Here is a 72,089-nt window from a genome sequence, read left to right as displayed (position 1 = left end):
AGCAAATCATACAGGAAACAATTGTGTGTGCTTACCACCATCTCTTTGGAAATCCCTATGGAGGTATTTAGGATTCTTCTGTTTGAGGAACATTTGAATAGCAGGCTATAAAATGTTATTCAAGATTTATATGGTACCTGCTATCCTCTAATGGTCTAACATGGATTTTTAGGGATGCAGTTTTACAAATACATACTATAGTGACAAATATCTATCAGTCATTTAAACAAATTATGTTTCGTTTCATGTTTGTATGGAAAAGAATATTCATTTTCTCACATAATATATCATTATTACGGGTTCTTTTCCCTCTACTCTTCCCAGTTCCTCTTTACCTTCTCTCCCATACAGATTCACCCATCTTCAGTCTCTCATTAAAAAAAAAGTAGTTTTCTAAGGGATTATAATAAAATAAAACAAAGACTAACAGACTGGAATAGGATAAAACAATACAATAGAAGGAAATTAGTTGATGAAAAGACAAAAGAAATAGATACAGATGCAGAGACTCGCTCATTTGTACACTTAGATATCCCATTAAAAACACTAAACTGAAAGCCTTCAAATATAGGGAAAAATGTAACATCAAAAGAGAGAATATATGTATATATGTGTGTACACACACACACACATAATTAAAAACAGGATAATTTTTTTTTAAAGAAAGAAAAGAAAATTGCTGGCACAGCATTATGAGAGAAGAAAGCTTCAAAGATGCCATTGAGTTTTTTTTCTTTTACTTGATATCTACAGCTCAACATGCAGCCAATTCTTAGGAGTACTTTGAAGGGGAAACAATTCTTTAATCTTCCTTACTCTTCATAGTTTTGTACAGTAAATGCCAGTAATGTTGCAGAACATTTTTCAGTTTTATGTTCTCTTAAGCTATTAAATAATTATACTTAGGCATAATTAGGTTATATGTTTTGGCAAGAATAGCACAGTTGTGTTGTGTTGTCTATGGAGCACAACATATGAGGATTTGTGTGCCATTACTTTTTCTCAGTACTAGTGATATTCACTTTGGGCAATTGTACAAGAGGTGGTTAAGAAGGTGCTTGTGTCATGATACAGTGTGATAGCTCATTAATTCATTTATTTCTCAGCCAAAATAAATAAATTGCTGAGGACCAGCCTCAGTTGTTACGAGGGTCTCAAGAATGGGAGGATTATATCTGTGCAAAATCAGAGTTTCAGGCAAGAATGCAGGTGAAGGCTGACAGGTTAGTCATTGCTGTTCTGAAGCTTAACTTGGAGACAGCTTTCAGGTTCTCTTTCTTTCTGTCTCTGTCTCTCTCTTTCTTCATGTTCGCCTCAATCTTTTATTGGTCACAGACTTCCTTGTATACAATAATACATAATCAAAAGCCTTTTTGTTATTTTCCCCAAGGCCATTATTTTCCTAAAAAAAACCCATGCAACTATGTCATCAACAAGCACAATGCACACATAAAGTCACAGTTCAGTGTCTGCAAAGGCAAGTTATATATTAACTTTTAACTCTCAGAGAAACCTCAAAATCACAGGTCATCTGGGCATGAACTTGTGGCTACAGCATTAGCATGAAAACAGAGAGGTGCTAAATAGGTCAGGGTAATGTTAATATTTTTAGCTTGTCTAAATTTACAGAATCTCTTTCTCCAATCTATTAAGCTCATCTGAATATCTATTTCTGCAGTGCTTTCTAAAATCTTTCCCATATGTGATATTAATTCCTCTTGCAGCTTCCCCCAGGGCTTCTTCACAAGCCTTAATTCTATCTCAGAGAAATTGTACTCTAGTTTCCTTAGGCAGGCAATGTCAGTGAGTCAATTCAGTATGTTCCAATATTTTCAGGAAGGTCAGTTCACTAATCCAATGGCTCCCTCATAGGGTCCAAATTCTTCTATTTTTTTTTATCATGTATAAGTATATATGTAATGTGTGTGTGTGTGTGTGTGTGTGTATCTTCCAGTTTTCCCCAATATTTCTGGATCAAACTTTCTATTATTAGAGATCCCCATTTGTGGGGGCTCTTACCATTTCTCAGTAATCCAATAGACCCAACTATTTCTTCTCTATCATGTCTCTTGTATTTTCTATGGACATGTTTGTCCTTAATGACCCAGGTTCAGTTCCTTTTCTTTGGTGTCTTCAATTTTCTTAACTACTAAAACTTCAGGTTTCTCAAAAACATGTCTTGCTTCAAATATTTCCTGATACAACTCAATTATTATGAGTTTGTTAAAATTTCCCAGAAAACAATTAAGGCAGTTAGCCTCCACATCAAGTATCCATTGTCCTGTTAGGCCTGGGTTGATTACTTGATTGACCAGGGCCAGAGCACTTTGTTCTTAATAAACATCAGACTACTATTGCCCTTGATCCCTTTCCCAGATTTTTTTTTTTATACCAGAGTTGTATTGGAGGACAAATATGGTATAGAAAAAGACAAAACAGATAAGCATACAAAAAAGAACAAAATCATCTGTATACTAGAAAGCCAGAGATGCACTCATTATTCAGGTTGACAGTGCTCCTGCAGTCAAAACTGTGGAATGTTCACAACCATGTCACACCTAACAATAAATAAATAAATCGATAAATAAATATTGTATTGAATTAGGTATTTGTTTCTATCACTTGTAAGACGAATTGTTCAAATTAAATCTATGGAACAAAAATATTTCTGCCCCATGTCATAGCAAAATTACCATAGAAAGTAAATATAAACCAAAAGAAGTATAGTCTAATATTCTGCTGCAAGTATTTGCTACATTATTATGGATAGTGGTAAGAATACAAACAATCTAAAATAAATAATTATATAACAGTATTTTAATAACAGGACCTAATTTTCAAGTAATTTAGAAGTTATTTAACAGCTACAATAATGCTAAATGAGCATTTCTTCCCCTCAGTGCCCATCAGTTTGAACTCAGCACCCTTCCAATAACAATGGGCAACAATATCCAGACTCTATTTCTCATCAACTTTCATTGTCCTGAACCATAGACTCTTCATGGTTTTCTTCACTTCTGCATTTCTCAGGGAGTAGATGAGAGGATTGAGGAGGGGAGTTATCACTGTGTAGAACACAGCAATCATCTTGTTTACAGGCAGGGTAGCAGAAGGCCTCAAATAGATGAAGACACATGGACCAAAGAACAATATAACCACAGTGACATGGGATCCACAGGTGGAGAGAGCTTTGCACCGTCCTTCAGCACTTTGAGTTCTTAAATGGAACAAGATGACGACATAGGATGCTAAAAGGACCACAAAACTTATCAAAGACAGTGTTCCCCCACTGGAAACAATCAGCAGACCAATGAGGAAGGTGTCTGAGCAGGCAAGTTTAAGCACAGGAAGCAAATCACAGAAATAATGGTCAATGATATTGGGGCCACAGAAGAGCAAATGAAAGATGAGAAGTATTTGGGCAAAGGAATGCACAAAGCCTCCTATCCATGCTGTTCCCACAAGGACAGAACACACCTTTTGATTCTTGATGCTGGTGTAGTGCAGGGGCTTGCAGATGGCCACATAATGGTCATAGGCCGTCACTGTGAGCAGGAAAATCTCAGCACCACCAAAGAAGTGCATGAAGAACAGTTGTGTCATGTAGCCCCATACAGATGTGGATTTCTTTTCAGCTAGGAGATCCAAGATGAGTTTGGGGACTGTTGTAGAGGAGTAGCAGATCTCCACAAAGGAGAGATAGCCGAGGAAGTAGTACACTGGAGATCCAAGACTTCTGCTGGCTACCACAGTGACCATCATGAGCAGATTCCCGAGCACAATGGCCATGTACAAGAACAGAAATATCACAAGGCAAATGTTCTCCACCTCTTTATTAGAAGAGAGTCTCAGAAAGAAGAACTCAGTCACATTGTGTATGTCAGCCATTAGGTGACACTTTGAAAGGAATGATCTGAAATTAAACAAAAGACTTCATGAAATAAGTAATTTAAATAAAACCTTTCACAGAAAACCTTGAACTAAGTATTAAAAGATAAGAAGGAGTTAGTAATTAAAATAAATATTTGCCAAAAAGACAGAGAAAATGTGAGCACATTGTGTATGACTGTAATTGAGCAGAAAATAACTAAATGAAAAGCAAAAATCCAAGAATACCCTTGGTATATGAAGGGGTCTTAGGAAGTTTGAACTTTACCTACAATCAATGAGGAATCATCAAGAATGTCTCCCAAAGTGAGGGACAGAAACTGAAGGAGGGGCCGTTTCAAGACCACTCCACCTGAGTATCTATCCCATGTGCAATCACCAAAGCTAGAGGCTGATGTGGAAGTCAGGAAGTGCATGCTGATAAGAGCCTGATATGGATATCTCCTCAGAGGTCTTCAAGAGTCTGACATACTCAGAGGCAGATGCTCACAACTAGCCATTGAACTGATCATGAGGTTCTCAATGGAGGAGTTAGAGTGAAGACTGAAGGAGAGCTGAAAGGGTTTGTGGCACCATGAGGAGAGCAACAATACCAACCAACCACAGCTCCCAGGGTCTAAACCACCAGCCTGGGAGCACTTAGGGAGGGATCCAGTGCTTCAGTTGAATATCCTTCTCCAAACAAGACTTCATTTGAGATTCTTGATGAGAAAGAAAGTCCTTGGTAGAGACATCCACCTTTCCAGACTTCTCTGCCCCTGAAATTCAATATGGAAAGCAAATGGTATCAGCCCACAGAACAGATCTGTTGTACTATTGTGAGGTCTGGTTCTAGCCTGATGATCTGAAGCATTTATTTAAATGTAAATGCTAAAGGTCAGGCTCAACCAAAATCAAGTGATGTTTGACACCAACTGTTCCTCAAAAAAAAAAAAAAAAGAAAGAAAGAAAAGAAAAGAAAAAAAAAAGAATGTCTCCACCTATGATCAAATGACCTTGCTTGTAGAGAGTTTAGTCAAAGAGGGATGATCAATCTTAAACTCATTAAATCTACTCATTTGGCAATATTGGGCAGCCAGGAGATTATTGTCATGACCAAGTTAGATGCTTTTCTAGTACTTTTGACATCTTAACTGTGCTTTCTACTACAAATTTCCTTGTTTTCCTTTCTACTGGCTCATTTCCATATCTTGGTTTAGATGGGGTGACATTTAACCTCTCTCATATGTATTAGTGCCTTCAGAAGACATGTAATTGATAAACTTCCCTGGACATTCAACATCCCTTAAGAGGACCAGAAGCCTGTGCAAGTCATATTCTGTGACCTTTATCCTGTTTCTTCTCATACATCACTGTCTATAGTTGTCTACTTGATGAAACCATTAAAGTTCAGACCATGGGCAGTTTTCTTTTTTTGCTGACATGCTCTTTCCTCCAAATATATATGCACCCAGTGTCAGTAGTCTGTCATTCTTTTAAAGTGCCCACTTATGCTCCAGGTCACTCTTTCCTAGAGTCATGCATATCTGGGTGTTCATATGTTTGTGCACTTGTACATGCATGTGTATATAGAAGCCAGAGGTTGACAGCACACATCTATAATTCCAACATTAGGTAATAAATAGTTAAAGCCCTGGAGCTCACTGTACAGTCAGTCTTGTGAAAGCTAGCAGCTCCAGGTTCAGTGAAATAACCTGACATGACAACATAAAACTGAGGACGATTTCTAACACTGACATTTGCTTTCCATAGACACAGATATATGTATATGTATATATCTCATCCATGCACAATTATCAAAGAGATTATTTTGTTAGTTTATAATATAAGAACAAATATAAAATTTGAGTTTAGCAAACCTGAAAGACTTCACTAAGGTATTTTTTCCCTTTTACTGAAGGTTTGAAATTATCTGAAGTTCCAGTTGTAATTTTGAACTCCTACTATAAGAGCAGTTCCCAACATGTTTTCTGTTCCAATCACCACAGTCTCATCACACACACGTGTAGGATGCCCTACTTCCTGGCCCCTTCTTTTCTGGCTGTCTTTAGTCAGAAGTAAGAAGACAATTAGAATAGATGACTGTTCTTCCTACCTAAAGATCACAGTTCCAACACCACAATGTGTGAGTTCTTGGATGAAGTCACTTATAAGTTGACTAACCTGAATAAGAATATCATCAGTCTATTTTTCTTATTGTTCTATAAACCAGACTCAGTTGAAAGTGTTTTCCATGGGTATCTGAAATGAAGACTCCACTCTTAAAGGATCGCAATCTCTTCCAACTCCCAGGCTGGAGGAAGTTATACTGAACCAGTAATTTAAACACCACAGTCTCTGAGGCCCTGTCTTGCCCATAGCCCAGGTGTGATAATACAGAGAGGTAGATAAAGTCTGGAACAACTGTGACCCCAGATTTCTCAGTTTTGCAAGTCACATTTTGCCATTCATGTAAAAATTCAATACCCACCTCAGTTGCCTTTGGATTTACTCTCACCCAGATCTATGTTTCCACTTTTTCTCTCCAGGCAAACAATTCAACCTGCATCTTTGTATCATGAAGCATATATCTAATCTTCTGGAGCCCTCCCTTTGAGCTGTCCAAAGAGTAACAAATAAATGTTTGTGTTTTTGATATTTCAAACTAGTATTTTTGTTGTAGAATCTCAGGTAACCTAAGAACATGTATTGTACATATACTCTAAACTGCCAAAAGCAGTCATCATACGTGTGTTGGTAAGGATGTACAGAAATAGTATCTCTCTAATCCTTGCTAGTTGGAGTGAATAGTTGTTCAGTCACTTTTTAAAGCAATTAAGCATGCCCTTCAGTAACAATTTTAAATGGAACTGCATATGCCAGAGAAACCTTTCCTCATGTAAGATAATCCTTACATGAGCACCTATATATGAAAAAAATATAGAAACAGCCAACACACATAAAATGGTAAAATAATTTTAATATATTCACTAGACAAGTTATTCATATTGGTAAATTGTGAAATATATGTATGGCTCTTTAAAATGTTAAGTGAAAATTCCAAGTCATAAGACTGTATGTCAATGGCATTATTTAGTAAAATCAGGACCATGAAAAACCAATATTTTAGTTACATATATTTATGTTACATTTAAAAAATATTTTGTTGACTTATTTATTAAGTGTGTGTGTGTGTGTAGAAGTTAGGAAGCTAGTATGGGACCATGTATGAAGAAAGCAGGTAAAACCATGTAGTATAATTGGAGAAAGGATAACAATGGAACAAGAATGGTTAAATAAGATGGGAGATGGGAGGACAGAATAGAGGAGACAATATGGGGAGGGAAAACTTAAAGACATTTGAAAATGCCATAATGAAACCTATCACTGTAGAAGCATCTTAAAATACATACATTATATACATACACAGAACATACATTACATAATACATATAGATACATACAGGAATACATACATACATGTACTTTTAAAAGCTTAAAAGGAGTCACACTATAAAGAGGTGACAATGCCTATCACAGCCATTACCAGCTACCAAATTAAAAGCCAATTGTTGGATATGGGTAACCTCTTTGTGAATTGCTGTTAGTAAGGTGCCATTGGTGCCACCCAAACATTACAAGTCATTGTCATTGCATTAGTTATTTTCCAGGCTAGATAGTAAAACTCTATTGCTGAAGACACCAAATACTTGTGTCATGGAATGTGGAGAATTTGTCCTGACTTGGAGTCTTTACCCCTGCAAGCTAGCTTTTACAGGTACTATGCACTCTAACTGGGGTAACAGGAATGAAAGGAAGAGTAATGGTCTTACTCATTGTGACCCCAGAAAGCTACAATAACAACTAGCCTTCCAAGATTAGTTCATTGGTACAATCAAATCCAAGAAAACATCAAAGACTTCGTCCACCATGATCAAGTAGGTTTTATTTCAGAGATGCAGTGATGGTTCAATATATGAAAATCTATCAATGGTCCTTCCAGTCTTCGTCCTAGAGCTCAGAAAATCTTGGGCTTCAGCTATGCACCCAATCCCATAAAACCCAGAGGAGGTGGGGATCCCAAGAGCTCTAACCCTGGCAGTATCTTAGGTAAGGAGACAGCAACACCTACCCCAAACAGAGAGTAACTGGGACCCAATAGGACCCAGGAATTCATCCCTGGCTAGGGGCACTGGATCCCTCTGGTCTGGGCCGAGCACTGAGAGATCTTGGGCTACAGTTCTAACCCCAGCAGCAAGACCCAACACAAACAGTTCTGACACAACCAAGATAATAGGAAAGACAGACTCCAGTCAGAGACAGCACAGGTAGCACTAAAGATAACCAGATGGTGAAAGCCAAGCACAAGAACATAAACATCAGCAACCCAGGGTATTTGGCATCATCAGAACCTAGTTCTCTGACAACAGAAAGTCCTAAATATCCAATCACACCAGGAAAGCAAGATTCAGATTTAAAATCACTTCTAATGATGATGATAGAGGACATTAAGAAGGACATAAATAACAATCTCAAAGAAACTGAAACAGGTAGAAGCCCTTAAAGGGGAAACACAAAATTCCCTTAAAGAATTACAAGAAAACACAACCAAATAGGTGATGAAATTGAACAAAACCATCAAGGACATAAAAATGTAAGTAGAAGCAATAAAGAAATCACAAAGGGAGACTACCCTGGAGATAGAAAACCTAGGAAAGAGATCAGGAGTCATAGATGCAAGCATCACCAACAGAATACAAGAGATAGAAGAGAGAATCTCAGGTGCAGAACATACCATAGAAAACATTGACACAACTGTCAAAGAAAATGCAAAGTACAAAAAGTTCCTAACCCAAAACATCCAGGAAATCTAGGACACAATAAGACTAAACCGAAGGATAATAGGTATAGAAGAGAGTGAAGATTCCCAACTTAAAGGACCAATAAATATCTTCAACAAAATTATAGAAGAAAACTTCCCTAGCCTAAAGAATGAGATGCCCATAAACAAACAAGAAGCCTACAGAACTCTAAATAGATTATACCAGAAAAGAAAACCTCCCATCACACAATAATCAAAACATCAAATGCACAAAACAAAGAAAGCATATTAAAAACAATATGGGAAAAAGGCTAAGTAACATATAAAGGCAGACCTATCAGAATTACACCAGACTTCTCACCAGATACTATAAAAGCCAGAAGATCCTGGCCTAATGTCATACAGACCCTAAGAGAACACAAATGCCAGCCCATGCTATTATACCCAGTAAAACTCAATTACCATAGATGGAGAAACAAAGATATTTCATGACAAAACAAAATTTACACAATATATTTCCACAAACCCAGCACTACAAAGAATAATAGAGGGAAAACTCCAAAACAAGGAGGGAAATTATACCTTAGAAAGCACAAGAAAGTAATCTTCTTCCAACAAATCCAAAAGAAGATAACAACACAAACATAATGCCACCACTAATAACAAAAATAACAGGAAGCAACAATTTCCTTTCCTTAATATCTCTTAACATCAATAGACTCAATCCCCCAAAAGAAAGACATAGACTAATGGACTGGATATGTAAACAAGACCCAGCATTTTGCTGCATACAGGAAACATACCTCAGTGACAAAGACAGACACTACCTTAGAGTAAAAGGCTGGAAAACATTTTTTTTTCAAGTAAATGGTCCTAAAAAACAAGCTGGAGTAGCCATTCTAATATCGAATAAAATCAACTTTCAACCTAAAGCTATCAAAAAAGATAAGGAAGGACATTTCATGCTTTTCAAAAGAAAAGTCAGCCAAGATGAACTCTCAACTCTGAACATATATGCACCAAATACAAGAGCATTCACTTTCATAAAAGAAACCTTACTAAAGCTCAGAGCACACATTGCACCTTAGACAATAATAGTGGGAAACTTAAACCCCCCACTCTCAGCAATGGACAGATCATGGAAACAGAAACTAAACAAATATACAGTGAAACTAACAGAAGTTATGAACCAAATGAATTTAACAGATATCTACAGAACATTTCATTCTAAAACAAAAGAATATACCTTTTTCTAAGCATCCCATGGTACTTTTTCCAAAATAGACCATATAATTGGTCCCAAAACAGACCTCAACAGATACAAGAAAATTGAAAAAAATCCCATGCATCCTATCAGATCACCATAGACTAAGGCTGGTCTTCACTAATGACAAAAACAATGGAAAGCCCACATACACGTGGAAACTAAACAACACTCTTCTCAACGATAGTGTGGTCAGGGAAGAAATAAAGAAAGAAATTAAAGACTTTTTAGAATTTAATGAAAATGAAGACACATCATACCAAAACTTATGGGACACAATGAAAGCAGTGCTAAGAGGAAAACTCATAGCTCTAAATGCCTACAAAAAGAAATTGGAGAGAGCATACTCTAGCAGCTTAACAACACACCTGAAAGCTCTAGAACAAAAAGAAGTAAACACACCAAAAAGGAGTACATAGCAGGAAATAAACTCAGGGCTGAAATCAACCAAGTAGAAACAAATAGAACTATACAAAGTATCAACAAAACCAGGAGCTGGTTCTTTGAGAAAATCAACAAGACAGATAAAGCCTTAGCCAGACTAACCAGAGGGCACAGAGATAGTATCCAAATTAATAAAATTAGAACTGAAAAGGGAGATATAGCAACAGAAACTGAAGAAATTCAAAAAAATCATCAGATACTACTACAAAAGCCAATACTCAACAAAATTGGAAAATCTGGACAAAATGGACAATTTTCTAGACAAATACCAGTTACTGAAGTCAAATCAGGCCCAGATAAACCATCTAAATAGTCCCATAACCCTGAAAGAAGTAGAAGCAGCCATTAAAAGTGTCCCCACCAAAAAAAGTCCGGACCAGATGGTTTTAGTGCAGAGTTCTACCAGATGATCAAAGAAAATCTAATACCAATTCTCTATAAACTGTTCCACTAAATAGAAGCAGAAGGAACACTACGCAATTCATTCTATGAAACCACAATTATACTCATACATAAACCACACATAGACTCAACAAAGAAAAAGCACTTCAGACCAATCTCCCTTATGAATATTGATACAAAAATCTCTCACAAACCGAATCCAAGAACACATCAAAACAATCATCTATCATGATCAAGTAGGCTTTATTCCAGGAATGCGGTAATGGTTCAATATACGGAAATCCATCAATATAATCCACTATATAAACAAACTCAGAGGGAAAAAAACACATGACCATATCACTAGATGCTAAGAAAGCATTTGAAAAAATTCAACACCCTTTTATGGTAAAAGTATTGGAAAGATCAGGAATCCAAGGCCCATTCCTAGACATAGGAAAAAGAATATATAGCAAACCAGTAGCTAACATCAAACTAAATGGAGAGAAACTTGGAGCAATCCCAGTAAAATCAGGGACTAGACAAGGCTGTCAACTCTCTCCCTACCTATTGAGTATAGTACTGGAAGTCTTAGCCAGAGCAATTAGGCAACAAAAGGAGGTCAAATGGATATTAATTGGAAAGGAAGAAGTCAAAATTTCACTATTTGGAGATGATATAATAGTATACTTATATAACCTGAAAACTTCCACCAGAGAATTCCTAAACCTGATAACTTCAGCAAAGTGGCTGGATATAAAATTAACTCAAGCAAATCAGTAGCCTTCCTCTACTCAAAAGATAAACAGAATGAGAAAGAAATTAGGAAAAAAGATACCCTTCACAATAGTCAAAAACAATATAAAATACTTTGGTGTGAATCTAACCAAGCAAGTAAAAGATCTATATGACAAGAACTTCAAGTTCCTGAAGAAAGAAATCAAAGTAGATCTCAGAAGATGGAAAGATCTTCCATGCTTATGGATTGGAAGGATTAATATAGTAAAAATGGCTATCTTGCCAAGAGCAATCTACAGATTTAATGCAATCCTCATCAAAATTCCCACTCAATTCTTCACAGAGATAGAAAGAGCAATCTTCAATTTCATTTGGAATAAGAAAAAATCCAGGATAGTGAAAACTATTCTCAGCAATAAAAGAACTTCTGGGGGAATCACCATCACTGATCTTAAACTGCACTACAGAGCAGTAGTGATAAAAACTACATGGAATCGATACAGAGACAGGCAGGAAGATCAATGGAATAGAATACAATACCCAGAAATGAACCCCCATACCTATGGTCACTTGATCTTTGACAAAAGAGCTAAAACCATCCAGTGGAATAAGGACAGCATTTTCAACAAATGGTGCTGGTTCAACTGGAGGTTTTCATGTAGAAGAATACAAATTGATTCATACTTATCTCCTTGTACAAAGCTCAAGTCCAAGTGGGTCAAGGACCTCCACGTAAAACCAGATACACTGAAACTAATAGAAGAGAAAAGGGGAAAAGCCTGGAACACATAGGCACAGGGGAAAAGTTCCTGAGCAGAACACAAATGGCTTATGCTCTAAGATCAAGAATTGACAAATGTGACCTCATAAAACTGCAAAGCTTCTGTAAAGCAAAGGACACTGTAAATAGGGCAAAGTGGCAACACACAGATTGGGAAAAGATCTTTACCAATCCTACATCTGATAGGTTCCTAATATCTGAGGTATACAATGAACTGAAGAAATTAGACTCTAGACAATCAAATAACTTGATTAAAAAATAGAGTCCAGAGCTAAACAAAGAATTCTCAACTGAGGAAACTTGAATGGCTGAGAAGTAACTAAAGAAGTGTTCAACATCCTTAGTCATCAGGGAAATGCAAACCAAAACAACCCTGAGATTCCATCTCACACCAGTCAGAATGGCAAAAATTAAAAATTCAGGTGACAGCGGATGCTGGCAAGGATGTGGAGAAAGAGGAACACTCCTCCATTGATGGTAGAATTGTAAGCTGGTACAACCACTATGGAAAGCAGTCTGGCAGTTCTTCATAAAATTGAACATAGTCAATTACCTGAGGGCCCCGCTATACAACTCCTGGGCATATGCCCAAAAGATGCTCCAACATACAACAGGGACACATGCTCCACTATGTTCATAGCAGCCTTATATAAAATAGCAAGAAGCTGGAAAGAACCCAGATATCCTTCAAGAGAGGAATGAATACAGAAAATGTGGTACATTTACACAGTGGAGTACTACACAGTTATTAAAAACAATGACTTCAGGAAATTCTTAGGCAAATGGGTAGAACTGGAAAATATCATCCCAAGTGAGATAACCCAACACAAAAGAACACACATGATACATACTCACTGATATGTGAATATTATCCCAAAAGCTCACAATACCTAAGATACAACATGTAGACCACACAAAGCTCAAGAATAAGGAAGACCAAAGTGTGGGGGCTTTGGTCCTCCTTAGAAGGAGTAACAAAATACTCAGCAAGAGCTCCCAGGGTCTAAACCTCAAGCCTGGGATCACAAAGGGCTTCACCTGTATAGGTGGTTGAGGATGGCCTTGTCCAGCATCAGTGGAAGAGTAAGACCTTGGTCCCTGAATGTCTGGATGCTCTAGTGTTCAGCAATTCGAGAGCAGGGAGGTGAGAATGGATGGATGGGTGGGGGCACACCCTCATAGAAGTAGGAGAAGTGGGGATAGGATAAGGGGTATTGGGAATGAGAGCGTGGATAACTTTTGAAAGATAAATAAATAAAATATCCAGTAAAAAAATCAGATAATGGATCTGGCAATTGTAGGCGAGCAGTTGAGACTTTTTGTCAACAATTTATTACAGGGATTTCTTATAGTACTCAAGGACAAGGTACTGTGGAAAGGGCCCATGGAACTTTAAAACAATATCTTCATAAAATAAAAAAGGGGGAGGTATATAGTCGAACATCACAAATTTATTTAAATCATGCTCTTTTTATTTTAAATTAAAATATTGGATGCCAAGGAACTTTTGGTTGAGTGTCTATGGCACCCTTCAACTAGGCATACTTATGCCTAGGTGAAAAGGAAGGATCCACTTTCAGGCATATGGCATGATCCTGACCAGGTATGTAATATAGGGAAGAGGACATGTTCGTGTTTTTTTCTGCAGGATGCTACAGGAACATGGTGGCTGCCAGAATGATTGGTGAGACCTGCTGTTGCTAAGACAAAGAATGATGCTGACCTGTGTGCTTGCTGAGTGCCCTGACAAGAGTGACTGGGAAGCTGTATTGGACATATGCTCCTGACCCACCTTTGCTTGCCTATATCCAAGATGGGACAAGCTGCCTTGCCTCAAGTTTTTAGAACTTATGGGGCAGGGAATCAAAAAGAGAAATTATAATGTCTCTTATATTTTTCTTAAAGGTGACCAGCTATTAGGACTCAATCATGTACTGGTTTAGAAATCAATCCAATATTGGAAATAATAGTTTTACTTTTGGAAGGCTGGATTTGGACATTTTCAGAGACATATTTGGGAGTTAGCTGCAGTTCCCTATGATGTTAGGATAGCAAGAGGTAAAGTTGGGACAGGATCTGGATTTCAAACAATGGTTAGTGCCTGTCTTAAGGCTCTTTTAATTGTCAAGCTAAAATTGGTTTTGTCTCTTCTACAGTATTTATTGAAAGTTGCATTGATTGTATAATTTCTAATTGTGTTAGTGTATTGAAACCTGGCATGTCTGTTACGTGGGTCTATCAACCCGCTTTTGTCTTACTGCCCTGTGTATTAGAAAACCTTGATTCTCTGAAAAAAGCTTGAAAGTGATGGAAGAAATGAGTTAGGCTTTAAGCAGAAGCAAGAGTGTAGCAGGCTTGATTATTTCTGGTACAACAGCTTCATTAGTTGCTAGTACCACTACTTCTGCAATAGCAGTGACACAAGGAGTTAAGACAGCTATTTTTGTTAAACATCTAGCAAAATAATTTTACTAATGTATTGAGTATACAAAAGGATTTATATAGGTATCTGGAACAATTGATTGATGCTCTATAACCTATTTAAATTACCTAAAGGAGGTTCAAGAGTCAGGAGCCATCTCAAGTGTCATGACAAATATCTTTAGAGTGGTGTTACTTCTAAAATTTACAATGATTGTCATTATAGCTAGAAAAAAGTTTAAAGACACCTGTAGGGTAATCCTAACACCTTTCTGGGTGTGTTAACTTTGCATAGTGAGATTATGAATTTAAAGAATGTTGCTCTGTTGAGTTTTCATGCTGCAGCTAATGCCAGTAAAAGTATCCACGGCCTGAGGTCAGTATTTCCATTTTAGTCAAACCTCAGGAATGGCATATATAGCTTGATCAGGCTAGCCCTTCTTTTCCTGGGAATAATTTTATTCCTGCCCCATCCTGTTAAAACTTGTCTCTAACTACATCAACAGGCTGGCACCCAAAGTATATGACTTGAAACTGATAATGAACCCCCAGACAGAGTTATTAATTTAACAGACTGGCAAGCCAAGGACAGATAAGATTCTGCACAGAGTCTTACCAACCTAAGACATAAGTGCATTGCTTATGATAATGCATATTCCACAACGGGTAAGGAAGGCTGTCTTGTCAGAATGACCTAAGACAGGCTCAGTCTGATTTATGCAATAAAAAGGGAGAACTTTTAGGGCTGCCTGGAAGGAATCTGACATTGACTAAAGAGAAGGATATAGGCTACTTGGAAGGAATCTGACATAGGCCAAGGACAAGGAAGTAGATGGCAGGCAGGAATCTGACATTGGGCTAGAACAAAGAAGAAATTTCAGGCAGGAATCTAAGTCTTAGGCTAGAACAAAGAAGTAATTGTAGGTAGAAACTTAAATTGTAAGCTAGAACAAAGAAGTAGGCTCCAGGCATGAAAATGAATTTGGGCTAGGTCAGGGAAGTAGGCTCAGATATTTTGGTCATCATGATAAGCTCTTAGAACTAGTGATCACAGGAGTGATCACAGGACTCTGTTAATTGTCTTACATGTTCTTGGAATGTCTGGGCTTATTGTCTTGCTTGTTCCTTGACTATTTGCATCTACTGTATTGCTAGTTCCTCAACCTAGAACTGACCTTAATACTTTCATGTAATTTAACAGTTTAAAGGCAAAAAAGGAGGAGGAGGGATGAGATAGGGGATTAATGGGTGGGGGGGAATGGTGAAGGGGGATGGCATCTGAAATGTAAGTAAATACATAAAGTATTGAATAATAAAAAAAGAAAATCCATCAATGTAATCCACAATATAAAAAATTGAAACAAAAAATGCATGGCAATCTTACTAGATGTCAAAAGGTGTTTGATAAAATCTGATACTGCTTCATGATTAAAGTCTTGGAGAGAGAAGAGATACAAGGGGCACACATAACATAGCAAAGGCAAGGAAGCCAGTAGCCAACATCAAATTAACTGGAAGAACCTTAAAGCATTTCTACTAAAATCAAGGAGAAGAAAATTCTGTTTATTCCCTCCACATTGCTTCAATATAGTACTTGAAGTACTAGCTAGAGCAATAAGACAGAGATCTAGGGGATATGAATTGGAAAAGAAGAAGTCAAAGTATTGATATTTGTGAATGATATGATTGTATACATAGGAGACACAAACAATGTCACCAGAGAACTCCTACAGCTGATAAACAGCTTCAGCAAAGTGGCTGGATAAAAAAATTAACTCAAAAAATCAGTATCCCTCCTTCCTTTCATAGATATGATGAAAAAGAAGTTAGGGAAACAACACCCTTTCCAATATAATACCATATTTTATAGTAATATAAAATATGTTGGTGTAACTCTAACAAAATAAGTGAAAGATATGTATGACAAGACCTTCAAGTCCCTGAAGAAAGAAATTAAAGAAGATATTAGAAGATGGAAAATCTCCCATGCTCTTGGTTAGGAAGGATTCACATAATGAAAATGGCCACCTTTCAAAAAAGCAATCTACAGATTTATTGCAATCCCTATCAAAGTTCTAACACAATTTTTTTGTAGACCTTGAAAGAGTAATTCTCAAATTCATATGGAAAAACAAAAAATCCAGAATAGTGACAACAATCCTAAACAATAATAGAACTTTAGGAGGAATCACCATTCTTGAACTTGAGATGTACTACAGAGCAATAATGATAAAATTTGCATGATATTGGTACAGAAACAGACACATTGATCAATGGAATAGAATCAAAGACCCAGTAATAAGCCCAAACACCTATGGATACTAGATTTTGACAAAGAAGTCAAAGCCATACAATGGAAAAAAGAAAGCATCTTCAACAAATGCTGCTGGTCTAATTGAGTGTCTATATATAGAAGAGTAAAAATAGATCCATTTTTTAATGTTGTACATAATTCAAGTCCAAGTGGATTAAGGACCTCAACATGAAACTAGATACACTAAATATCATAGAAGAGAAAGTGAGAAATATCCTTGAATACATTTCTACATGTACAATTTCCTAAACAGAACACCAATGGCTCAGATTCTAAAATCAACAATTGACAAATGTGACCTCACGAAACTACAAAGCTTCTGTAAGGCAAAGGACACTGTCAATAGTACAAAATGGAAACCTACAGATTGGGAAAGGATTTTCACCCGCCTTACATCTCATAGAGGCCTAATATCTAAAATTTACAAAGAACTCAGGAAGTTAGACACCAATAACCCGAATAACTCAATTAAAAATGAGATACAGAGGTAAACAAAATTCTTGACAGAGGAATCTCAAATGGCTGAAAAGCACTTAAAGAAATGTTCAAATGTCCTCCTGTAGCCAATCAAGAACCTCAAATGGAATGATAGGGACACCAACACACCCACAAAACTTTTGATCTCCAAGTTATCCTGTCAACAAGAAGTGTAGGTATGGGGATGGAGCAGAGACTAAAGTCATCAGGAAAATGCAAATCAAAACAACTCTGAGATTCCATCTTACACCCATCAGAACGGCTAATATCAAAAATTCAAGTAACAACACATGCTGTCAAAGATGTGGAGCAAGGAGAACATGCTGAGAACATTGCTGATGGAAGTGAAAACTTGTACAACCATGTTTGAAATCAATTGGGCAGTTTTTCAGTGTCGGGCACCGCCTATGTGCTGGTCACGGGCGACTGCTTGGGCTCGAGCAGGAGCGAAGCAAGAGCAGGCGGAGACGTCCCAGGGGAGTGGCAGGCGGCAGTCCCAGGGCGTGCTGTTCAGTTGTGCTGGACAGAGCCGACCTCAGAGAGAAAGGCTTCTCATCCCCCTGTCCTGCGAGCTGGCGCAGCAGCTGGGGACACAAGACAGGAGCCAGCCCGGGCAGCCATGCAGCTAGCTAGAGTCCCTCCCCTGCCCCGCGTGGACAGGGGCGCGCAGGAGTCTTGACTTACACGAATCCGAAATTCAGGAGACATGTGGAGATTTAAGATGTGTTGATTTATTAACAGACGGCGGGTTTGGGTGGTGTGGAGCTTTCCCAAAACATGTCAGAAGGGGTTATCTTATATATCAGAAGGGCGGGGCCAGGAAATCTTGAGACAGAGACTTGTTCTCCCTGCCTTCTACTTGGGACATGGAGACCTCATGGCAGGGCTCTGGGGGCGTGGCCGAACACCTAGCCCCACATTTCAGAAAATTGGGAATAGATCTACTTCAATACCCAGATATACCACTCCTGAGCATAGACCCAAAAGATACTCTACATACCACAAAGATACTTGCTCATGGCATGTTCATGGTAGCTTTATTCCTAGTAGCCAGAAACTTGAAACAATCTAGATATCCCTCAAGTAAAGAATGAATAAAGAAATGTATTATATCTACACAATAGAATAAAATTCAGCTATTAAAAACAAAGACATCATGAAGTTTTCAGGCAAATGGTTGGATCTTGAGAATATCATCCTGGGTATATCAACATATAATAATAATATAATAATAATTATATAATGATTAGAATTATAATAATTATATAATATATAATAAAATATCAATCCAGTCCCAAAAGGACATGCATGATATGTACTCATTGATAAGTGGATATTAACTATAAAATACAGTATACCCATTCTACACTCCACAGACATAAAGAAGTTAAACAAGAAGGAAGGCACAAGTGAGGATGCTAGAATTCTACTTAGAAGGGGAAATAAAATAGTCATAAGAGGCAGATGGATGGAGGGGACTGGGTGGGAGAGGAAATGTGGGGGTTCAGGATCAAGGATAAGGAGGGACAGGCAGGATGGCCAGATTTCCATGACAGTGAATGGATATCTGCAACTAATGGGAGTCGGGAGGTAGATGTCATCTCCAGGAGGAGACAGAGTCCTGGGATAAGAGAGGCATCCAAGAACCAATGAGGTTGACCAGGTCTGTGACTTACAGCAGTGGAGATATGGAACCTGAAGAGGCCACCTCCTCTAGCCAATCAGGAACCCCAAATGGAGTGATAGGGCACCAACATATCCACAAAACTTTTGATCCTCAAATTATCCTCCCAATAAGAAATGCAGGCATGGGGATGGAGCAGAGACTAAAGGAATGGCCAAGCAATAACCAGCCCAACTTGAAACCCATTCCATGGGCAAGCACCAATCTCTGACACTATTAATGATACTTTGCTTCGCTTATAAGCCAAAGTGTAGCATGGCTATCCTCTGAAAAGCTCCATCCAGCAGCTAACTCAGATAGATACAGACACCCACGGCCAAACATTGGATGGAGCTTGGGGACTCTTATGGAAGTATTGGAGGAAATAGTGCAGGCCCCAAAGAGGATAAGAACTCCACAGGAAGACAAACTGTCAACTAACTGCGACACTTGGGGCTCTCAGAGACTGAACCACCAACCAAAGAACATACATGGACTGGTCCTAGGCCTCCCTGTACATGTGTAGCAGATGTGCAGATGGCCTTCATTTGGGTCCTGAACAACTAGAGCAGGGAGTATCCCAAAAGCTGTTGCCTGTACATGGGATATATTCTTGCTGGAATGCCTTTTCTGGCCTCAAGGGAGAGGATGTGTCTATTCTCTCAGAGACTTGATATGCTGGGATTAGGGTATACTCAGTGGGCCCACTACTCAGTGGAGAAGGGAAGGGGGGATAGAGAGTAAGATTTTGGGAGGAGTTGATAGGGAGGAGGTTAGTGAGTGTGATATAAAGTTAAGTATAATTAGCTAATTAATTAAAATAAAATACAACAACCAAATCAACAAACTAACAAAGCAATTCCCCAAACAAAAAACCATCATTCACCATGATCAAGTAAGCTTTATACCAGGGATGCAGGGATGGTTCAATACCAGAAAGTCCATGAAAGTATTCCACCATATTAAAAAACTGAAAGAAAATATCACATGATCATCTCATTGGACACTGAAAAACGCCTGTGACAAAATCCAACACCTACTTATATTAAAAGTCTTGGAGAGAGCAGGAGTGCAAGGCATATACCTAAACACAATAAAAGCAATATAGAGCAAGTCAATAGCCAATATCAAATTAAATGAAGAGAAACTTAAAGCAATCCTACTAAAATCAGTGGCAAGGCTGCCCACTCTCTTCCCATCTATTTCATATAGTAAGTGTCTATCAATAAAACAAGAAAAGGAGATCAAGTGGGTACAAATAGGAAAGTAAGAAGTCAAAGTACTTCTATTTGTGGGTGATATGATATTATACATAAGCGACCCCCAAAATTCTATCAGAGTACTCCTACATTTTATAAAGAACTTCTGTACAGTGGCTGGAAACAAAATGAACTCAAAGGAATCAGTCCATCCTTTATACAAATGGTAAACAGGCTGAGAAAAAAACTAGGGAAATAACATCCTTCATAATACCCACAAGTCATGTAAAATATCTTGGTGTAATTCTAACCAAGCAAGTGAAAGACCAGTAACTCTAATCATATTATAAACAGGATAACATACTGCTCCCACAAGAAATTTACACGCTTTTCTCTAAAAGAAAACAGTTGTGAATTGAAGCAGAGTTGCCTAACTGAAATTGAGCTAGAATCTATGGGAAGAGCTTCCTTGACTTTACATCAGATTCTGTCTAAACCCACTGCGCTTCACAGCTTGTTGGTTTTCTTCTATTGCTTTATTTTGTCCACATCTCTCTTGTTAAGTTTCCTTTCATTAACAGCTTCCTAGTCTCTAATAGATACTTGTCCAATTTTTAAAAATGATAGATTTTATATTTAACTATGTGTCTTTTTGTGCCCATGCCTGGGTAAGTACATGTATGTGCAGATGCCTGTGGAAGTCAGGAAGTGCTCAATCCTCTGGAGCTGAAGTTACAGTGGTTGGAAGTATCCAACATGGGTGCCTGGAACAGAACTCAGGGCCTCTGGAAGAATAGCATATGCACTTAACTGCTGAGCCATCTCTACAGCCTGCATGTGTAACCACATGCAAATCCAACCCCATTATCAAAGATATCATCTAATCTCCCTGATGCATTTGCCAAAATACTAGTCCTAGTCACTTGCCATTTTAAATAATCTTTGTCTGCACTCTGAGTGTCTCATTCTGACTTGGGCCATTTGCGTTCTCTCATCAGGATCCCACATATGGTGCTTGAAGACTGAATTTAGTTGATAGTCAATGGGCAAGGATGTTGGTTTATTTTTTATTTGTTTGTTTGTTTGTTTGTTTTATGTTCCTTTGTGGAGGTAAATAACACAGTTAAAGTGAAAAACCTTATTAGATGAAGCAATCTTTCCTGTGTACTCTTATTATATACCTTTCCTGGTTTTATTAACTATATGTAAGGACAGTAACATGCATTCATTTGCAATTTTATTTTCTGTTGTACAGTAACTTTAACAACCTACTCAAAACAAGATACTTATGTCAATTTGCTATAATAGAGTGTTAACATTGTGTTGAGATTAAAAACATGTTAAAACAACATATTTACCAGTGATGGAAAAATTTGCCCATTATTATATATGTATCTAGGTATAACTAACTATATGTTTACATGTATCAAATAGTAGCAGTTCTTGACTCTGTGATTGGGTTCTATTTTACTGGGTGATTTTAAAAATTAATATATATGTCATATATTATATCCCAACCACATTTTCCCCTTTTTTGTCTCCTCTCAGTCCCTGCCCCTACCTCCCCTCTCCTCCAGATCCACTTCTTCTCCCCCTTTTTCCCTTCAGAAATGGGCAAGTCTCCCAGGGATACCAACCAAATATGGCATATCAAATCACAATAACACTAGGCACCTCCCCTCATATTAAGGCAGGACAAGGAAATCCAGTAGAAGGAAAGGGGTCCCAAATTCAGGCAGGCAAAAGAGTAAGAGACAGCTCCTGCTTCCAGTGTCAGGAGGCCCACTAGAAGACCAAGGACACAACCATCACATTTATGCAGAGTGCTTAGGTCATATCCATCATCTTGATTGTCATTTAAGTCTCTGTGAGCCTCTACAGACCCAAGTTAGTTGATTCTGTGGGTTTTCTTATGGAATCTTTAGGTATTTCTTCTAAGTCTTTCCATATACTCTCTTGTTCTTCTTCATCTGTATAGCTTCGTTTTTAGAATTATTACTTACTTATTATTAATTATTTACTAATTATTATTTAATGCATATATGTTCCTGAATGTGGGGCTGGAAAGCTTTTTCTCTCTGCACTCAAGTCAACAAAGATCTTGTGAACCTACCTGTCAGGATAAACATTGTTCATTTCATTCTGGTCTGGTGAGCAATAGTGCCTGAATACCCGGGCAGAAGTGGAACCAAGGTGGTATCTAAATATGTATGTTCAGTCATATAATGACAGCTATGTATGTTTTTAGGTTAGACTACTTAGCACCAGACAACCAGTCATGTGCTCTTTCCTAGGGAGGACTGTCTCTCTTGCTCTCAGCTTTCCTGACACCCAGGATGCTGGCCTTGAACTCTCAAGCACAATCTTGCCCCAGCCTCTCAAGCTACTGGGACTACGGCCAGCTTTTCTTAGCTTTCTTAAATTGCCTCTAGTTATTGCTATAGGGTTGAGGTCTCATGGGCTTTACCCTGTCCATTTTGGCATGTCTATTTATGTTTTCCTTGTTTGACTTATGTTTAGGCAGTCATTTTGGTGAGACTTTATGAATAAAGCTTCTGATGTTACTAGGAGACACAATCTCCCAGCAAACTTCCTGATCCTCTGATCAATCTGCCCCCCTCTTTTGCATGTTCCCTGAGACTTAAGTATTAGAACTCTTTGTAGATGTATCCAGTGGGACTGTGCTCCACGACTCTGCGTTTTGATTAGCTATGGTTTTCTGCAGTGTTCACTATCTGCTGCAAAAAGTTTTCTTGATGAGAGGTGAGGAATGCTTTCATTTCTGGTATATGGACAAATGTTTATGGATTGTTGTGAAGGATTATGTTGGTTTAGTACATTAGTGATTTAGATTCTTCTCCAGTAATCATTATTTCACTAGCATTGAGCATTTAGCAAGATTTTCAGTACCAGAAATGTTTTCTCTCTTATTGAGCATGACTTATAGAACTTAAAGACCTTCTCATTTCTTCCATTTCCCGTATTAGATCACTCAAATGTTTTCTTCTCCTTTACCCCCTTCCACCTTCTTCTGTATTTACCTTCCCCCCTCCTTAAAAAGCTGTCCTTTCCAATTTCACTGATCCAATTGCTTATTCTCTGGTATTCTCTTCTCTATTTTCTCCTAATCCTTTTTACCCCATTAATGGTCTCATTTTACTTTACTAGTTTTTGTACTTACAAGAGGCTATATACTCATATCTGAAGATTTCGACCTATGCTCCTCCAATGAGCGAGGACACTCTGTCTCTCTGGGCTGGAGTTACGTCACTCAAAATGATTTTTTTTTCTAGTTCTATCTATTTACCTACAAAGTTCATGATTTCCTTTTTCTTTATAACTGAATAGTAGTCCATAGTTTATGTGTACTCTATTTTCATTATTCATTCATTGGCTGTAGGATATTTAGGTTGTTTGCATTTTCTAGCTATTGTTAATAGAGCAGCAGTGAACATGGCTGAGCAAATTTCTATACTGTAGTATGTTGAATCTTTTGGGCACATATCAAAGAGTGGTATATTTAGGCATATCATATCATGTCATATCATGTCATACGGTAGGTTTATTTTCAGCTTTTTGAGAATTTTCTACACTGATTTCCATAGTGACTACACTAGTTTGGAGTTTCACCAACAATTCTCTTTTTTTCTCATCCCCTCCAGCTTTGATTCTCAGTTGTTTTGTTGATCTTTGCCATTCTGACTGGAGTAAGATGAAATCTCAAAGTTGTTTTGATTTGCATTACCATGCTAGAAACAATAAACATTTTTGATATATCTCTTTGTTATTATTATTATTTCTACTATTACTCATTGTTATTAATTATTGTTTTGAGAACTCTCTGTTCAGGTTCCAGTCTTATTTTTTGTATTAGTTATTAAAAAAACTTTGTTTTTTGAGTTCTTTATATATTCTGGATATTAATCCTCTGTCAGATATATAGCTCACAGAGTCTCTCTCATTGCGTGGGTTGCCCCTTTACCTACTTGATTATTTCTTAACTTTATAGTTTTATGAAGTTCTACTTGTTAATTGTTGGACTTAGTTCATGGGTAAGTGGAGTCCTACTCACTTACACTTAAATCATGAAGGGTACTGCCTATGTTTTCTTCAAGATGTTTCAGGCTTCTTTTTTTGATCCATTTAGTGTTGGTTTTTGTTTAAGGTAGCAGATACCATCTGATTTCATTCTTCTGCATGTGGACATCCCATTTTTCCAGTATCATTTGTAAAAGATTATTTTTGTTATCTAGTCCCAGTCACAATAGAGTAAAGCAATGTTGCATTCCAACAAATGCTAGTGCAAAAGGACTTTTCATTGTTTTAATCATTGAATTTTTAAAGAATTATCTAAGTTTCTCATAGTTGTTGCATTTTCCCATCAACATATGGTGTAGGAGGAATGATTTTCATGGCCTGTGTAAAAAATACTTGAATGGTAAATTGAAATGCCAAGATATTCATTCATGAATGAAGTTAAGATGTAGTAGAATCTTAGTCACTTCAAGACCCACCTCTTTTTGTCTCTAAAACCCAACACTGCCTATAGGACACTATGACAAAATTCCTTTTCTTTGTGCTTTTATATATTTAAATTTTAAGATAAGTAATAATATGACATGTTGTCTTTGATGCCTGCTTATTTAGGCCCAGCACTGGGCTTGCAAAATGTACTCAGCTTATATGCACCTATAATTCATTTATTTTATTGCTCTATTCATTATTTGCAAATATTATATAAGATTTTGATAGATCCCGGGTTATTTCCTGGAGGATGAAAGTGGTGGAGGTGTAACTCCAATTCAGGTTATTCTGATTTTATTTCCCTTAGTCTTTTAGCATAACTTGGAGTAGAGATGTAGGTATCTGGCAGTGACTTTTGTCTCTTAGCGGTGCAGAGTGGGGATGGAAAAGCTGACACCTGCAGGGGTCTGGTCCCTGTATCCAGAACAGGCTGTTCAACAAATGATGTTGATTTTGTTCCTTCTCTTTTGCTGATTCCCTAAAATTTCTGATCACTAATATCAGAATTTGAAATATCCTAACTTTCTTTCCTTCCTGGCAATTTGTGAACTCTCTCTCTAGACACTAAAATGTAAGATGTAAGAGATCTTAAGAGACAAACTGAAATTTCTTCCTTAGGAGAGCAAAGGGTATTCACAGGGATTAAACCATGGCGTTCACACTGTCCCATCTTGTGACCAGAAACTGCTTTTAATCTGGCTCCAGGAGTTGATCCTGTGGGTTGGGGTGATCGTCCTCAGGGAGGCAGAGAGCACAGGAGCTAATAATCCCTGTCATGTTTCCACCTTATAAATAACCCCTTTCAGTAGAAGGGGAAAGGTTTTTCTCTGAGATTCTGTGCATGGAAATTCTTTGCATAAAGCAGACTGATCAAGCCACTTAACCCTTCTGTGAAATGTCTCCCTGGTCATTAGCAGTAGTATAGTCTGACTTGCCAAAGCCAGATGAAGCAGAAAGCTGAAGGTTGTGTTTATGTGGACAGGGCACAGCATGGTGTGAGGAAAGATCTAGAATCCAGTCATGCTTCTGATTCAAATCTACCCAACTTTGAAACAATTGCTGTCCTGAATCTCAAATCCATCAGGATGGAATGAGATTTTGTAAGTTATGCTCTTCAGCAAATGAAAGGGAGTGGCAATGCAGTAGATTCTTAGTCTTTTGTGAATGAACGATTTACCTTTTGGACTTCACATTTACTTTACTAATAGCAGGAAGTTGTCAGCTCAGACAAATGTTGTTACTTGGTAACAACTGTAATGTGCTTTGCATAAGTGTAAAAATTGTTTAACTCTTATCTAAGATTAAAGCAGATAGGAAACTGTAAATTTGAGATCATATGTTGAGGCTAGCCTTAATGACCCTTTATGAACTTTTCCAGGTTCACTAGTCCATGATGTGGGGATGTGAGAAAACTGTGGAGCTCCTGTGGTGTGTGCAGACTCAGTCAATGTAAGTTTTATATATTTAGAGACAGGATCTTGTTATGTTGTCACGATGGCTTGGTGCTACTCATCATATAGCTCAGACTGACCTTGAACTCACAGCAAGGTCCTGTCCTAACATTTCAAATACCATGGTATAGGCATGTATCGCTAAGCCTGGCTTATAATCTATTTTTAAAACAAAAGACAAGAACATCCAGAATAAAAATGTCCTGGGGAAGTTTTAGTAGAATTCTCATGCTATATAGAATAGTTGTGTGGATAATCCAAACAGGAGAGTTTTTTTAGAAATAATTTTAAATAAATATTTTTTCTACAGTCACAAATATGAATCAGAGAAACAGGTCATCATATCATTTTTATCTTGGGGCATATTAACTTACCATTTAGCTATATTTTATAATATTCATGGTGATTTTATTTTCTCTATTTTTTTCAATATGAGAATAAAGATTAGGACATTTTTCACATTTCATGTTTATAAATTTGAAATGCCAGTCTTCAGTCTGTCTTAGTTCCTTAAACCACACGAAGAATTGTCCAAGATATAGATGATAGTGATAATCACAGATATTAATTATTAAATATTTATCACTTCTAGATCTTTATATACACACAACATACCCTGCTTTCATGTCCTTACTGCTACATTAGGTTGTTCTAGAACTCTTTTATTTAAAATGTTAGCCCAGTTTTGAACATGGACATAATAATTGCAAGCATGCTTGTTCTTATTTTATAGATAAAACATTAAGGCTTTGAGAAATTGTACAATATCCATTGTAACATTGAGAATGATTGCCAATGACAGGGATCAAATATAGAAGTATTAACTGACAATATCATATATCCCAGCCCACAGACACTGTGGCAAGACTACCCAGAGGCAAGGCTCAGATCTGCTACCAATTTGCTATTTGTATTTCTCAAATGAAAAATAAAAAGGAAACATAAAATGCAATAAAAATACTCAAGACGAGCCCAAAGTTGTTGAATGTAGTGTCTCATTTTCTCTTAATCTGTGTGGATGATGTGAAAGTTAAACAAGCTGTGTTTTACACACACACACACACACACACACACACACACACACACACACACATGACTATAGCTATATATATTATAACTATAACTATAAGTATGTATGTATTGGAAAGTGTTTGGGAAGGGTCATGAAGGTTTGATCTGCACTGCTATCTAGGCTTCTGGCTATAAAGGTTTGCCACATCAAACTTGTCACTTATAGAAACTATAGTTATGTTCTTGCAATAAAGCATAGACATCAAAGAGAGATGATTCCTGATTAGCACATATTTTTTTTCCTTGCAGGATTTCTTATAGCTGGCAGTCTCTTTCTGACACTATATGGTTCTCCCTTAATTCTTGTATTAAATATTGTATATCTTAAGCAGGTAGTGAGTTTTAACTATTCAAAAAGACTTGTACTTCTAGGTAAGAGAGTTGTGAAGGTCTATTGACAGGTTTCTCAAAACAAAAGCTTCAGTGGTGTAATATTCTCAGGAGCATAGGAAGTATGTAGGCATGTTCTGCTGCAGTAGACTGTAGTTTACAGCCTGCTTAGCATCTGAGCTGGGTAATGTAGTTCCTATCTGCAATCTCAACTCTAGTAAGGCTGAGACAAGAGGATTGTATATAGCCCGGGCTGTGTTATAAGACCTTATCCCAGAAAACGAAAACAAAGAAAAAAGCAGAGCATCATAGATCACTGGATGTTTCTGTCCTTATAGTTTGTTTTATGTTATTAATAGAGATGGTTGTGTAATAGATTGAGACTTCCCAACAAATTTAATTTACCTTTTTAAATGCCAAGGCTGTCTTGTAGTCAGTAGAGGATGTTGCAGCCTTTAGCTAGGTAGATTTTAGAGAGATCAAGGACAAGCAAAACAGAAGAATGTAAACCACGTAAAGCAGTGTGTGAGTGTGTGGGAGATGGTAAATTAGGTTGTCTTCCTGGGCGTGATCTTGTCTAAAGCCTGGGGTCGAGGAGCACAGGAGTAAATGAAAAGAAGAGAAGAGGAAAACATGCAAGTCTCTAATTGCAACTTCTTCTGGTTTCTCCTAACCTACTTCAGTTCCTCCTCTTCTTCCTCTTTTTCTTTCTCCTCCTCCCCTTCCTCATCCCTTTCCCTTCACCTTCCTCCTCTTTCTCTTCCTCATGTCTTCTTATTTTCCTCAAATTCCATTATATTGACCCTGAAAATGTTAAAAAGTACATCTCATTTGGAATTAGAAAAATCACTGACTATTAAAGGTTCAATCACAGCTGTAAGCAAAGAAGCTGAGATCATGATTTATTTGCAGCTAATAACTAGTACTCAGTGAAGTAAGGGAGTATGATGATATTTAAGAGATAGCAGAATAAATTAGTATAAGATTTTTGGAAAAAAACATGCTAAGAGGAGAGTGAGATAGTCAAAAGAAACCTTGCAACATTCCCTTATTCCTGGAGTTAATTTTCTTATATATTTTCTTTTTCATTTTATAGGCGACACTACACCTACACACTAAGTATCCCTGGAGTCTATGGAAATACCACACAATACTACAGAGTTTTTTATGCTGGGACTTTCCCAGAGGCCAGAGATCCAGAGAATTCTCTTTGTGGTCTTCTTGGTTATCTATACAGTCACGGTTTGTGGCAACATGCTCATTGTGGTCACTATCACCTTCAGCTCCAGTCTGGCTTCCCCCATGTATTTCTTCCTTTCCAATCTATCCTTTATTGACACCTGCTATTCTTCTTCTTTGGCACCTAAACTCATTGCTGATTCCTTGTACGAGGGGACAACTCTTTCTTATGAGGGATGCATGGCCCAGCTCTTTGGAGCTCATTTCCTGGGAGGTGTTGAGATCATTCTACTCACAGTGATGGCCTATGACCGTTATGTAGCCATCTGCAAGCCCCTGCACTATACCACCACGATGACCAGGCAACTTTGTGTTGTGCTGGTGGGAGTGGCTTGGCTAGGTGGCCTCCTGCATTCATTGGTTCAGATCCTTTTGATTTTTCAGTTGCCTTTCTGTGGACCCAATGTTATCAATCACTTTGTGTGTGACTTGTATCCTTTACTGGAGCTGGCCTGCACCAACACATATGCCATTGGCCTGCTGGTGGTGGCCAATAGTGGTGTGATCTGCCTGCTAAATTTCCTCATGCTGGCTGCCTCTTATGTTGTCATCCTGCACTCCTTGCGGTCCCATAGTGCAGAGGGGAGACGAAAAGCTCTGTCTACCTGTGGGGCTCACTTCACTGTTGTTATTATGTTCTTTGTGCCCTGTATATTTAGTTATATGCGTCCATCAACTTCTTTACCTATAGACAAGAACTTGGCAGTGTTTTATGGTATTCTAACACCCATGTTGAATCCACTCATTTATACTCTGAGAAACGAAGAGGTAAAAGATGCCATGAGAAAGCTCTTCACACGCCCAGAAGTTGTAGGTACCTGAGTGCTAAAAAAGGTAACAATGGTGACTCTGTTTCTCCAAGTGAAACAACTGAAGCTTGTCATTTTCACTACCAAACGTCATGGTACTCCATGTATCGTCCTCCATCCTCCTACGCTTTTCTTGTTTACTGCGTTTTTTACTTAAATTATATTGTTTTATTCTAGACTAGCTGTACAAAATATATATGACCTGAATTATCATTATCCCTTGTTTAGAAATGAAGGAGCTCTGTTGTCTGATGTGGTTAATTGACTTACCAAAGTTATTTAGTTTCATAAATCAAAATCAGTTATTTTTGACCCATTATTACCCATTATGACAGGATTCTCTACTTTTTAAAGCTATTAATTATATATATCAATAAATGGGAAATTTGAAGACAATTTATGTTTTAAAGTATTATTTCACTAAATGATATAGATAAGGCTTTTAATGAAGTTTCAAAACATTGGAAATCGTTGCTCTTATCTTTAAATTGCAAGACAAGTTGGGTCTATGTGATAATTAAGTGAACTATAGAAAAGTGAGGAACAATACATCTGAAAACCCTTCATGCATTGAAACGGGAGATATTTAGAAAAGGGCGCTCTGTCAGGCTTGTTTCCGGGCAGTCGTCATGTTCCTGCTGTTCCTGCTCTGACCAAGGCTTTTGGCTAGCTTGAAACACAGGCCCTGGCACCCACCACGTTACTGTGACAGTTGGTTCTGCCGATAAGCTCCATAGAGACTATGTCCCAAAGCATGGATCTTGGGCCAACCCCATTACCCTCATGGCTCACTGTTAAGCCCCAGACAATACCACCATCCTTGCTGGATCAGGTAGAATGAAGACTCTTAATGCTTAAAGATTATCCAATGGATTTATATATTTGAAAAAGCTCAATTAACAAGATGCCCACACAACTAGAATTGTTACCCAATATCTAACCTTTTGATAGAAATTGCTACCCAGGACTGCTTTTGACCCATTCATCTTCCTCCATGGTTGATAGCCTCTCTCTCCCCTCCTTCCTCTTCCTTCTCTCCTCCCCTTCCTCCTTCTTTTTCCCAGCTCCACCTCCTCTTCTATTGCCCAATCACCAAACTCCACTGCAAATACAATGTAGCAGAATAAATATCTTGCTATAATGCATAGTCATATATGTGTGCCTACAAGATAGTGTGCATCATCATCCTTTGTGACACTGGCAGCATGGCTTCCATACTAGCTTAGACAGGCCAAAAGCCCGGGCTTTGGAGAAAGACCAGTCTCAGTCTTAGTTCTTATGTTTATTACTGGGATGACCTTGGGTAACTGATTCAAAGCTCATAAGTCCTTGATACATTCCTAAGATATTTTACGTTTGCATGTCAGATCATGTTGTATTTTTTAAAAATATGTCTGGTTTATTTCATTTAGAATTATCTCTTCCATATCTACTTGTGTTATAGTGAGTGGCAGGATTCTCTAGGTTTTAAAAGTATTAACTGTGTATTTCAATAAACTCAGGGAATTATGGAGACAATTTATGCTTCAAAGTGCTATTTTACTAAGTGATCTAGATGAAGCTTTTAATTCAGTTTCCAAACACAGGGGACTCCTAATATATTTTATATTATTGTCAAAGTGGTGCTTTTGACAATTAAGCTAGATAATCTAAATCATGTTTTTAACAGTTTCCTGTACATAAGAAACTATTAACATGTTTGATACTATGTCTACTTAGTCCCCCTCAGAAATAGATTGCTGCCTTGTTTTCACTAGCATAAAAATATATCCTGACTTTAGAGCAGATTTTTTTTTTTGGTGAGAAATAGAGTGGCATTTCAATTTATTTATTATTATTTATTTATTTACAATGTCTTACTTACATCTACATAATGTATTCTGGTGATTCTCATCCCTTTCTTTCTTGCTTCCCTCTGATTCTTTCTCCTCTCCTCATACATCCCTTTCATAGACTAAGAACTTTTGCTTTTTGACTTATAATTATTCTTATACATTCTTGGAATTATACATTCCAAGGGGTTATTGTGTCCTGAAACCTTTTGCTGAAAAAGATTTAGTTGTTTTACTTTTGAATTATGTGTGTATGAACACGAGTATGTGTAAGTGGAGCTGCCTACTGAAGAGGCTTGAGGTGTTGGATCTTTCTAGGGCTACAGGTGGCTATGAGCTGCCTAACATGAAAGCTGGGAACTGGGTCAGTCCTATGTAAGAGCAGTATAAGCTCTGAACTGCTGCACCATCTCTCTAGTCCCTGTATCTTTGAAATTTAAAGGCAGACCCATGCTTATTCCATCATTTTCTTGTTTGACAAAGTTTGATTATATGCCTTTCAAATTTTCACATTTTCAGATTGTGTAGGTTCCATACCTTACAATAAATTTATCCTTTGTTTGATGCATAATCTGTGGCTCAGTATATTGTAACATATAGGGCTTTCTCTTTTGGTATATATGCTAGGTAAAATTTCTCCACTAACCTCAAGTCTCACAATAGAGAACAATGTCATAAATTAATAAAAATGTACTCCATTATCAGGAAAAATATAAAATATTTGGCTCCAAGAATTAATAAAAGCAGTACTGTAGAATTGTCATTGATTTACTCTCAAACTTATATATCTAATAAACTAGCAGTTGAAGAGCTTTAAGGCCAAATACATGCTGTGACTTTTTCCCATTTTGATAATAACTATATGATGTGAAATATATATTTCACATATGATATGAATCAATTGTATATGTTGTACTCTCACATATTTTCAAGTATACTGATTATATACAGTTAATTTTATATTATAAATTAATGTCATAAGTGGGGTTTTGCATTCTATGAGAGTTCATGTAAAATTGTATACAACTGGAAATTTAGATTTAGCCCTATAAGAGAATGTGGAGCCACTTGGGGGAGGTAAAAATTGTTTTATGCAACCATAAAGATAAATTCCAGATTAGAATATATTGGAAGATTATAAGATAATGTTCGAGAATATATTCATGGTCTAGGCTAGAGAAAAATTTCTGAGTTGAGATAAAAAGGGATTAAGAAATGTGACTACTTAATATATGAAATATTTTCAATGATAACACACAAAATAAGGTTATGATACTCACAGTCGATTTTGCAACCAACAAATGAATAATTTCCAACATAAAGAATAATTATCCAAGGAAAAAAGTGAAGTTAACCAGTAATCAGTCAAATATAGAAAGAAGAACTTACAGTTTATATATACATTGGCAAAGATGCCCAATCTCAGCTTAAGACTAGACACATGACAGTGTCAATGCTACTGAACACTCTGCTAGTCTCATAGTCTGTACAGAAAGCCATTTGGTGCTATTTATTAAGCATAGAAGTTACACTGTTTTATTTATTCACAGGTATTTATTTTATTTAGAAAACCTCCTCATGTATCTACTCACCACAGAATTGTCTTTTTATAATAAATAGTAGATGTATTTGTTAAAGAAAGAAAAAATATCAATAGGGGAATGTTTAGACTTCCCTAGGTTACATAACCAGAACCAAAAAACACAAATAAAATGAGCAAAGAAGACTGAGCAGATCCCGGGTGGCAGCTCTCCACCCAGAGGAAGCAGGCCTCCCAGTAGCTCTAACCTGGGCAGTATCTTAGGTAAGGAGACAGCAACACCTGCCCAAGCAGGGAGTAACTGGGACCCACTGGAACCCAGGAATTCACTCCTGGCCCAGAGCACTGGTTCCTTCTGGTCTGCGCCCGAGCACTCAGCAGATCATGGGCCTCAGCTCTAACCCCAGTAGTAACACCGGCCTGACACAGTTCTGACACAACCAAGATAATAGCGAAGACAGGCTCCAGTCAGAGACAGCACAGGTAGCGCTAAGGTGATCCAGATGGCGAAAGGCAAGTGTAAGAACATAAACATCAGCAACCCAGGGTACTTGGCATCATTAGAATCTAGTTCTCCCACAATAGAAAGTCCTGAATTCCCCATATCACTAGGAAAGCAAGATTCAGATTTAAAATCACTTCAAATCATGATGAGAGAGGACTTTAAGAAGGACATAGATAGCACTCTCAAAGAATTTGAGAACACAGGTAAACAGGTAGAAGCCCTTAAAGAGGGAACACAAAATTCCGTTAAAGAATTACAAGAGAACACAAACAAACAGGTGAAGGAATTCAACAAAACCATCCAGGACATAAAAATGGAAGTACAAACAATAAAGAAGTCACAAAGGGAGGCTACCCTGGAGATAGAAAACCTAGGAATGAGATTAGGAGTCATAGATGCAAGCATCACCAACTGAATACAAAAGATAGAAGAGAGAATCTCAGGTGCAGAAGATACCATAAAAAACATTGACACAACTGTCAAAGAAAATGCAAAATGCAAAAAGTTCTTAACACAAACATACAGGAAATCCAGGACACAATGAGAAGACCAAACCTAAGGATAACAGGTATAGAAGAGAGTGAAGAGTCCTAACTTAAAAGGCCAATAAATATCTTCAACAAAATTATAGAAGAAAACTTCCCTAACCTAAAGAATGAGATGCCTATAAACATACAAGAAGCCTATGGAATGCCAAATAGACTAGACCAGAAAAGAAATACCTCCCGTCACATAATAATCAAAACACCAAATGCACAAAACAAAGAAAGAATATTAAATGCAGTAGGGGAAAAAGGCCAAGTAATATATAAAGGCAGATCTATCAGAATTACACCAGACTTCTCACCAGATACTATAAAAGCCAGAAGATCCTGTACAGATGTCATACAGATCCTAAGAGAACACAAATGCCAACCCAGGCTACTATACTCAACAAAACTCTCAATTACTATAGATGGAGAAACCAAGATATTCCATGACAAAACCAAATTTACACAACATCTTTTCACAAACCCAGCATTACAAAGAATAATAGTAGGAAAGCTCCAATACAAGGAGGGAAATTATACCCTAGAAAGAGCAAGAAAGTAATCCTCTTCCAACAAATCCAAAAGAAGATAGTCACACAAAGATAATTCCACTCCGAATAACATAAATAACAGGAAGCAACAATCACTGTTCCTTAATATCTCTTAACATCAATGGACTCAATTCCCCAATAAAAAGACATAAGCTAATGGACTGGTTATATAAACAGGACCCAGCATTTTTGCATACAAGAAACCCACCTCAGTGACAAAGACAGACACTACCTGAGAGTAAAAGGCTAGAAAACAATTTTTCAAGCAAATGGTCCTAAGAAACAAGCTGGAGTAGCCATTCTAAAACTTCCAGCCCTAGAACACAAAGGGAGGGACTCATGGCTCCACCTGTATAGGTAATTGAGTGTAGTCTTGTCAGGCATCAGTGGAAGAGGAGGGCCTTGGTGCCTGAAAGTTTGGATTTCCTAGTGTTGGGGAATTCGAGAGCATGGAGGCAGGAATGGGACAATGGTGGGAGTACACCCTCATAGAAACTCCCAGAATTGTATGGATTAGACACGACAGAGGAAGGCTGCCAGAAGACTAGATTCCAGAATTCAAACAAAAATTATCTTGATACTAAAATTTGTTTTGAAAATTGTATATTGCAGAACACACATCCTTGGTGCAACTACTCATTAAGCATCTGAGCAGACCTGCTCAAACCTCTGATGTCCTGGAATTTCAGCTGGATGCAGTGAAGACACAGACATCAGAGGCTTATCAATTTACTCTTCCCCTGCCCCACTTAAAGTATCTCAACACCCATAATCAGCTTGAAGAAGATAATGAAGAGTCGACGCCCCTATTCCCTGGGCTTGGAGACTGAGGTGGTTAATATTGGGCTGTCTTTCTAGGAAAAAATAGTGGTTTTGTTGGAACAGGGAGGAATAGCTAGGATTTATTGCATAGCTGTAACCTATTGGTAGAAATCTGTATAATTGTTATTAAGCTGAAGTTATAATTTCTTAAATGGTACAAAATTTACTTTGATTTCAAATTTAAGGTTTTCACTGGTACGAGTTTCTTATTGAATAAAAGTGAGATTAACATTGTTACTCTCATAGGCATTGTGCCTATATAACACATTTAGGAATACAAGGCTTAGACTCAGTCATTCTTTAATTTTTTTTAACTGATTTGAGATGGTCAGCCTGTGAGTTAAGGGCCTATTGGAAATTCATGGCTCTGAGTTTATTGTTAGGGTGTTTTCTATATTTTATTTAGAAATAGCTGCGAGGAGTTAACAGACAGCAGTCCAGATTGCCTTACATGGATAGTTGGTTTTCAAAATGTCAGAAGTCCACAGAATTGATGTTACAAACATTTCTGTATTAATGTTCATTTTGATTAGAGACCTGTCTGCTCCTGACAGCTTCCATGCCTTGGATTCTAAGAAGAAAATGAGCATCTTTGGAGTTACTCTAGTTGTGGTGAAACAGCCACTAGGCAAGAATTGCTTCTTTTCACCTACAAACAAATTACTGTCCAGAAAAGGACACACTTGTGGAATACTTGACTGATTATATCTGCCAAGACAGAGTAATCAGCCCTTAGTAATTCTGCATTACTAGGTCTGTCAGATGATCCAGGGCCAGAAGGCTAAAGATCAGATGCTCCAACATTTTGTAGTATAGGGACTGTCCAAATTGGCTAAGCTTTAGAAGCTATGCTTTGTGCTTCCCATAATTTCAGTTATTTCAGTCGTTCTAGATTTCTGACGGTGTTGAAGACATAGTCTCATAGCCAATTCCAGCTATTTATTTTGAGAGAAAAGATTTGAGAGGATGGTTTTCAGCTGACATTCATTCTAAAGCCAAGAAAAAGCTAGGTTCAGAACTAAGTCTTTTAGTTAGGAGAGAAGACAGAGGTTCTGTTTAGTCAACAAAATAATGGACTGGGTATTAGGTCTATCTTGTACCTTACTGATACAAATTGGTATAGTTATGCTCTAATTGTATTTTGAGAGTTTTTTTTTTATTTTAACAGGAAGGATGGTATGTAGGAGGAGCTAAGGTGGGAGATGTAAGGAGAGGAAGAGGAGGAGTAAGGAAAGGAGGAGGAGAAGAAGAGGAGGAGCTAGGAGATGAGAGAGAGAGGGAGAGAGAAAGAGAGAGAGAAAGAGAGAGAGAAAGAGAGAAAGAGAGAGAGAGAGAGAGAGAGAGAGAGAGAGAGAGAGAGAGAGAGAAACATGGAGGTGGATGTTCACATGTCTCTACCAGTTTACACTTCTGATTGTATGGACATCTTGTTATTGAGCATTACCAAACTTATAAAGCCTTTGATTAACATTTAAAAAAAGTTACTAATAAAAACAAGAAGTCAGAATCTATTAGAGATACTAGGACACACTTTAAATGATCTGTTCTGTCTATGGAGACTAAATAGTTTAATAGGCCTACTAGTTCAAAGTGCTGCTTATAGATTTAAGAAGAGTAGCCTATTGATGATATGTGGTTTCTGCTGTGTTCTAATAGGCATTCATGGTGTGGGGACTCATGTACCTGTTTTTACCAGAGTTGAATATTGAATAGAATAATATGGTCACATATGGAACTTGTAAAAAAGAAAGTAACACAAATGTGCCACTAAATATATATTATGTAATACACATTATAGATAATAAAAATATATACATATATTACCAAAAAAGTAAAAAATGAGCAAAGAAGTGAATAAAGAAATAAAGTATGTTGTATGTTTTAGTTATACTATTAATGTGAAAAGAATTCACTAACAATGTTTTTTTCCTATGGCTTATATTTTTTGATTCAAAAATCACTGAAAGAATAATTATCAAATCAAACCAGGGAATGTTTCAATAATATACAACAGATATAATGGATTACTTTATAGTCATTAAAAGAAAACTAAATTAGGTTTACATTCACTTAAGTAGAGGAATGCAAAGACCGAAACACTCAAGCTGGGAAATGCTTAATAATATACAACAGATATATAATGAATTATTTTATAGTCATTAAAAAATTTAATTAGGCCTATATCCACTCCATTCCAGGTCTGGAAAGTATCCTAGAGTGAAAAATACATTGAGGACAGATATAATTGTTTATGATGGTGAATGACTGTAATCCCAACACTTAAGAGTAGACATAGAAAAACCTTGAGTTTGAGACCAGCCTGGGTTACATAGCCAGAACCAAAAAAACAGAAACAAAATGAGCAAAGCAATGAACAAAGAAGTAAAGTATGTGGTGTGTATGTGTGTGTATGTGTGTGCATGTGTTAATTATATTATTAATAAGAAAAGAAATCACTAACAATATTTTCCTGTGGCTTATATTTTTTATTAAAAAAGCATTGAAGAAGTGATTATCAAATTCATCATAAAATTTTCTTTATTCAAGACACATAGAAAAGCAGGGAAGATCTTTTCATATGTAAACATATTCATGTGTGGTTATTACAATTGAAAAATTAAAATTAAAGAGACATGGCACTTATAAAATGGTGCCTATTGATAGTCATAAAATGATGATTGTCTTCTCTCTCAAAACAAGACATTTTGGTGCTGGAGAGATGGCTCAGAAGTTAAAAGCACTTACTGCTTTTGTAAGAGGATCTGATTTCATTTTCCAGCACCCATGTGGATGCTCAAAGCTGCCTATAACTCCCATTCCAGTGGATCCAAATACCTCTCATGGTCTCTTAAGGCACAAGGCATATATTTATATTTGCATATGTGTATGTGTATATGTATATATATTACACATGTTTACATTCAGGCACTAATACATGTGCATAAAATAAAAAATAAACCTTTAAAAACCCAAGATACTCTGTCTTAAATCTGCTCCCAGTCAGAAGAATTTCCTATGTCTTCAGACATTGCAGTATACCTGCATTCATCCTGTCTGAAGTTAATATTTTCAGTGATCCTGTCCACACACTACCTCCATGACTTCTTTGCTAGTCAACCACTTTATTTTTTCTCTCTACTCTTCAATTATTGCTTCTTTAATGTAACATTTACTACAGCCAATAAGTTTAAGCCTCTGCTGGCCTAAAAGGTAGGGATAAATTATTCCATTGTTCAATTTAACAAAGCATTCTAGGCATATAAATCTTTATGATCTTGGTTCCTTGTCCAAAAATAAGTATTAATCCTTAGGCTATGCCAAGTAAAAGGAGAGAGGATAGGAGAGGAATAGTAAGCTGGTGGTAATTGGAGCTTGGTTCATGATAGATAGGGATATTAAAGAATAAAGACTTGAAATATAGTAAAACTTAAAAGTTTTGCAAAAAATACATAACTGAATAAAATGAGAATAAACTCATTTAAACTTTATGCACAACATTCTTTTTGCCTGAAAAACTACTTAAAACAGAATTTCCCCGTTTATTAAATCATTGTTCCACAAATAGAGCTTAGATTTCGATTAATAACCTTTTTATTAAGAGCTTTATTTATTTCTTTCCTTTTCTCTCATTCCTTCTCACTTTCCTCATTGTTTTTCAATGGCTCTGCATTTTTAAACACCCCTCATGTATATGTGTAGGCAACACAAATTTGACTCAGTGTACTATAAAAAAAAGAACATTAAGTTAGGGGCATCAGGAGGTTGGAGTGGATCTGAATAGAGTGCACACTGAATATAATCAAAATTGTTGCATGATTTTCACTATTCTCACATTAAATAAAATAATTGTTTGAACCTTTGACACTTTACCCTCATAAATATCTACCTAACAAAAATATTAAAAATTGTATTTTCTGAGTGCATTGGTAATTGATAAATACAGTTTAAGTTGAATTTAGTGGTATTTACTTCTTTTTCTTATCTTAAAGAAATCAAACATTGTGGGAATACCTAGATTTATTGTGACCTCTTTATGGTGCACCTACCTTTCATAATGTGTCAGTATAATTCACTTATACATACTTATAATTAAGAAATGTAGTTTATATTTACATTGGAATATTACTCAATCATAACATGAATGGAATCCTAGCATTTGTGGCAATGATAGTAGGTAGGTGGACCAACAAGGCAAATACTGCACATCCTCACTCATCTGTAGAAGTCAAAGCATTTTGATCTCACTGAAGCTCATAGTAGAATAGTGGTCACAGAGGATAGGCAGGTTAGGAAAGAAGAGTAGGTAAAGTTAGCCAATGGGTATAAGATCCACTTATGAAGGAACAATGAGTTCAAAGTAGAGTGGGTGGCCATGCTCAGAACAACTTGTTATTCATTTTATGAAGAACAAAAAGAAAGGAACGAAAGAATCTCAACACAATGGATGATATATTTTAATGGGGTGGAAAACTGGCTACACTGATTTGATTACAGACTTTGTTTACATGTATTATGAGACTGTACATAGGCAATAAATAAAGTGATTAAGCCAATTAAACCTTGAAGCAGAAGAAAATTGACTTTCTTAAATTTTATTCATTTCATAAGAAAAACAAATATCCGTAAAACAGCAGTAGACATTGTTTCTAAATATACAAATCACCAGGTTTATATATCACTGGCTTTCCCCAATTGACCCCAGAGCTTCTTCATCACCCTTTTGACCTCCTCATTTCTGAGAGTATAGATTAAAGGGTTCAACATAGGTGTCACTAGGGTACAAAACACAGTTACAGCTTTGTCAGTGGGGAAGGAGGTCATGGGCCTAAGGTATAGGTAAGAACAAGGTACAAAGAATAAGACAACAACAGTGACATGAGAGGCACAAGTAGACAGGGCTTTGCGACGTCCTTCTGAACTGTGATTCCTTAGGTAGTAAAGGATGACCACATAGGAAGCAACCAGCATAGAGAAAGTAAGCAAACACAGTGACCCGCTGTTGGCAGTGATCAGGGGCCCCAGAGTGTGAGTGTCAGTGCAGGCCAACTCCAGGAGTGGTATTAAATCACACATAAAATGGTTGATGTCATTGGGACCACAGAATGGTAACTGGGCCATAAATAAGGTTTGTATCCCTCCATGGATGAATCCTAAGATTACAGCAGCCCCCACCAGGAATACACACACTGGTCGGCTCATGATGGTTGTGTAGTGCAAGGGCTTGCAGATGGCTACATAGCGATCATAGGCCATGGCAATCAACAAGATGATTTCATCAGCAGCAAAAAAATGCTCAGCAAAAAGCTGAGTCATGCAGCCATTGAAGGATATGGTGCTCTTCTCAGAGATTAGGTCATAGATCATTTTGGGTGCTATGGAAGAAGAGTAGAAACCGTCTACGATGGACAAGTAGGAGAGGAAGAAGTACATGGGAGTATCCAGGGCTGGGCTGATGAAGATGGTGACTGAGATGAGCATATTTCCTGCCAGTGTGATCAAATAGATTATTAAGCACACAACAAATAAGAGCTTCTGCAAATCTGGGTCTTGTGTCAAGCCCAGGAGGATGAATTCTGTGACATTGTTCATCCTTTTCATCAATTTAGTACAGGCTTTGTGGATGTGGACATCTGAAAAGAAACCATAGAGTGTCTCAGTGATGATATTTGAAGTGAAATACTGAAGTACTCTATCATCTTATTACTTCTGGTCCCTGAGGTCAGTGCAGGTGCACTTCTGCTCACCTCTGCAGACACTATCACATCCAATGCAGGTATAAAAACCAGACTGGATAATTTGGATTATTCCTAATGGATTTTCATGGGATAGTGACAGTACCTTACAAAAACTACAAGAACTCTTTTTTTTAAAAAATTGGGTTGCCTTGTCCAGTCCCTGTATGAGGGCTTTCCCCTTGTCTTATTGTATCTTGTTTTACTTAGGTGGTATCACTTGGAGGCTTGCTCTTTTTTTTTTTTTTTTTGAAGAGGAAACAGAGGGGAAGTGGAATTGGAGAAAAGGGAGGTTGTAGGGAGATAGGAGGAGTGGAGGGAAGGGAACCTGGTTGGAATCTATTGAGTAAAAGAAGATTCTATTTCAAAGAAGAAGGAAGAGAAGGAGGAAGAGGAGGACAATTACAATGAGGAGGAGAATGACAAGGAGAAGGAGAAGGAGAAGGAAGAGAAGGAGCAAGAGAAGGAGGGGGAAGGAGGAGGAGGAGAAGAAGGAGGAGAAGGAGGAGAAGGAGGAGAAGGAGAAGGGGAAGAGGAGGAGGAGGAGGAGGAAGAGGAAGAAGAAGAAGAAGAAGAAGAAGAAGAAGAAGAAGAAGAAGAAGAAGAAGAAGAAGAAGAAGGAGAAGAAGAAGAAGGAGAAAAGAAATTCAACTGTCATTATGATTATATAGATAACTTCCAAATTCTAACCAGTCTCTGACATGGTTTATTTCATTGGTTTTTTTGTAGGGTAAATATAATCAACATCACAATTATTTTGAAGTCATGTATGTTTAATGTAGATCCACAAATACCAATATTCTATGAAATTCATCTGTGTACACCATACTAAAGAAATAAATCTTCTTAAATCAAAAGCACCTATACTCTGTGGCCTACTATTTCTTTCTATCGAGTGAATGACTGGCACCTAAAGACAGCGACAACTAATAGCTGACAGTATTTCTTCTGAATGTTAAGGATCCACCTCTATTACACCTCTTTTAACATAATCCATTTCATTTTATAGCTACAGGTTTCCTGTCCAATTCACACCCTTTCTTTCATCTGTATCTTTGAAAATACACATGTGAGTGGTACAATGTCCCCTCAGGGGCCCTCAGTATTTATAAAGAAAATGTATTTGAAGTTAAACATCTATCATGTCTAATATATGCTCACTGTTAAGCCAAACTGTGCTTTACTCTAACATTTTACAAATGAAGTAACTGAGACTAAAGTCACTCTAAATTTATTATTGACAAGACATAAATGAAAGGGTTAGCTAATATAATAAGCTTTTTCCTTTGGGAGATAACTTCAATCAAAATAAGGTGAATTTATAGTTTTCATTGCCAAGTGCTAGAAAATTTAAAGATATACAGCAGTGTGTTCTTTTAAACGTACCATATGTGACTTTTCCAGAGCTATCAATGTTGAGATGTTTAATCTTTCTCTGCCCCATTTCCCTTTTCCATATTATCTGCAGAAAAATGTTCCATATACTTTTTACAACAGCTTTGGCTACAAAGTTCAGAATTGTTGACGTATACCCAATAAAAATGAGAAAAACACATTTGATTTTCAGATTGGCTAAGTCCCTGAGTATATCTGTTCAGTTCCTGGCTCCTCTATGTGGGGGTTTTGTGGCTAAAAATTCTCAGTGAGCTTGATTCATTCACAAATGATAATTTCAAAGTGACTGCATGGAAATTTTGAAAAAGGGGAAAACTTCAATTGGTTACAAACAGAACTGTTCACAATCAGTGTACTTGAAAGATTCTTTAGAAGTGCCTTCTTTCCCAATATTACCTGGTTTGTATAAATTACAGGAAGTATTTTCTATAGTAGCATAATGTTATGTTACACTTATTTATTTTCATAGAAAATATTAAACTTTAACTAGTATACAGCTATAAAGTCTCTTCAGTGAGAAACTGTCTAAGTCAAGTTAATCTGCTTAAACATTTGGAGGACAAAATATAGTTTACACTAACCTGGGTCTAGTTGGTTGTGGATTTCTCTGTTTGTAGATTGAATACTTCATTGCTTCTTTCCTCTGGGACCATACAGCATGGCATTCACTGGACTATGTATGCTGACTCTGGAATTATTACTTTTCTAGACACTTCTACAATGTAGATATTAATGTTCATTTGGTTCCAATTGTGAGTTGAGATTAGCTCTCAAAATAAGCTATGGAACAGTTCGTTGTGATGTTTTGGTAGTCCTAGGACCCAATTCTTACTGCCTATTTCTGTTTTATTATTGAGTTCAATGAAAGTATTCAAATCAGAAAGAATCACTGTATTCAAATACAAAACAAATAAGTGAATATATGCAACTTGTCTTTCTTTCCATATTTTGGCTTGTGCTTGCTTTCTGAGAGTCCATGAACACTGTGCAGAGAAGTCATTTCTTTTTAACTCAGATTCCTCTTTAGGTCTCCTTAGACACCTACCAACATCAGCAGCTCCTAAACAAACCGTCACTTTGTTGACATATGCTTGCTTCTGTTACTGCTCACTGACCACTCCCCACCTTTTTGATCCTTTCTTCTTTGATCTTAAATAAACCTTTAAATCAGGAATTCTCTGTGACTGTGACCCACTTGAGGTTGCCCAAGACTATTGGAAGTCACAGATATTTAAATTATGATTCATAACAGTAGCAAAATTACAGTTATGAAGTAGCAATGAAGATAATTGCATGGTAGACAGTCATTACAACACGAACAACTATATTGAAGGGTTTCAGCATTAGGAAGGTTGAGAACCATGCCTTTAAATAGACTTCCACACTGTGCAGACTCTGGTCATGCTTTGGCCTCTCAAAAACCCACAGGATTGGTAATAGTCTCTGTGGAAATCTTTGTCAAGGCAGCAGTCAAGATCTCTTGCTTATTTTCACTTGGTTCCCACAAAGATCATTAGCAATGGCTAGTTTCAGAAATGCAGCTGGCATTAAGTAGGCATCTAGGTTGTAGTTTAGATTGAGATGAATTGTAAGACTTTGAAAGCTTCCTTCTGGGACTTGTTTGCTGATTGTGATATTTTTGAACCTTGGAGATAGTTCAAAATGGAAATGGAAATATTATTGTAGATTACATATTTTTATAAACCAGTGAATGGATAAAGAGATTAAATGGAACGATTTCCAGCACTGAAGATTGTGTAGAAATGAAGAAAAGCATCAGACTGGCCACATTCTTTTAGTGTAATTACATATATGACACATGAGGAACTAGTTAGATTGAGGGGCATGTATCTTTTGCTTTCTATTCAACTGGCCAAGAATGCTGACACTTAGACTTAGGTACTATTCTCTAAATCAATAGCCACTGAGAAAGTTACACAGTCAGGTAATTGAGTAAAAATATCTTGAGAGTAAGGGGACAGAGCACTCTAGAAAGGAGATTCTACTATATTCTCTTCTCTAGCCCTAGTGGTGATAAAGGACTGACAGCAACTTTGTGTGAAATCCTCTTTCTTTGTTATCAACCTTTGAATTTAAATCAAATCAACAGATACTACTGAATCCCAGGACTAGCAAAGCAAAGCAGATATTTTAGTTCTATAGCCAGTAATCTTCAATTTTTTTTTATTGTTGTTTACCTGTTTTTGTGCCTTTATTTGCCACCAACCTGATTTACAGTTCCCTCTTACATTCTATTTTCTAAAGCTATATAGGTATGGCTCTGTATATATTTTACATACGCATATACACATAAATCCATACAATGCTATTTTAACCAATTTAATTGCAGAATTCAGTGACATTAAGCACAGTCATATTACTGTAAGCCATCTTGCTCATCAATTTCTAGGAAACTTTCTTGTTTTTCTTAGTCACTTATACTTTTTTGTAAGTGCCTGGCAACTATTGTGTTAATTTCAGTCTACCTTAGGTATAAAGTGTATTGAAACAACACAGTCTCTGTCTTTTACATATATCTATCCTTTGTGGGCTGGTGGTATTAGAGATTGAAATCATGGGCTTGTTGAGAGGATGCAAGTTTTTTTGTCCTTAAGCTTCATATACAACCCCCTTTGTGTATGTCCTATTTCATCTAGTATACTGATGTTTAGGCTAATTTGTGTTGAAGTACATCCCAGAATTTGATAAGTTTTTTTTTAGATTGACCCAGTAATAAAAAGATCTCCTATAAGAGGCAATCTCAGAAGCAGTTGGGTTCACAGATCAACAGCTTTTTCTTAAATGTTTCATTTTAAATAAGGTAAACCATATTCAAAAGACAAATGTTTTCTGTCTCTCATACGTAGGTCTTCAGCATACTTATATATATATGTATAAAGAGACAAGTGTAGTTATAGCCTATGAAATTGGACAGGAGATCACAGGAGGACAACAGAGATGTTGAGGAAGGCTGGGGAGAGCAATATAGCAAAGGCGACTTGAAAGCAGAAAGTAGTCTGAAGAGTAGAAGGGTATGATGGAAGGCCCCTGTGTTAGGAGAATGAAAGGGGAGAATCACAGAAACAAACTGTATTTGAAATCCCATAGTGGAAGCTCATACTGAGTATGCTCATTGAATTAAGAGAAAATGACATGATCATTAAGTGCTTTTGAATGATAAGATGTCATAGGCAGGTTTAAAATCAGTTACGTCCCCAGAAATGATAATTGCAGACTATCTTGTATTTAAAAACAGTGAAATACAAGGAACACATCTACAAAGACAAAAGCAAAGTTAATTAACCAATAGATACAGAGACAAATAATGAAGTCATTAGTAGTTCATAGGTGCACATATGATAAACACACATTGCAATAAGATGTGCAACTTCAGTTCAAGGCTAAAACATTTGATGGTGTGTTTTCAAAGATGAGAACTGGCCTGCCTCTCACAGTGCTGGTGACATAGCAAGAACGAGAAGTAGTTTTATGGGCTCTATGTATTAAAAATAAAAAATAAATGTTTGATTTTCTTAAAGATTTTTAGAAAACCTTCTCATGAGTGTCTCATGGAAACATGTAAAGTTTATTCACCATAATATTTTTGATAATAAAAAATAAAACAGAGAAATAATTAAGTAGGTTATTCTTCCGTATCATATAGCCAATATGATGGATTATTATATAGTGATGAACAAAGCGAAATTAGATCTGTATCCACCAATAGAGACTGGTCTGGAAAACAATATAGAGTTAAACAGCATTTAAATGTTTATGAATTGCTATTTGTGGTGGTACATGACTATAATTCCAGCACTTGGGAGTATAGGCAGGAAGATCTTGAGAATAGAATACACACAATAGAATACACACTCAGATTTGGGCCAAAGCAAAACCAAGAACAAAGCCAAAGAAAAAATGAAGTGAGCAAATTAATTAACAAAGAAATAAAAGCTCCCAAATATATAAATTTACCATCAGTGAACAGTATTTCTGTGTACATGTGATATGTATTTGTACATGTGAAGGCAGTTGCTATATTTTCAAAAGGAATTAGAAGAATACACTAACATTCACAACTGTGTTTTCTTTATTCAATTGACAAATCAAAGCAGAACATATTTTTACTTTTTACAACTTTATTGCAATGCAGATTCATATTCACAAATGATCAGTAAAATGGAAAAATAAAAGTAGACACATCACTCATAAAAACGATGCTTATTAGAAGACTGAAGAAGCTTAAGGGGTTTGTGGCCCTATGGGGAGAGCAACAAAACTAACCAACCAGACCTGCCAGGGTCTAAACCACCAGCCTGGGAGCACATAGGGAGGGACCCATGGCTCTGTAGGGGAGGATGGCCTTGTTGGGCAAAGGTGGGACAGGAAGTCCTTGGTCCTGTGAAGGCAGGATGTCCCAGTGTTGGGAAATTTGTGGGCAGGGAGGTGGGAGTGTGTGGGTGGGTGGAGGTACATCATTATAGAAGCAGGAGGAGGGGGAATGGGATGGAGTCTTCTGGGTGGGGAGAAAATGGAGAAAGGGAATAACATCTGAAATGTAAATAAAATATCCAATAAAAAATTAATTTCAAAAAGAAGAATGATGCTTATTTAATTTTTGTGAAAAATACACTGGGCAATAAAAAGACAACGGTTATGAAACTTTTTTTATGCCACAACATTATTGTGAAGGAAAATGTGAGGTCGTAGGTTAGCATATACTATATGAGCTTCCACTGTGGGATTTTAAACACAGTTTGTTTCTGTGATTCTCCCCTTTCATTCTCCTAACACAGGGGCCTTCCATCATACCCTTCTACCCTTCAGACTACTTTCTGCCTTCAGGTCACCTTTGCCATATTGCTCTCCCCAGCCTTCCTCAACATCCCTGTTGTCCTCCTGTGATCTCCTGTCCAATTTCATAGACTTACTAAAGTCAGCTCTTTATACATACATATAAGCATGCCAAAGACCTACATATAAGAGACAGCATGAAGGAAATGAAGGTCATGGAAAACTACTTAAAACAGTTTTTCTTAGGTTTACCTCTATTTGTGTTCTCTATTGTTTCTACTTCCACTTTTAGGTCTTGAACTGCTTTATTCAATTCCTTCACCTGTTTGTGTTTTCCTGTATTTCTTTCAGTGAGTTATTTATATCCTCCTTAAAGGACTCTATTATCTTCACGTGATAGGTCAGATTCTTCATTTTCAGATGTGTTGGTATATTCAGGCCTTGCTGTGGTGGGAGAACTGGCTTCTGATATATATAATGCTCACATATATTGGCTTCTGTTGCTTATGGTCTTGTGCTTGCCTTTCGCCATCTAGTTATCCTTGGTGTTTGCTGGTCTGGGTGAGTCTGTCTGGACTCTGATTCTTTTCACCCTGGGTTGCTTTAGTCTGCCTGGTAGGTTGGCAGCCCTGGTTTTACCAGACCACCTCTGGGGCCTTGCAACTGGGGGCTTTTCAGAGGGTGGAAGAGAAGCTGCTGATCTGTTGCTCTGGCTGCAGTAGATCTGCTGGGAGGCCTTCAGATTGTTGGATCTTCAGAGGAGCAGTCAGGTTGTCCTGTGTGAAAATGTTCTTGGGGGCATGTCCAGGCCAGCTGCACAATCAAATGGCACCCTTAGACTCTGTGGAGAGGACTGAGATGCATGAGAAAATTAGAAGGCACAGCAAGTAAAAAAGTCTGATCATGCTGGCAAAATTTTTATTGTTCACACAGGTTATATACTCTGAAAACAGGATATGGGGAGGGGTAGGAAAGGAAAGAGGGCTTTGCAAGTGGAGGAAGCTAGCTGCAGCTGTGGGGTCTAACTAGGTTGTTCTTACAAAGCCTTGCCATTACCAGGGGTTCTAAAAACATCTATCAAGTGCCCAACGTGGGGCTCTAAGATCCCTGGACCACCACCCCACTTTCGAGTGGCAGAGGAGCCAGCATTCAGGACTCTGGGAGTTCCCCAACGCTGAGATGGGCATTTGGTGAGTAATCAGGTGGTGCATTATATAGACATAGGACAGAATATTTCTCAGCAAGATTTATTCATTTCAGGGCTTAAGGATTCCCTTGAGACCCGGGGAGCCAGAGTTGAAGAGAAAGACTTAAAGAGATTTTTTGATTTTTTGGTTTACCTTTGTCCCTGGTTCCCCAAGAAGGAACTATTAATGAGAAGAAGTGGAAGAGAGTTGGTGATTGTTTACAAGATTATTATAAGACCTTTGGTCCAGAAAAGGTCCCTGTTACAGCTTTTAGTTACTGGAATCTCGACCTATTAAAGACTCACAATAATTGGCCTGATGTTCAAAATGTCACTGAAAAGGGAGAGAGGGCCCTACGTCAGAGTTTGTGCCCTCCCTCTGAATCCCCTTGTTCACGACCATCCTCTCAGAATTCCTGTCCCGAGGGTCCCCCGCTTGTAGAAATTTCTCAAAAGGCACCTTCAACTTTGCCCACTAAAATCATTAAAGCCACTCCTCTTTATCTCTCTTTGATTGGTCTTGAGGATGAAGGTGGAGAGGAACCTCTTGATCTGGGAGACTTAGCTGCCCTTGACGAGGAGGCTGCTCAATATCATAATCCAGACTGGCCCCCGCTCAAGAAAACTGTGGCTCTTTCAACTTCCAAAAATCATGAGCCACTCTCTAATCAATTTCTACCCCCTTTCTATCCCCCACTACCCTATCCGTCTTCTCCTTTTGATCAAGTTTTTCTAACAAACACCCCCCTCCTGCAGGCACGCTCCACGGCTACTGCCGACTTGCGTGTCCTGACAGATTTGGCCTGTAATCCCCAGGAACAACTTTCACTTTTAAAAACTCTTTATGACTTGGATAAACAATTAGATCTCTCTCTCCCCTCAGGCCAACATTCCTTTCATGATGCACCCCAGTCCCTTAAGAAGAAAATTAAAAAAGGCCCCTCACACTGCGCTAGCTTTTCTGCTTTCACTTTGCAGCAGCGCATCTGTTCCCCGAGACACAGGTGAAAAGCCATCTTCTCACCCTCGTAACCCTAACCCTGATGTGACTATTAGTGAGGATGAAGATGACAGGGATTCTGTGGCTGCAGCTGCCTCCAAGAGGCCGACTCCAGACCAAGATACCCTTGTGTATACTCCTCTTAATTTGTCAGTTCTTGAAAAACTTAAATCAGCCATCTCTAAGCATGGTTCAACGGCCCCTTTTACCTTAGCCTTACTGGAGGCCTCTACTGAGGCTTGGTTAACTCCAAGTGAATTTTTTCAGCTGGCTCATGGTGCACTAGAGGGAGGAGATTATGTATTATGGAAGGCTGAATTTCAAGAAGCGGCTTGTAACCTGGCCCTTCATAACGCCCCAAACCCCCATATCCGTGATTGGACAGCTGCTAAATTTATGGGCGAACCACCTTACAATACACCCGATGCTTAGAGATGTTATACACCTGGGCTCTTGACTCAGGTTCGCCAGGCAGCAGTAGGATCTTGGAGGAAACTCCCACCTAAGAATACTGCTTCGGAACACTGACTAAGATCAGACAGGGTCCTGAGGAACTTTATAGTAGTTTTGTTAGCCGCTTGGAGGAGACAGCTCACTGCCTCCTCCGGCCTCAGGAAGACAATAGCCCTTTTATTAAACAACTTGCCTTTGAAAATGCTAACCTAGCTTGTCAGGATGCCTTGAGAAATCATCGCAAGGGTACCCTTTCCGATTATGTCCTCCTTTGTTCAGCCATATGATATGACTGGCCCTCCAGAGGGCAGGCATGCAAGAGTGGCTTATAGGACATGCTTCAGCTGTGGCCAGCCTGCCCACTTTGCTTGGGAATGTCCTCATCCCAGACCAGCTGTGACCCCTTGGCCCCTGCCATCCACCCCTCCATCTGGCACTCCTCTTACTAGCCGTTTACAGCCCACTACTGTTGCTCCCTGTCGTAAGCGTGGGTGCCATTGGGCTATGAGTGTCATTCTCACACTGACCTGCAGGGAAATCTACTTCCCTCCCGTGAGTCGGGAAACTTGATCAGGGGGCATCCTCTGGCCCCCAACTCTCAGATGAGCCCTGGGGCAATTGGGTTCATCCCTGCCTCCACCCCCCCCCAAGTACATTACAGCACACGGGGGATGGCAACCCCTTATTCCTCCCTGTTTATTACCTTAAAGATTGCTTTTTAAACATTCCTTTGCACCCTGATGACTGTGCTCATTTTGCTTTCAGCCTACCACAGCCTAATTTTCAGGCCCCTACACCCCGATACCATTGGTGTGTCCTCTCCCAGGGGATGGCCAATAGCCGTACGTTGGGCACCACTTGTCCAGGCCAGCTGTATAATCAAGTGGGACCCTTAAACCCTGTGGAAAGGACTGAGATGCGTGAGAAAATAAAAAGGCACAGCAAGTCAAGAAGTCTGATCGTGCTGGCAAAATTCTTATTGTTCACACAGGTTATATACTCTGAAAACAGGATATGGGGAGGGGTAGGAAAGGAAAGAGGGCTTTACAGGTGGAGGAAGCTAGCTGCAGCTGTGAGGTCTAAATAGGTTGTTCTCACAAAGCCTTGCCATTACCAGGAGTTCTAAAAACATCTATCTAGCAGGATGTTGGCTAAATCTGAAAATCCAGAGGAAGGATTACTAAGGTGGGTTGCTATGAGGCCTTGTTTGAAGTTCTGAGAACTGACAAGTGAATCATGGAAGGTAAGCAGAAAGAACAGTAGATAGGAGACCAAGGATGAGTGGTCTTGCCAAGAGTAAGGCCTTGCCATGGGTTCCCACAGGGGCAGGTATGGACGGTGGTTTCTGTTTTCCCTGTGTACAGATGAAACTCTTGGGATGTCTTAGAGCTTCGGTGTCTTCAGTGGAGCAGACGAGCTGGTGGTCAGTTGATCAGTTGCCTTGTTTGTAGCAGTTTCCTGGGATGTCAGTTGCCCCTGAGTGCAGTGAATCTTATGGACTGGCTTAGGATATTGTGTCTCCAGGGGAGCTGACTAGCTAGCAGTCTGCCCAGCAGAAAGGACCAGGCAGAAGGGAAGGAGTGAGAGACTCTCAAGCCTCAAAGGGAAGGACCCTAGATGAAATGCCCAATAGTAGGGAGAGTGAAGTTATAGAGGCTACCTCCAACAGAAAGACGGCATCAAGTGAGGGAGGGGATTGCCAGCCCACAGTCAAAATTCTGACCCATAATTGTTCCTATCTGAAAGAACTGCAGGCATGATAATGGAGAGAAACCTCAGGAAAAGAAGGTTCACCTACAGGTCCAAAGTGGGATCTAGCTCAAGGGAGGTCCCAAGGCCTGACACTATAACTGAGGCTATGGAGTGCTCACAAAAAGATCTATCATGCCTGTCCTCTAAAAGATCTAGCAAGCAGCTGAAAAAGTCAGATGCAGATATCTGCACCCATCCAATGGATAGAAGCTGCTGACCACTGTGTTTCAATTAGGGAAAAGCTGGAATAAGCTGAGGAGGAGGGTGACACTGTAGGAGGATCAGCAGTCTCAATTAACCTGGACCCCTGAGATCTCTCAAACACTGAACCACCAACCAGGAAGCATACACCATCTGATATGAGGCCCTCAACACATATATAGTAGAGGACTGCTGGGTCTGGATTTAGTCAGAAAAGATGCAACCTAACCCTCAAGAGACTGAAGGCCCCAGGGAGTTTAGAGGTCTGGTGGAGTTGGGGGTAGAGGGTGGGAGCATCCTTGTGGAGACAGGGGGTGGGGTGGAAGTATGGGATGTGGAACAGTTGGAGGGTAGACTTGGAAGTGAATAAAATTTGGAGTTTAAAGTAAATAAATAAATAAATTTTAAAAACCCAACAGTTTTTCTTTTCACCTCTTGAATCTTTTCCACTAACTGGAGGATTTTTCTTCCTCCACCTCCTTCTGCTCCTCCTCTTCCTGTTGGCCCTTCTTTTGTTCCTCCTTTCCCTTGTCTTCCCCCTCCCCTTCTGCTTCTCCTCATCCTTTTCCTTCTGCTTCTGCTCCTCTTGCTCTTTCTCTTCTTCATTTTGTGCTGAAGGCTGTCACTATGAGCCTCCGTGACATTTGCTTGGGTTGGCATGCTATTCTGAGTCTTCAGAGAGGCGTTACTTATTACTTTATTTTTAATTCTTTTCTTCTGTCTTCCTTTGTACACTGGGCAGAGTAGGTGTGCTTTCTGGTATTCTGGGCTTCTTTACTCTGTCTCTAATGCTCCCCTCTCTACCATGTGGCTGGTTTCCCTTCTGACTTAATCCAAATGTCATGGCTTCCTCTCCTTCTCATCTTCCCTGTTTGAGCAGCTACCAACATTTATAGAAAAACCCTGGGGTTTTTCTTTTAAACTAAAATAAAATTCTCTTCAATTAAAAAGACAGTGAACATAAGCATAAGAAATAGGCTCATTTTGCTTACATACAGGATAATCAGTGTGGAGGTTCATAAACAGAAAGGCTTTCTGTTAGAGAGACTTTGACTTGAGTTCTATATAAGCCCAACTTTAGCTAAACATCTCTAAAGCCAACTCTAGTTAAAATTTAATTAATTTTATATCACAAAAATAACATCATGAATTAATGTATCTGTAATTAGCATGAATTGGCATTTTATGAATATGGCATCTCCTTTACACCATTATAATAATGATCATCACTATTAACATCATCTCACTCTTTAAAGAAATTTTTTAATTTGCATTTTTGGGAATTTCATACATAAAAGTACTGTATCTCCATCATTTTCATGCCCTTCCTCTTACCATATGACCTATGTTCTTTTTTAAATTCATGACATCATCTATAGTTATTACACACACACACACACACACACACACACACACATATATGATATATACATGTTGTAGTAATTATTTAAAAATGGCTGCTGGTCAAACCGACTATCCAAGCTGCAGTGGCTCTGCCTAGCTCAGCCGCCATGTTTCTCGGCCAGAGGCCACGTGCACCACAGCTAGAAATGGCCAGCCAAAAACACCAGCCCTGCCACCCATGAGACTCCAGCATGGGAGATGGCTCTGCCAATCTTCCACGCTGTCTCCACAAGGCTAGGCATTGCCCAGACCATCCCACCATCCATGCAGGGCCCAGTAAGAAAATGAGACTCTAATGCTTAAAGACTAATCAAAGGCTTTATATGTTTGGTAATGCTCAATAACAATATGCCCATACAAAGAGAGTTGTTTCCCAATTAGCTAACCTAAATAAAAGTTACCTGCTGCTCTCCATACCTGCGTGGCTTCCCATCGCTCCTATATCTCTGCTCTCCCTAGCTCTTCCTCTTCCTCTTCCTTCATATGTGAATCAGTCTTATTGTGTCTGGAAGATACTGCTTAATTTTGAATCATCCATTCCCTCTGGCTCTTACGGTTTTTCTATTTTATCTTTGACATAGTCCTTAGAGGTGAAGGTTTAATGCAAGCATCCCATTTAGGATTAGGTGTTCCAAGATTTCTTATTCTCGATATGTTCTACAGTTGTGGGTCTCTGTGTTAGTTTTCAACTATTGCAGGAAGAGGCTTCTCTTATGATGGGTGAGTGGAGCACAGATCTATGAGTGTGGCAGAATATCATTAGGAGTCATGTTATTGCTATATTCCTTTAGCATAACAATAGTATTTGATTTTTCCCCTGGGTTGATGGAGATACTGGGATTGATTTTTGTTTATTAAACCACAGCTTCTAAGATCATCATGTTAAACTCCACTTGCTAAACTCTTTTTCAAAACTATATCACTTGTATGTATGTGTTTACCAATGACTATTTTGGTATTGGTGTGATCTTCCCTGGAGAAGACTATTTCTCCTCCTCTCAGCATTCCTTAGTTGTCTATGGTTCTTTGTGTGGGGTTGAGTCCTCTATGCCTTTCCAGTGTCCACATTAGCATGTCTATTGTTATTATCCTGGTTCAGGTGATATGTAGGCAGTCATGTTAGTGAGACTTTATGTGCATAGCATTGGACAATATTAGGACACACAGTCTTAGAGAAAACTCCCTGATCATGTTGGCTCTGAATATGTGTGTGTGTGTGTATGCGTATGTATATCATATATGTAACAATTATTGACAGAAAAGGAGCCATGATTTTGAAAGAGAGCAAGAAGCATTATACAGGAGCATTTGGAGGGAAAAAGGGAGGGATAAATGATGTAACTACATTATAATCTCAAAAAATATAATACATAATTAAAAACAAACAAAAGGAAAACCAAGCAGAAAGATCAACCAATACTGGCTTTGACTCAGGTCCTATCCTTTTAGTTATTCAGTTAGGTTTTAAAATTGTAGGTTTCCATATGGTTTTCATACATCCTTAGTTTTTGTCTATCCCCCTGCTGTCCGCTCCTTCTGTCCAACATCCTTCCCCTAACCCCCACTTAAATATTTCAACCCCTAGTATTTGCATCCCAACTTTAACATCAAATGTATTCTTCTACTCCTCCCCTTCAATCCTCTTCCTTTTTCATACCTTGTTTTTTTTTCTTGCATTCTGAGCTCTAATACAGATTTTAACTTAACTATAGAAATATAAAAGTTCAAGTTAGATTCACACGTGAAAGAGAACATACAGCATTTGTCACTTTAGACCTGGATTATCTCGTTCAACATAATATTTTTAGATTCAATCACTTATATGAAAATTATTTATTTTCATTTTTTTGTGTGGAATAAAATTTCATTATGTATATTATGATATTTTCTTTATTCATTCATCAGTTACAGTGTACCATTGGTAAATTCCATTTCTTAGCTAGTATGTAGAACACAACAACTAACACAGAAGTACAGATATCTCTGTTATAGGTTAGTACCTTTGAGGAAATGCCCAGGAGAGTTATACCTCTCATATTGTTTTATTTTCTGTTTTTTTTGAAAAAAAAAAAAAAACCAAACAACATCCCACTCAGCACTTGTCTTTGTCTCACTGAAGTAGAAAACAAAGCAAAGATCATTACAGGCTAGAAGGGTAAGAAAGGGAAGGAACAAAGTGAAGTAGCGGTAACAATTCTAAGATATGGTTCAATAGAGGAAATAACTTTGAAGCAGACTAGGGTGACCATAGTTCACAAAAAAATTCTATATACCATAAAAATTGGAAAAGAATTGAAAGATTTTAAATATAAAGAATTAATATGATTTTAATGTCATATAACCTTTTATCATTTTGATAGGGCCATATTCTACATGTGTAATTACACTGTTCCCACTGCATTAATACAAATCACCCACATTCTAATTCTGATGTAAAGGATAACTGACTATATCAATTTAAACCACTTAGATAAAAAACTTTGTATGAAATATCACTAGATATTTCTTGCCTTACTATAGAAAATGACTGGCTTTATTTAGCCAGTGTTTGACCTGATTTGACCCAGGAGCTTTTTCATAACATTTTTGACCTCCTCATTTCTGAGGGTATAGATTAAAGGGTTCAACAGAGGTGTCACTAGAGTGTAAAACACACTCACAACTTTGTCAATATGGAAGGAGATCAATGGTCTCACATACAGGTATGAGCAAGGTACAAAGAATAAGACAACAACAGTGACATGAGAGGCACAGGTAGATAGGGCTTTGCGACACCCTTCTGAACTGTGATTCCTTAGGGAGCGAAGGATGACCACATAGGAAGCAACTAGCATAGAGAAAATGAGTAAACACATTGACCCACTATTGGCTGCAATCAGTGGCCCCAGAATGTGAATGTCAGTGCAGGCTAATTCCAGGAGTGGTATTAAATCACATATAAAGTGATTGATGGTATTGGGGCCACAGAAGGGTAAATGGGCTATAAATATAGTCTGTATCATTCCATGAACAAACCCCACAATTCCAGCTGCTACCACTAAGAAAATACATACATGTCGGTTCATGATGGTCACGTAGTGCAAAGGCTTGCAAATGGCTACATAGCGATCATAGGCCATGGATATCAGCAAGATGATTTCAGCTGCAGCAAAAAAATGCTCAACAAAAAGCTGAGTCATGCAGCCATTGAAGGATATGGTGCTCTTCTCAGAGATTAGGTCGTAGATCATTTTGGGTGCTATGGAAGAAGAGTAGAAACCATCTATGATGGACAAGTAGGAGAGGAAGAAGTACATGGGAGTATCCAGGGCTGGGCTGATGAAGATGGTGACTGAGATGAGCATGTTACCTGCCAATGTGATCAAATAGATAATTAAGCATACAATAAATAAGAGTTTCTGAAGATCTGGGTCTTGTGTCAAGCCCAGGAGGATGAATTCTGTGACATTGTTCATCCTTTCCATCAATTTAGTATGGTCTCTGTGCATATGGTCATCTGAAAAGAAACCAAAGGGTGTCTCAGTGATGATATTTGAAGTGAAACTGTGAAGTACTCTATCATCTTAATAGTTCTGGACACTGATGACAGTGTAGCTGCACTTCTGCTTACCTCTATAGACGTCAGCATATCTCATGCAGTTATAAAAACTGGACTGGATAGGTTGGATTATTCCTAATGGATTTTCATGGGATAGTGACAGAACCTTACAAATAATACAAGAAATCAAAATGTCATTATAATGGATAGTATAGATAACTTCCAAATTGTCTTCTAACCAGGCCCTGACATTTCATGGTGTTTTTGGAGGGGAGATACCATTAATATCAATTAGTTTGAACTTCTGTTTGTGTATTTACATAGACTTTTTTTGATAAAAATTCAGGATTGAATGAAAAAATGGAGCTTACACACACTACAAAGGCAAATGTTGCTTAAAGTAAATCACCTAAACGTTGTGACCTCCAATTCTTCATAAACTCTCCATAAAACACCCCAGTGTTTCAGGAATAAATTTTTCTTGTGGTTGGACTTTGATCATAAGAATAATCATTCTTAGAATTGAGTAAATTTTTCCTCTATAATCACATTTTATAACTAGAATTAAACTAGATGTGTTGTTACCTCAAATTTCTTGTTGAGAAGACACAAATGACAGGGTTACCTAAGATGCCACACTTTTCCTTTTAATAGAAAATTCAATCAAATTCAGATGAATTTATAGTTTCATTATGAAGGTGAAGAAATATTAATGACAGTACAATATATTCTTTGAAATGAACTAGATGTAGATTTTCCGAGTATGAATTAAGGCTGTTACTAGTGAGTGGTGAGTATCTAACCCCTTTTTCTTTATCTTTATGCATAATATCTACTCAAAAATCATACCAAAAATTCTGTCAGTGTACTGCAGTTAAAAAGTATTCGAGTAAATTGCAGGCCTTTTAAGAGTGAGAATCAGAGGAATTGTGAAGAAGCACTAGGTCTTCAATTTGGCTTAGTCCCAGAGTGACTCTACTCTGCTTATTGCTTCTATAGAAGGGGGTGATGTAGTTAATCATTCTCAGTAAATTTACTCACAAATTCTAACTGCAAATGGACAGTGTTAAAATCATGAGTAGGGGACAAACTTTAAGTCATTACAAAGAAGCATCGAGAATTAAGGTATTTAGTGAGACATAGCCATAAACCAATGTATATTTTAGAAGTAATTTCAATCATTTTAAGCAGAGCTTTATTAAGTAAAATTACTGTCAGACATTTTCTATGGATATTTTTATGCTTTTGTGTCTAAATTTATATTCACAGAAAAACATAAAACTTCATTTCAAGCATATAACTGCAAATTCTACTTTAGTGACAATAAACTGGCTAAATCAATTAATCTGCTTAAATTTGGGGAGAAAAGATTTATCAGTCACCTACCGGGTTGTAGTTAGTTGTGGATTTCTTTGTTGATTGATTGCAGTTTTTTTCCCCTCTGAGAATATCCAGTATAGTGTTCAGTCGACTCTACAGGCTAACACTGGAGTTATTATTTTTCTAAGACAATTCTCTAATTTAGGCATTTTTAGTTTTTATTTTTGGTTATATTGCCAGCATTTATTACAAAAATAAAATATTCCAATTAGAAACATTGATATTTCTATGTTTTAATTCCTATACCACATTAACAGATAATAACACAAAGAGTAAAGCCTAATTACTCAAATCAGAAAACAATAGTATATTCAACTATAGTATGTATAAGAGATAAAATTAAATTGGTTAGATTTTCCCCCCTTATGCTTTGGACATTTTTCTTTCCTTCCTAAGAGTCTGTGAATAATGTAGAAATAGGATTTCTATTATCCCTCAACTCTAGCTCCTTTTTAACTCCTTCTCCTTAGAAATCTACAAACGTTAAGAGTAGTTTCTCTCAGACAAATCTTCATCATCTTGATTCATGTATTCAGGTATTGATTGACACATTAACCCTTTATTTGGATTCTTCTGTTTCTTCTTAATGGTAGAGAAATATTTAAATGGATTTTCACAGTCTGGAAGGTCTGGTCATGTTTTAGCTTTGCAGATACCCAGAGGAATGGTAATCATCTCTTTTGGAACCTTTGTCACGGCCCTTTGCTTAATCCCACTTGGTACCTACAAACATCATTAGCAGTGGATAGTTTTCGAAATGAAATTTGGTTGTGGATTGAATTCAGATTCATGTACCTACCAGGCAAGAATTTTACCCATCTATCTCAAAAATATTAACCCAGAATTTCTCCTGTTTAAAGGAAATTTGGGGACAAAAAGTGGAGCAGGGACTGAAGGAGAGGCCATCCAGAGACTGCCCTACCTGGCAATCCATCCTATCTGCAGACAGCAAACCCAGACACTATTGCTGATGCTAGGAGGAGTTACTTGCTGACAGGAGCTTGGTGTAGCTCTCCCCTGAGAGGTTCTGCCAGAGCATGACCAATACAGATGGGGATGCTTGAAGCCAATCATCAGACTGAGCACAAGGACCCCAATGAAGGAATTAGGGTGAAGGGCTGAAGGAGCTGAAAGGGTTTGCAACCAGAGAGGAAGAACAACAATATCAACCAACCAGACCTCCCAGAGCTCTCAGGAACTAAACCACCAACCAAAGAGTACACATGGAGGGATCCTCGGCAGAGGATTGCCTTATTTGTTAACAATGGGAGGGGAGGTCCTTGGTCTTGTGGAGGCTCGATGACTCAACATAGGGGAATTCTAGGGCGGTAAGGTGGGAGTGAGTGGAAGAGCACCCTCATAGAAGCAGAAGGAAGGGGGTATGGGATAGGGGTTTTGGAGGGGAAACTGGGAAGGAGAATAACAGTTGAAATGTAAATAAGTAAAATAACCAATAAAAAAAGAAATTTTCCACTGAGCATCATATACAGGTCTTCTTTATATATGCCCTGTTTGACTTAGAGTATTGACTTTAGCTCATTTATGTAGGAGCATGTGCTTAAATTCAATTCCTTTTTGAGTCTGAAGCAGGTCATCATGAAAGAAAATTCCTGACCTAGATGGCTTCAATTATTGATTCTCTCATAATCTTTTTTTAATTTAATTTTTATTTACTTATTGTACTTACTCACTTTACATCCCTCTCACTGACCAGGTCCTGATCACCCACCCTGATATTCTTCCCCCATTCCTCACCCCCTTTGAGTGGGTAGGGGCCCCTCTGGGTATCCTCCAATTCTGGCACTTCAAGGTTCTTTGAGGCTAGGTACTTCTTCATTCACTGTGGCCCACTGTTGGTCTTCCTGTGGAGTGTCTGTTCCTTTTGAGACCTACAATCCCTCCTTCTATACTTCCATAAGAGTCCAAGTTCAATCCACACTTTGGCTGTCGGTGTCTGTATTTGTCAGAGTCAGCTGTTGAGCGGAGCCTCTCAGAGAACAACACGCTTCTGTCTGCAAGCATACAGTATCATTAATAGAATTAGACATTGGTGCTTGCCCATGGGATAGGTCTGTAGATAGGGTGGTTATTAGTTGGCCATTCCCTCAGTCTCTGCTCTCCCCCATGCCTGTGTTACTTGTAGACAGGATAAAATTAGGTTTAAAGTATTGTGAGTGGGTCGTGCCTCTATTGCCCCACTGAGGTTCCTGCCTGGCTACAGGAGGTGGCCTCTTTAGGTTCTGTAACTCCAATGTAGTGAGTCACAGCTAAGATCAGCCCCACTGATTCTGGCACCTCACTTATTTGAGGTCTTTTTCTAGTCTTAGAGATCTCCCCTACCTCCTCACCTCTGTCAGTTGCAGATTTTCATTCATTTTCATGTGCATCTAGCCATCTTGTTTATCCTTCCCCATACCTGATAGTGAACATCCTATTTACTCATCCCCCTCCCTTCCAGTTCCCTTCTCCATTCCCTCTCATGACTATTTTGTTCCCCCTTCTAAGTGAGATTCATGCTTACTCGCTTCCACCTTCCTCCCTGTTTACTTTCTTTGAATCTCTGGAGTGTTTCATGGTACCTGTATTTTATGGCTAGTATCCACTTGTAAATGAGTACACACCATGAATGTCCTTTTGGGAAGGGGTTATCTCTCTCAGGATGATATTCTCAAGTTCTCAAAAATCTTACAAAAAGACTTATAGCACTTCTTAAATTCTACAAAATTGAGACAAAGGAATTCTTCAAAACTCATTTTATGTGGCTAATATTTAATATGGAACCTGAATTAAATATAGAGAAAGCACTAAATAAAACAAATCAAAACCAATACACCTCCTGCAGTCATGGCTACTGTAGGACAGTGGTTGTATGCTATGAACATTCTATTAGGAATGACAGCCCCAGAATCCATTTCTCTCCAGTAACATCCCTAAAGCTTATCCAGAGTTAGCAACTTTCATAATCTTTCAACTACTGCACCACGTTAGTGTAAATAATTTATGTCTTGCTATTTTAAAAATATGTAATTCTACTCTTTACTGACGAATCAGGTACAGAGTGAAGCAGCTGGCATGGATTCACAGTGCTAATCAATGTCAGAGATAAGATGACACAGCAAGCCTATTTGTTCCAGACTTTATCAATCATATTTTCTTTACTCAAGCCAATTTCCTCAGTGCTTTTAAAAAGTTTTACTTTTATTTAGTTTTTAAGTGTTTTGGTGTGTGTGTGTGTGTCTGTGTGTGTGTGTGTATACATATCACTGTTGGTTGACTTAAAAATTTTCCACCTTACTTTATGAGACAGGGTCTCTCACTGATCCTAGAGTTCACTGCTTAGAAAGAGTATTACCTCATAAGACCTGGAATCCACCTGAATCCTTCCTCCAACATTGCTGTTACACATGCTGCCTGCCATGCTTGGTTTTTATGAGAATTGAGGATCCAAACTCAGGTTCTCATGGCTGCCGCTTTGCACAGAAAGCCATCTCCCCAGCCTGAATTATTTTAAGCAGGTAGTTTCATACTTGAAGATATAACGTAAAAGAACTTCTGAAAGGGATGGGTTGTGTGTGTGTGTGTGAGAGAGGGGGGGGTTATGTGTTGTTCCCTCTCTCTCTCTCTCTCTCTCTCTCTCTCCTTCCCTCCCACTCTCTGTGTGCTAAGTGAAAAGCTTTCTACTATATTAGTAGATTTAATATATTTGATAACCTCTCTAACTTAGGAAGATAGAAACCATATTTGGTGAGCATTTTCTTGAAGACATTCAACCTTCTATACTAATTTCATATGTACTTGTCTTTGTTTCTTTTAAAATATAACTTCATTTATAATACAACCTGTAGGGTTGAGCATGAAAAGTAACAAATATTTTAGTGTTAATCTATTTCACACCTACAACAATAGAACCATGTGAACTCTTGTTTCTTTTCTCTGTATAAGTATTTTCCTAAAAAATATTAAAGTTTATGTTTATGAATGCCTTGGTATAATGATGAGTATTGTTTAAGTGGGATTTAGATTATATTCATTTTTCTTATTTTATAGAAATTGAGTATTGTAGGGCTTCTAAAACACTGTAGGCTGTTGCTGTTTCTTCTGAGTCTTAATGTGAGTCCAGTCCATTATATGTACTCTTAATGTGAATTGATATTTCTGCTAGTGAAGGAAGAATGAATTAAGAAAATGTAGTATGATTCAGTGTAGTTGGTCTTTGCCACTTTGTGTGGATTTCTTTTTTCCATACTTTACCCCACATCCACCCCACCCCCAGCATACCCCCTAATACTAGAGAGGAGAGAAATAAGGACTGTGGAGAGTGAGGAGTTAGGACAAATTCCTGAATCTAATTTCTTTCCTCTTGTTTCTTCTTTGACCATGGCTACTAACAACCACAAACAACCTTCTTAACTGACCAACAACTACTGACTGCCTATTGGGGTTCTAGCATATATGTACTCTCTGCAAAGTTCCCAGAACTCCAAATATCACATAATTGCTGAAATTATCTGTATCTGGCAAAGTCAAAGTTCTGCTACAGTATGAGGCAAATCATGCTCAGCTGCTGTGGACAGCCCTAAGCAGCCACACAGCCCTACACCTGGGATTTAAATGAAAGTTCGTTCTCATAATATTTCTTCTGTCTTTTTAAAGAAACCTAACTTCTAAACTTGTCTCTAGACTTCAGCAACCATATTTCTGTGTTTTCATGGGCGTGGTATCCCTGCCATGGTTAGTAATCATTACTTCACAACAGGCATCCTAAACCCCTGCCCTTACAATGTTCCTGTCCCTCTTCTGCAGTGTTCCCTGAGCTTCAGAGACTGCACTTGAGATGTAATATTTGGCAGGTTATCCATGACCACTTATTCTCTGCATTTTGACTAGTTGTAGATCTCTGTAGTAGTTTACATCTGCTGCAAAAAGAAATTTCTTTGATGGGAAGTAAGAGTCATACTTATTTGTGAGTATAAAGAAAATTATCTGGAACAAAGTTAGAAACTATATTGATTTAGCATAATGAGGACACCAGTTGACACAACAATATTGATGGGAGAAATTTCTCAAGACCGGATACATCCCTAGATGAAGAATTATGGGCAAACAATAATTCCTGAGAGAGTGAGAATTAGTCTTTTTTAGGGATGACTTTCCTAATAGATTATCTAATACCTAATAGTAGTCATCTCTAAACACATATTCTTATGAGTAACACTTATGAGCATGCACACATACACGCACACACACGCACACACACACACATACAACACACATACATTATAGAAAAAACTATATACATAGTTGGATGGAGAATAGAAAGAGGTGGAGTTAATAAAAATACAGTATTCAAATAAGAAATTCTCAAAATAATAAAAAAACTATGATGTGTACACTGATAGTATGATATTCAGTTATAAAAAAGAATAGTCTTTTATAGTTTGTAGCACCCTGCATGGAACTGGAGGGAAGTAAGGGAAATACCAGGGGCAGCAATGCAAATACTGCATGCTGTCACTCAAATGTAAAGCCAAGAAACTTTATTTTATTGAAACTGAGAATAGAAGAGTGGTCATAGAGGCTGGGGGAAGAGACTGGAAAGAGGAGAATATTTTGAGGTTGGAGAACAGGAATTAAAATAGAGGTACCTCAGAAGAATACATATTAAACACTGGGATGAACATGGTTAACAGCAATTTATTATGTATTTTATAAGGAACTAGAAAAAAGTTTAAAGGTTTTAAAAAGAAACAAAGAAACAATAAACGTCTAATGGGATATTGTTGCTGGAAATATTTAATCCCAACTAGGGACTTCCTCCCCACCTTTGATTATGACATTCAAGATAAAAGACACATGTGACCTTTAATTTATGATAAACTTTTATCAGCACTAAAGCTGGGCAGTATGTACCCTCTATGATATTAGAATCTACTATCCTATAGATAATTCTGAGTTATTACTTACTATTCTATCTTACTTACTTATTACTTACTGTTCTATCTGGGCTGTTCTTAACTCCATCTGGCCGAGCCTTACCATAATTTTGAGATTCTTGCCCTAAGGCATCTTCTTCTCTCTCTGACTCTTCAGTCTCCTCAATCTTGAGTGGTCACTCAGACCTCATGCCCAGAAACTCCAAACCCTGCCTATGTCTCTTCTGCCTAGCTATTGGCTATTGGCATTTTTTATTTAATCAATATTTTTAAATTAAGGACCATTGTACATGGAGATTCACTCATTTCTGGGAGCAACCAGACCTTGGGGGCCAGTACTTATCAAACATTTTTCACTATGATTTGATCATATCTGCATGGATTCACAATGTACTCAATTTAAACATATAATTCTTATTCAATGAGAATGTAGTAGTGATAAGACATAATTCATTATTAACACCACCATCACCACCACCATCTCTATCACCACTACCACCACCACCACCACAACCACCACCACCATCATCATCATTTGAACTATTAAGGAGAACAAATGTCTATGGAATAGCATTAGACATTGTTTCTAGAGATACAAGTCACCAGGTTTACATATCACCAGCTTTCCCCAATTGACCCCAGAGCTTCTTCATCACCCTTTTGACCTCCTCATTTCTGAGAGTATAGATTAAAGGGTTCAACATAGGTGTCACTAGGGTACAAAACACAGTTACAGCTTTGTCAGTGGGGAAAGAGGTCATGGGCCTAAGGTATAGGTAAGAACAAGGTACAAAGAATAAGACAACAACAGTGACATGAGAGGCACAAGTAGACAGGGCTTTGTGACGTCCTTCTGAACTGTGATTCCTTAGGGAGTAAAGGATGACCACATAGGAAGCAACCAGCATTGAGAAAATGAGTAAACATAGTGACCCACTATTAGCAGCGATCAGGGGCCCCAGAGTGTGAGTGTCAGTGCAGGCCAACTCCAGGAGTGGTATTAAATCACACATAAAGTGATCAATGATATTTGGGCCACAGAAGGGTAACTGAGCCATGAACAAAATCTGTATCCCTCCATGGATGAATCCTAAGATTACAGCAGCCCCCACCAGGAATACACACACAGGTCTGCTCATGATGGTTGTGTAGTGCAAGGGCTTGCAGATGGCTACATAGCGATCATAGGCCATGGCAATTAACAAGATGATTTCACCAGCAGCAAAAAAATGCTCAGCAAAAAGCTGAGTCATGCAGCCATTGAAGGATATGGTGCTCTTCTCAGAGATTAGGTCATAGATCATTTTGGGTGCTATGGAAGAAGAGTAGAAACCATCTATGATGGACAAGTAGGAGAGGAAGAAGTACATGGGAGTATCCAGGGCTGGGCTGATGAAGATGGTGACTGAGATAAGCGTGTTACCTGCTAGTGTGATCAAATAGATAATTAAACACACAACAAATAAGAGCTTCTGCAGATCTGGGTCTTGGGTCAAGCCCAGGAGGATGAATTCTGTGACATTACTCATCCTTTCCTTGATTTAGTTCGGGCTCTGTGCATATGGTCATCTGAAAAATACAAAAAAGTATACCCATGTGATATTTTAAACTCTAAGCTAAAATACTTTTTCATCTCATTGTTGGCATGGCTGAAACAACAATAATGAAAAAACTATAAATTTTTACTTCTTCAGTTAAGATCACTGTATAGCTAATTTTTGAAGATGAGAAGTAGGTTGGCTTACTACTAAGACTTTATTGTAATACTTCAACCAACCAAAGTCTTTTATGTTCATTGACTGATGATTAACTGCTATTTTTTTAAAGTTAAATTTATTGAATAATCCCAAACAGGGCTTTCTTTTGCTGTTGTGTTTTGTTCTTGTAGGACAAATATGAATCTCAACTTATTTGAAATTGCAGTTGTGCATGATTGTGAATGTTAAATGCCTATGAAATCAGTGTTCATGAAAGTCAATGGGACACTAAAGAACTAAAGCCTGAAGCATTGCTCAATGTAAAGGTCCTGTGTTATATATATATCATTTCTCTGTATCATATGCTACACATGAACTCAGGGACAGAGACAAAATTACAGAGTTATTCTGGATAACAAAAGAACATTTGTTTTTATAGCTCATTGTGTATAATTAATTCTAGAACAGCAGCTTTTGTGCCAGACATCTCATGGTTCCTTCTTTCATGATCCTTTTATTTCTTTGTATTGTTGGATGCATACACGCAAAGGCTACAAAGTGACTCTAGTCCTCACAGAATTTTACAATTTTTTTCTAAATGTTGAACTATTTCTTCATTTAGGATCATGTTCAAGGTTGGGTAAAATTCTCCTGTTTTCAACTGTCTGTAAATGAATCTACATGAGGAGAGGACACCTAAAATAAAATACTTTCTGTTTTTGTTACATTCAATTGAAGTAAACAACTGGTAGAAATGTTGATTGATGCTATAAGGAATATTTTCTCTCAATTCCTGTAACTGTGACTTTTACTGGCATGTCAGTGGTCTTACAAAGGTGGAGAGAATTTATTCTTTCTCTTCCCGTTTTTGCACCTTTCCACAACATCTTCCAAAAAAAAAAACAAAAACAAAACCACAAGCCATATAATTTCTTTCCCGTAATATCTAAATTTGGGATAGAGATGTCAGCATCAAGACCCCTCAGTTACAATAAAAGTGAAGAAAGAAAGTAGCAGCATTGAAATAGGAAATGGTGAAAACTTTCAAATTGTTACAAGACTTCAGAATCTCTATTTAGTGAGACTACTGGCCACAGCACTTTTAAAGTGATTTCAATCATTTGAGATAAAACCTGACTTGTATTTCCCACAGATTATTTAATGCTATTGTGTTTCACTCATTTATTGTTATAGCAAATCACTTTGAGTGTACCATAAGATTATAAAGTCTGCTTCAGTGAGAACAAATTGTCAAAATCAATGGAATCTGTTTAAAAATTGTAAAGAAACAATGTAGTTTTCACCAACCTGGGTATAGTTGAGTGCAGAGATGTCTCTGTTTGTAGATTTAATGCAGTCATTGTTTCTTTCCCTCTGGATACACACAGCACTGCTTTCAGTAGACTCTGTGAACTGATGTCTCTCTAGAGTGGATATTTTCTTTCTTTCTTTGTTTTTTCTTATTTTCATTGTCACAGTTTACTCTGAAAGAAGCTATTTTAGCCAGGAAAGTTTGATGGTTCTTGGGCTTAGTTTCTATGCACTTTGATATATATTTACAGCCATATGTATTTATGCCCAAAATAAAGCCAAAATCTCAAAAAAGAAAGCATTTGTGTGTTCCACTATGAGATGTGTATGTGCATAGAATAACTTGATTAGACTTGGTTTTCTGTACCTCTTCGGACACTTGTTTTGGTTCTTAGTAGCCCATGAATATTATGCAAAGAGAATATCTTTCAGTCCTAACTCAAGTTTTCCTTTAATTTACCTCTGTAGAAACTCACCAAGTTCAAGTAGTATCTCTTAAAGAAATATTTTTACTATATCTCTAATAATTGGCTCACAAACTCTCTGGATTTATTCTCCCTTGATTCCAAACTGTTGTTTAAATAGGTTTTCAGATATAGGATCTGGTAATGCTTTGACCTCTCATGTACCCAAAAGACTGATAATTGTTTCTGATGAAATTTTTGCCAAGACAGTAGTCAAGATCTTCTGCTTATTCTCACTTGGTATCTCCAAGCAACATTAATAGTGGCTAATTTTAGAAATGCAATTGGGTTGATATTAAAAAGTGTCTACATTACAGGTCGTATCTTTCTAAAAAATAAGACCTGAGTGACAACAACTTCTCCCTCTCCTTCTTCTTCTCCTTCCCCTTCCCCTTTCCCTCTTCCTCCTCCTCCTCCTGCTTCTCCTCCTTCTCCTCCTCCTCCTCCTCCTTCTTCTTCTTCTTGCTATATTGTGCTATTTAAGTAATGTCTTAATTTTATTTCTGCAGATTATTTGGGTTTGGATATTAGGCATATACATTTTCAGTGTGACAATTCATTAATAATAATAATTAATTAATATTTATTATTATTCTTTAATCTTTTTTTACAGTCCAGTCATTATCCCCCTCTCAGTCCTCCCTCTGACTGCTCATCATCCCATTCCTCCTCCCCCATCTCCAAGAGGATGTCCTCATCCTCCAGACTCACCCTACCAGACCTCCCCACTCCCTGGGGCCTCAAGTCTCTTGAGGATTAGGTGCTTCTTCTCTCACTGAGGCCAGACCAGGCAGTCCTCTGCTGAATATGTGTCAGGGGCCTCATATCAGCTGGTGTATTCTGTTGCATCTTACACTTTCAGCTGTTTGTTGAGCCTATCAGAGGGCAACCATGCTAGGCTCCTGTCTGCAAGCACCATATCATCAGTAATAGTGTCAGGCCCTGGAACCTCCGCTTGAGCTGGATCCCAATTTGGGCCAGACACTGGATCTCCTTTCCCCCAATCTCTTCTCCATTTTTGTCCCTGCAGTTCTTATAGACAGGAACAATTGTAGGTCAGAGTTTTGACTGTTGGATGACAACCCTATCCCTCCACTTGATGCCCTGTCTCTCTACTGGAGATGGACTCTGAACATTCCCTCTCCCTAGTATTAGGCATTTCATCTAAGGCCCATCCTTCAGAGTCCTGAGCGTCTCTCACCTTCCAGGCCTCTGGTACATTCTAGAGGGTTCCCCTACCTCCTACCTCCTGAAGTTGCCTGTTTCCATTCTTTGTGCTGACTCTCGAGCTTCAATCCTGTTCCCCCTCCCAATACCTGATCGTGTTCCCCTTTCCCCTCCATGTCCCCTCTCTCACCCAGGTCCCTCTGGCCCCTTCTCATGATTTCTTTCTTCTCCCTTCTAAGTGGGACTTAGGCATCCTCACTTGAGCCCTTCTGCTTGTTAACCTTCTTTAGTTCTATGGATTGTATCCTAGGTATTCTGTACTTTTTTGGCTAATATCCACTTATTAGTGAGTACATACCATGCATGTCCTTTTGGGTCTGAATTACCTCACTCAGGATGATATTTTCTAGTTTCGTCCATTTGCCTTCAAAACTCATGATGTCCTCATTCTTAATAGCTGAGTAGTAGTATTCCATTGTGTAAATGAACCACATCTTCTTTAATAGTACTTTGGTTGAGGGGCATCTAGGTTATTTCCAGTTTCTGAGTATGGTGGAGAATCTTTTGAGTACATGCCCAGGAGTAAGGCAGGAAGCATGGCAGCATCCAAGCAGTCATAGGACACAATAGCTGAGAGTTCTATATCTTGCTCTGAAGACTGACAGGGGAAGACCAGTTCCTACATGGCTAGGAGGAGGGTCTCAAATCCCACTCCCACAGTGACACACTTCCTCCAACAAGGCCACATCTCCAAGTTCCAAGCTCGTTCAAGCATGTTCAAACCACCACAGTTCCCCTTTTTCTATATCCTCACCAGCATGTGATATCCCATGATTTTTTATATTATCCATTCTGACAAGTGTAAGATGTAATCTCAGAGTCATTTTGATTTACATTTCCCTCATGACTAAGTATGCTGATTGAACATGTTTAAGTGCTTCTCAGCCATTAGTGATTCCTCGATTAAGAATTCTCTGTTTAGCTCTGTTCTTCATTTTAAAATTGGGTTATTTGGGCTGTTTGTGTCTAGTTTCTTGAGTTCTTTTTATATTTTGGACATTAGCCTTCCATCAGATGTAGTGTTGATAAGGATCTTTTCTCATTCTGTAGGCTGCTGTTTTGTACTACTGATTGTGTCTTTTGCCTTACAGAAGCTTTTCAGTTTCATGAGGTTCCATTTATTAATTGATTTTATTGCATAAGCTGTTGGTGTTCTATACAGTAAGTTGCCTCTGTGCCAATGGGTTCAATGATATTCCCCACTTTCTCTCCTTTCAGATTTAGTGTATCCATTTTATTTTGTGGTCTTTAATCCATTTAGACATGAGTTTTGTGCTGGATGATAGATATAGATATATTTGCATTCTACTACATTAAAAAATCCAGTTAGACCAGCACCATTTGTTGAAGAAGCTTTCTTTTTACAATTGTATAGTTTTGACTTCTTTTTCTTTTTTTTCTTTTCACACTTACTTTTTAGTTTAATTGTCTATTTGTTTCAAAATGAAAGCTAATTAGAAGATTATTTTCACATGCTTTAATCGCACTACGACTAACTGTTGGAAAATTTGCACTTCATTGATGCAACAATTGACATAAGAATGCATTTTTTATTCGATATTTTATTTATTTACATTTCAGATGCCTTCCCTCTTTCCCATTCTCCCTACCCATAAATTTCCTATCCCATCCCTCCTCCTCCTTTTTTTTTCTTTATACTGTTTAAATTACATGCAAGTATTAAAATAAGTTCTAGCTTGAGGATCTAGCAATACAATAGATGCAAATAGTCCAAGAACAAGGAAGACAATAAACCCAGATAATCAAAGAACATGCACGACAATAAACAGAGTCCCGTGATCACTCCTGTGATCACTATTTCTAAGGGCTTATCAAGATGATCAGAAAATATGAACATACTTCCCTGTCCTAGCCCAAAGTCATTTTCATGCCTGAAGCCTACTTCTTTGTTCTAGTTTAAGATTAAGATTTCTGCCTATAATTACTTCTTTGTAAGTTGCATTGACTGTATAATTTCCAATTGTGTTAGTGTGTTGAAACCTGGCATGTTTGTTACAGAGGTCTATCAACCAGCTTTTGTATTACTGCCCTGGGTATTAGAAAACCTTGATTCTCTGAAAAAAGCTTGAAAGTACTAGAAGAAGTGAGTTAGGCTTTAAGCAGAAGCAAGAGAGTAGCGGGCTTGATTATTACTGGTATAACAGCTTTAATTTCATTATTTGCCAGCACCACTGCTTCTGCAATAGCAGTGACACAAGGAGTTAGGACAACTATTTTTGTTAACCATCTAGCAAAAAAAATGTTACTAATGTACTGCTTATACAAAAGGATTTATATAGGTATCTGGAACAATAGATGATGCTCTATAACCTATTCAAATTATCTGAAGGAGTTTCAGGGTTCAAAAGTTAGGAGCCATCCCAAGTGTCATGACAAATATCATTGGAGTAGTGCTACTTCTAAAATTTACAATTATTGTCATTATAATTTTAAAAAAGTTTAAAGACACCTGTAGGGTATTTGGCATAATCCTAACACCTGTCTGGGTGTGTTAACTTTGCATAGTGAGATTATGAATTTAAAGAATGTTGCTCTGTTGAGCTTTGATGCTGAAGATAATGACAATAAAATTATCCATGGCCTGAGGTCAGTATTTTCATTTTAGTCAAACCTCAGGAATGGCATATATAGCTTGATCATGCTAGCCCTTCTTGTCCTGGGAATACTTTTATTCCTGTCCATAATGTTAAAGCTTTTCTCTAACTACATCAACAGGCTGGCACCCAAAGTACATGACTTGAAACTGAAAATGGACTCCCAGACAGAGTTATTAATTTAATACTCTGGCAAGCCAAGGACGGGTAAGATTCTGCACAGAACCTTATCAACCTAAGACAGAAATGCATTGCTTATGATAATGCATGTTTTGTGACAGATAAGGAAAGCTTTCTTGTTGGAATGACCTAAGGCAGGCTCAGTCTGATTTATGCAATAAAAAGGGGGAAATGTGGAGAGCTTTTGGGGCTGTCTGGCAGGAATCTGTCATTGGCCAAGGTCAAGCAAATGGGCTGCTTGGAAGGAATCTGA

The 72,089-nt window shown here is 37.9% G+C and overlaps 5 protein-coding genes across 5 annotated transcripts; 1 reads left to right on the top strand and 4 right to left on the bottom strand.

Moving 5' to 3' along the window:
* Positions 1-2,958: 2,958 nt before the first annotated feature.
* Positions 2,959-3,897, bottom strand: LOC114608525 (olfactory receptor 4X2-like). Its single transcript, XM_028752489.1, has one exon. The coding sequence runs from the start codon at positions 3,886-3,888 to the stop codon at positions 2,959-2,961; it is 930 nt and encodes a 309-aa protein (XP_028608322.1). The 5' UTR covers positions 3,889-3,897.
* A 24,983-nt stretch (positions 3,898-28,880) lies between these two features.
* LOC114608496 (olfactory receptor 4C3-like) lies at positions 28,881-29,807 on the top strand. Its single transcript, XM_028752458.1, has one exon. The coding sequence runs from the start codon at positions 28,881-28,883 to the stop codon at positions 29,805-29,807; it is 927 nt and encodes a 308-aa protein (XP_028608291.1).
* A 10,435-nt stretch (positions 29,808-40,242) lies between these two features.
* LOC114608522 (olfactory receptor 4C45-like) lies at positions 40,243-41,175 on the bottom strand. Its single transcript, XM_028752486.1, has one exon. The coding sequence runs from the start codon at positions 41,170-41,172 to the stop codon at positions 40,243-40,245; it is 930 nt and encodes a 309-aa protein (XP_028608319.1). The 5' UTR covers positions 41,173-41,175.
* Positions 41,176-56,028: 14,853 nt separating this feature from the next.
* LOC114608481 (olfactory receptor 4C45-like) lies at positions 56,029-56,961 on the bottom strand. Its single transcript, XM_028752445.1, has one exon. It carries the CDS (start codon positions 56,953-56,955, stop codon positions 56,029-56,031), a length of 927 nt encoding a protein of 308 aa, XP_028608278.1. The 5' UTR covers positions 56,956-56,961.
* A 7,989-nt stretch (positions 56,962-64,950) lies between these two features.
* Positions 64,951-65,877, bottom strand: LOC114608518 (olfactory receptor 4C45-like). Its single transcript, XM_028752480.1, has one exon. The coding sequence runs from the start codon at positions 65,869-65,871 to the stop codon at positions 64,951-64,953; it is 921 nt and encodes a 306-aa protein (XP_028608313.1). The 5' UTR covers positions 65,872-65,877.
* Positions 65,878-72,089: the final 6,212 nt, after the last annotated feature.

The sequence above is a fragment of the Grammomys surdaster genome, unplaced genomic scaffold (genome assembly GCF_004785775.1).
Source record: "Grammomys surdaster isolate TR1022 unplaced genomic scaffold, NIH_TR_1.0 125919, whole genome shotgun sequence".
NCBI classification, from domain to species: Eukaryota; Metazoa; Chordata; class Mammalia; order Rodentia; family Muridae; genus Grammomys; species Grammomys surdaster.
Note: the sequence above shows the minus strand (reverse complement) of the source record. Positions and strands in the feature narration are given on the sequence as shown.

What these genes read in the sequence shown, in the direction of transcription:
- LOC114608525 (XM_028752489.1), bottom strand. Translation starts at nt 3,888, where the DNA reads ATGGCTGACATACACAATGTGACTGAGTTCTTCTTTCTGAGACTCTCT.
- LOC114608496 (XM_028752458.1), top strand. Translation starts at nt 28,881, where the DNA reads ATGGAAATACCACACAATACTACAGAGTTTTTTATGCTGGGACTTTCC.
- LOC114608522 (XM_028752486.1), bottom strand. Translation starts at nt 41,172, where the DNA reads ATGAAAAGGATGAACAATGTCACAGAATTCATCCTCCTGGGCTTGACA.
- LOC114608481 (XM_028752445.1), bottom strand. Translation starts at nt 56,955, where the DNA reads ATGGAAAGGATGAACAATGTCACAGAATTCATCCTCCTGGGCTTGACA.
- LOC114608518 (XM_028752480.1), bottom strand. Translation starts at nt 65,871, where the DNA reads ATGAGTAATGTCACAGAATTCATCCTCCTGGGCTTGACCCAAGACCCA.